The 72,089-nt window shown below is 41.3% G+C and overlaps 3 protein-coding genes across 4 annotated transcripts; 2 read left to right on the forward strand and 1 right to left on the reverse strand.

The window, feature by feature from the left end:
- Nucleotides 1-25,579: 25,579 nt before the first annotated feature.
- Nucleotides 25,580-28,471, reverse strand: LOC133819395 (vesicle-associated membrane protein 724). Its single transcript, XM_062252644.1, has 5 exons — nt 28,131-28,471; nt 26,900-27,041; nt 26,681-26,801; nt 26,041-26,103; nt 25,580-25,952 (listed from the first exon to the last, which is right to left on the reverse strand). The coding sequence occupies exons 1-5, from the start codon at nt 28,318-28,320 to the stop codon at nt 25,803-25,805; spliced, it is 666 nt and encodes a 221-aa protein (XP_062108628.1). The 5' UTR covers nt 28,321-28,471; the 3' UTR covers nt 25,580-25,802.
- A 14,682-nt stretch (nt 28,472-43,153) lies between these two features.
- LOC133819396 (uncharacterized) lies at nt 43,154-45,423 on the forward strand. Of its 2 annotated transcripts, none has more exons than XM_062252646.1 (7): nt 43,154-43,507; nt 43,614-43,652; nt 43,744-43,797; nt 43,922-43,975; nt 44,807-44,860; nt 44,942-45,013; nt 45,141-45,423. In XM_062252646.1, the coding sequence occupies exons 1-7, from the start codon at nt 43,454-43,456 to the stop codon at nt 45,264-45,266; spliced, it is 453 nt and encodes a 150-aa protein (XP_062108630.1). In that variant the 5' UTR covers nt 43,154-43,453; the 3' UTR covers nt 45,267-45,423. The 2 variants fall into 2 exon arrangements, with proteins under 2 accessions (XP_062108630.1, XP_062108629.1); XM_062252645.1 differs by having other exon boundaries at nt 43,199-43,507; nt 45,135-45,423.
- A 2,037-nt stretch (nt 45,424-47,460) lies between these two features.
- Nucleotides 47,461-49,184, forward strand: LOC133816679 (heavy metal-associated isoprenylated plant protein 36-like). The gene is made up of 3 exons (XM_062249042.1): nt 47,461-47,851; nt 47,928-48,003; nt 48,166-49,184. The coding sequence occupies exons 1-3, from the start codon at nt 47,804-47,806 to the stop codon at nt 48,936-48,938; spliced, it is 897 nt and encodes a 298-aa protein (XP_062105026.1). The 5' UTR covers nt 47,461-47,803; the 3' UTR covers nt 48,939-49,184.
- Nucleotides 49,185-72,089: the final 22,905 nt, after the last annotated feature.

Consider the following 72,089-nt stretch of genomic DNA (forward strand, 5'->3'; position numbering starts at 1 on the left):
ACAGTAAAATCTTAACCAAAATCTTCTTAATACCAAAAATCCATCTTGAGCTTCTAAGCTCAAAATCACAAAGGACATAAACCATAAATTTACCAAGACAAGGAGGAACTCTTACCTCAACTGAATGATTTTGACACTGGGCTGAATCTCCAGCAAATCCCCAACCCTAAACTCCTACTAGCTCTCCAAAATTCCAAGCCTTTCCTCTTAAAATTTCAAGAGTTCCCCAAGTGCTCAAGAGAGAGATAACAAAAGAGAGAGAGAGAGAGAAATTGGGAGCTGCTGAGTGTTTCCTTTTTGTTTTGTTCTCATTTTTTAAAGGCTTCTAGGGAATTAAGGTAATCCAAGCTAAGGAAAAGACCAAATTACCCCTGGCCTCATCCTTGCAAAATCGTATTTTGCCATCATTTTCCCACTAAACCTCAAATTTCACTTAAGATTCCCAATTAACCTCACTAATCTTCCAAACACCAATATTTTCCCTCAGTTATAACTCATATTTTAATAACCCCGATGATTCACCAAATTACTAAAATACCCCTAAGCTCACCCCAAGTCAGGTATTAATCCCCGATGTGACTTTTCCGCCATATTGCTCACTAGGATCGTCTCGGGCCACATATCACAAATATATCCACGTAATAATGTGGTCTCACTCATAAAGCATGTCTAATACAAATATACCCATAACAAGTCAAAAATTACGAAAAAATGCCATTTTTAGCAGAATCGGGTCTATAAGCACATTTAATACACTTAAACATTCATAAGCAGCCATAACATGATATAACTCATATAATTCACCTAATCGCACATTTATAATTACAATTAATACATAAAAATCCAATTATGCCCTCCTGGCACAGTAATCAAGGCACTAAGCCTTATTAGTGAATTTGGGATGTTACAATTGTATTGCCAGAGCAATTCCTTATTGGTGCCATAATAGCCAAGTTGCATCTGTAGAGTCCCAGAATGTTTACTTAGTTAGCTAGTTAGTAGTAGTTGTAGTATTTTAGATTTCGTGGATTTTGGTTCAAACTGGGACTTAGTTGGAAACTCCTAGCAATAATTATGGATTTTATAAGTTTAACCTATAGTTTAAGAATATTAATTATAACATAAGGTTTGATTAATATTGCTGGTCATAAATATGATATTTATTATAACCTAAGGTTTAGATAGAGCCAATAGGAATATGACACTTGTCATAAGCATGATTATTAAGGAATTAAGTATTTTAATGATAAAATAAGGAAATATAAGCTTTATTATTCACCAGAAACTGTTAGGATCGTAGTTTGACTCAGTCAAAGCAATTATCCAACTTTAATTATGCTGAAAAACTGCAATTACGTGTTTAAAATATTCATGTATGCCGATATATCGCAGCATTGGAGTAGATATATCGCCTGATGAAGGATACGGAAAACACGTTGACATTGCACGATTGTACGAACGGAGGCTTGGGACTAGGCCAGAGCCAATATATCGCCACATGGGCGATATATCGCCTGGAGTGATATGATTTTTGAAACTTAGTTTTTTTTTTAAAATAAACCTTAACTACTTAGACTTGCCCCTGAATAGTTTTAACCGAGTCTTCAGCCTTTAATTGACGAATATTCAAATATTTTCAATTATTATTCATTACTTTATTCAAATCAAAATAGGGTTAGTTTCACTCCTTACCTCTATAAATAGGACTTAGTACCCAGCCCTCCACTCACTCTTCAAGCTGTGATCAGAGACTCCAAGGTGCTAGTGATTCCATAGTTGTAACGCCCCAAACTCCAGGGACCGTTACGGTGTGCCTTGTAAACAGTGCTAAACTCGCCAATCGAGTCATTTGGCCAAAATTGTGAAACTAAGTATGATTAGCAGTTTAGGGATTAAAAATTTGGTTAGGATGTAACGTTTCACTAAAACGTTTAATATATACATTGGGATCCCGAAAATAAAGTTTCACAGTCTATTACAGAAAACATTTACAACAGGCCATTCTAAGCGGCAAAACAGGGTTCAACCCTAGTTCCACTTTAAACCTCGGCCGTGGCGGACGAGCAGCTGCATATGTACACGTCATCACCTAAGCTCTCCAACTCAAGGATGGTCCAGCTTCCTCTTGCCTTTACCTGCACCACGTAGCACCCGTGAGCCGTAGCCCAGCAAGAAAACACAATAAAACATGATATAATATCAACAACGATCATAATAACCATTCAGGACTATCAGTCCAAGCAAATAGGTGACAATAGCCAAAAGTCACAATAATGAGCATCGCTCCTTCTAGCCATGTGACGATAGGGTCACCAGGGCTTAACCGATAAGTGATTCTTTCTTAAGTTTGATTAGGACAGGTGCAAGGTGATTAGTCACCAACATAACCTTCCTCACGACTCTAGAGTCAAAACTATGGACAACGTCCCTTAGCCATGTGACAAACGGTCACCGGGGTCATATACCTTGGCTATAGTCATCTGGTCATAGACCAGGTAAGCGCTTATAAGTTCTTCGACCTTAGGGTCGGTCCCGCATCAATGCCATGGAGCTATTCAATACGCGATCATCGACTTTAGGGTCGGTCTGGCATTAGTGCCTTAGAGCCACTCAATGCACAATTCTCGACTTTAGAGTCGGTCCAGCATTAATGCCATAGAGCCATTCAATGCATTATCCATCGACCTTAGGGTCGGTCTAGCATTAATGCCATAGAGCCATTCAATGCATTATCCATCGACCTTAGGGTCGGTCTAGCATTAATGCCATAGAGCCATTCAATGCGTGATTCTCGACTTTAGAGTCGATCCCTGACTAGTCAGTGTCATACACAAGTAAGTCATGCTGCCAATCATATATCACACGTTCCATATCCATAAACAAGGTACTCAGCATGCTTACTAAACAGGTATTAGCACTATTAGGGCCATGCATAAACACAGAGGCTCAAGCTCTGAACGATATCTTACTCAGTATATAAAGCATGTCCCAATCACATGTTTCACATGCATCATATGCAATATCCAGCAATCTAACATGCATCAATAACAGCCATGCATGTCACGTTTAATAGTCAACCAACATGCATCAAGAATAGCCATGCATGTCATACATAATAATCAACCGACATGCATCATATAATAACCACGCATGTCATACTCATTAATCAACCAACATGCATCATAATAGCCATGCATGTCACATATACACAGGGTGCAGTTTTCTTACCTTAGATTCGAGCTAGAACCAATATAAGAACGACCCTTGAGAACGATCAACCTTTAAGCCCTTAGCGGTCACCTAATCATAACCAAATATGGAACATCATCAATAACATGATAATCAAAGGTTCCACACCAATATCTATCCCCCAAGAGGTCAATCCAAACTAATCCAAGTAGTAGGGACACTCCCGAGGCCCATAACTAAGTTCCCGGGGTCAAAACCAGCAAACAGGGTGAAAACAGGGCAAGGGCTGCGGCCCTAGCACCTTAGGCCGCGGCCCCCAGGGTTCTCTGAGGCAAGGGCCGCAGCGCCCTCCACCAAGGGCCGCGGCGCCCAGCAAGGCTTACTCCCTGACACCTGCTTCTTCGAACTAGGGCCGCGGCGCACAAGAACAGGGCCGCGGCCCCCAACCCTGGGCCATTCCCAAACGTGTTTTAAACACTCCAAATCTTCCAAAAACATACCCAAACATTCCCCAATCATCAAATCAAAGTTCCCAAGCTTCCCAATACTCCAAAACCCTCAAAACCCAAGGCTCAAACCGACCAAAAACTCAACAATTAACAAAGTCCAATTCGAAGCTTTAAAACTTTAAAAACTTAAAACTTCAAACTTAGATTACCTTCGATTGGGTTGTTTCTCATCAAATCCTTCGGTTAAGAAGCTTCTAATCTTTCCTAGGATCGCTATGCCTCGACCCTCGCTTGATTCCGACTCCTAGAACTCAAGATTTCCTCAAAAAGGCTTAAACGGTAAAACGGACTGTTTTGAGAGAGAACGAGAAGTTTCTAACGTACGTTCTTATCTGTCAAGCTACTTCAAGCTTAAGTAACCTCAAATAAAACCTAGTGCTCGGGGTCCCGAAAACACCCCCGGGGACACTATAGTCAAAACTTCCAAAATTTCACCCTGATCTCAAATATTCCCAATCTATCACCAAATAAACATTTCTATTACCCCAAAATTGACCCCGTTATGACAAAACCGCTAATCCATTATATATGACCGTCTCATGTCGAATAGCTCGAATATATCTCCATAATAATGAAATCTCATTCACAAATTACAGTATGCACCCAATTTACAAATATGCCCTCAACAGGCCAAATTACCAAAATGCCCTTATAAGTATAAATACACCCATATGCATGCATTCACTATCATATAATAATATAATTCACATGAACATGCATATGATTATTAAATATCATAATAAATCAATTATGGCCCTCCCGGCCTCCTAATCAAGGTCTTAAACCTTATTAGGAAAATTTGGGGCATTACAACTATCCCCTCCTTACAGAAATTTCGTCCTCGAAATTTACTCAACAACTTAGAACCGGAGTTCCACTCACTGGATATAAATTTCTTAGGTCATTTCCTTGACCCCACTATTTCAATAGCCTTACCTTAACCCAAGGTACATTCTGCTCAATAGAACCTCATTACTTATGTCACAATCTTAACTGGCTATTCCTTACCGGAATACTTAACCTAACCTTCAGATTCTCATAATTCAATTTATAAATTCCTTTAACTCATGTCCACTGCATGGAAGTACACAACTCACTGTACACAACTGCCAGTACCAAAAGAAGAGGCTGACCCAAAATCAACCTAGCCAACCTATCCAAAATCTAACCACTGAGACAAACTAGGGCTTAACTTGTCTTAATTCCTTGCCCCCTTTTTCCATGGTGATACCTTAGAGAATATACATTCTCCTATCTGGAATTCCACATTCCTACTTTCCAGTTCAATAATATTTCCCATTTATTCCAAGAAGTGATCATCCAAGATTCAAGCTCCAGTAGTCTCATAAATCCCCTGAACCACCTCAGGATCCAGACATATGTATATATTTCCTCACTTATCTTATAAGATGTTCCTCCAATAATGATTGGATAACCCTCTCTCTCTGATTTACCACCAGTCTGAGAGTGATAAGCTGTACTGAGTTCCATCTATATACTCATCGCCTTTCCAACCCTTCCAAGACCTGGAAGTCATAATAAAGTCTTCATCTGATAAGATAGACCTTGAGTTCACGAAGACTCTCTATCCTTCTCACAAGGAGACTCAAATATTGATCAGCTATACTATTCATCTATCCTTACTGATATAATTAACTCACTTGGACTACCAGTCCACAATGACTTAATACCAACTCATGGCTATCCATCAACCTGGGAATCCCACCGCGAAACTCATCGCGATGCTCTCTTATTCCCACTATGAAATACCCAAAGGCTGTAATGGCCTTGCTGTTTCCTGATATTCTGTCTCGATCTGTTAACAGGTAAGAGCTTTACACATGCCTTAGTATATGTCCCTTCATTTCAAGCCATCACTATAAAATTTCCATATTATGTTACCCTTTCACAATGCCTGAATGAAAAGAACAAAAGAATAGCATGAGATTTATCCAGAATCTCTCAGTTAATCTCATTGTCCATCGGATCCCAGGTCCGATCTTTATATCATAACAAATTCATATCTTTCGCTATACAACTCTTTAGCCAATCCAGCTAAAACTTTCCATTCAATCTTGCCCATCTGTGGCTCACTTAACCATCTTTCCTCTTATCCTTCTTGAGATAATAATCTCAAACAATGAAGGCAATGGAACAATTGATCTATTCTTCACATCCGGCAAGAAGCTTCTACTCACCAATGTTGTGTATGTACCAGAAATGAGTATAAAACATTGTGAGTGGCAATTTGCTTAGTAAACCGGGAATCAAGGTTATGATAGATTCTGACAAGCTTACTTTTTCTAAGGGGATTATTTTTGTTGGGAAGGAGTATGCTTATGATGGCATGTTCAAACTTTGTACCTATATTGATGATTTGAACAATAAAGCTTCAAGTTCTTCTTGTTTTATGTTTGACCTAAATTATATTACTTTGTGGCATGTTAGACTTGAACATATAAGATTTAGCACAATCAAAAGAGAAATTAAATGTGGATTGATTAATTGTGATAATATTGAGCATGATAAGTGTGAACTATATGTTAAATCTAAAATGTTAAATAAACAGTTTCCTAGTGTTGATAGAAATTCTAAATTGTTAGATTTGATACATAGTGATTTATGCAAACTAAATTGAATGTTGACTAGAGAAGGAAGTAGATTTGATACTTTCATAGATGATTGCTCTAGGTTCACATATGTATATTTTCTTAAGAACAAAGATGAAGCATTTAATGTGTTTAAAGCTTATAAAGTGGAAGTTGAAAATCAATTATAAAGGAAAATAAAAGTGCTTAGAAGTGATAGGGGTGGTGAATATTTTTCAAATGATTTCAACATGTTTTGTGAAGAGCATGGAATAATACATGAATGTACTGCCCTATATACTCCACAAAAAAATGGTATAGCGGAAATGAAAAATAGAACATTTCTTTAGATAATTAATGTTCTGCTATTACATTCAAAATTGAGTTTTAATTTGTGGGGTGAAGCCTTGTTATACGCGTGTAATATTTTGAATCATATTCCCATGAAGAAAAACAATGTATCTCTGTTGACCAACGATTTGGCCAACGACACTGAGTCAACTAAACGATATAAAAATGAGAACTGAACTTAAGAAATGTAAAACGACACTAGGATTTTATAGTGGTTCGGCCCCAGAATGGTAATAACCTACATCCACTTTGATACTTCCATTTATGTAGAAATCTCAAACCCCCAATCAGATGAGTAGGATCAAATGAGTTTCGTGAGTTTGAGAGAATACAAGGTCTGTGTATTAAAAAAAACCTAAAATAGTAAATTCTCTAGAGATCAAAGAATTACAGCGTAGAAAACAATGATTCGCTAAGACCTCTATTTATAGGCTTAGGAATGTACATAAATGGGTCGTGGGTCTTACGTGTTTTACGTAATAAATATTGATAAAATAATACAAGATAACTAAATATGTAGTTTTAACTAACTCTGAGCATTCTTTGCGTACTATCCGACTAGCTCTGGTCGTGTATGTATCAACCAACGTGGTGAGCAATTATTCAAAGTGCCTTTGAGTAAGTTTGAATCAAAGACAAAATGACTCCTTATGTCTTTAAATGTTTCCTGGTCGAGGGTCGACAAGACTCTTGCTGACTAGGTTGTCGTTTGAGTTGCCACGTGTTCAAATTTCTTGTCACGTCACCAAGCTAGTTTTGGGATGAAACATTTGCCCCCAATTTTATTATATGTGAACATCATTTGATAAACTTGTTCGATTAAAAGATTACCTTCAACCAACTGCACCTGACTTTTCCTTTCAGTCGTCATTTCACTTGTCTTGAAAAGGCAAACGTCCCCTGACACACTGCCCTAGGCCAAGATTTGATAGTTTCACATTTTTCAAGGCTTCGAAAAGGCAACTTTTCAATCACACCCTTTCACCTACCCTACTCGAATATATAAATACCCTTGAGCCTTCTTTTCCTTCTTTTATAGTTTCTCTTGCTTCTCAAGAACTCTTCCCTGTCCGTGAGAAATCCGAAAAAAAAAAAAAAATCTGAACACCTCTGTGCCAATCTCATCTACAATCTCTACCCCGAGTAAGTTCTTACTTTTTAACCTCCTGTTTATGAGCAATTTCTTCCTATAATCATGCATGATTATTGTTGTTTTTCAAATTTGTAAATAGTAAGCAAAAACCTGAAGGGTGTTCTTAAGGTTTTCTGGAATTTTGGCAAATAGGGTATATAATCTGAGGCTTTGATAGTACAATGTAGTTTATAGGACATATAAAAACATTAGACAGACTTAAATATGGTAGGATTAAAAATTTTAGACCAAAATATATTTTGGAAACTTCAGAAAAACTGGGTTTTTCCCACCTTTCTGATATATCAAATGTTTTCCCGAAAAACTTTTCATTTCACTTTTTGATCTGAAATATTTGTTGGTCAAACATTCCAATATTTTTGCCTTTAAATGTTGGTGGTCAGATAAACTCTGGAGTTTATCTAAGAGCAATCATTATTTTCTTCTTTGTTTTGTACCTTCTATTGGTCATAGATTCTCACTTCCCATTCTTCTTCTCAGATATTCATGCCAAACTACTGGGGAGGTGAGAGGCCAATAGATGAAGACCTATTAGTTTTATTGTTCAAGGATATCGAGCAGCCTACCCTTCGTATTTCTTAAACTCCAACTCCTACTACCACTCCTCCAAGACGCAAAACTCCTATGTCCAGAGTAAAGCAAGTGGTCCAGAGAAAGAGAAAAGACCCCCATGTTGGTCGCCACGCAACCAATGCTGATACATCTACAACAAATCCCCAACCAACTGAAGAAGAAGTTTTTGAGCTGATACTCTTCAACGCCATTTCTAAGGTTGGCGTCCATAAGGATCACATACCGTGGTAAATTTCCCCGCCCAGCGTTCTCTCGAGCAAGGTGGTGGCCAAATATCCAAAAAAAAAAGTACAGGCTCCACGAAATAACCCTATACAAGCATTCTCCTTACTAGAGGGCTAATGTTCGTGGATGCACTTTCAGTGCCTGGTTGAGGTATAACATCAAGGAAAGAACAACCCTACCTCTCCACGATTACTTCAAAGGGGTAGTGATAGAAATCACAAGAATGTATATTTTTCCTCGAATTTTTCATTGAGAGGAAAAGGGTTAAATCCTTTTTACAAGATAAAGTTTTGATCGGAATGGAATATTCATCAAATCGAGGGACCCCTTAACTATATAAGGGGTTAATAGAACGAATCACGCTTTTACCACTAAACTATACCCGCTAAAATCCCATTATTGTATATAAAGGGACTTTTTTTGAACAAGCAACTCAAGCATAATCAAAAGATAGAATAAAAAAGAATCATGAAAACTAGAGCGGTACCGAGAGGACTTAATGAGATTAGGAAACGCAAACTCATTTAAATAACTAAAAACCAAGTCTTTTGACATAGCTCCCTTTCAAATCACCCTGAATGGATATAGAGTGTTATCTGCACTCTATATCTTGTATCATCTTAGGAGATGGGTCACTCCTAATCCACACGATATCAATTACTTGTTTGATCTCAAGTTGAACCTAAACCACAACAACACTGGGTTTTTTCATTTTTATCATCAAGAAAACTCTCGCGCCTTTTTGACAGATACTACTTACAAAACTAATGTGGGAAAACACTATCAAAAGTATTTCCTCACGGCCGATCTGGTCGCGAACAACATGTCCTTCACCTAGAGATCCTTAATACTTTTCTATAATTTAGGTCCATGGCACCTACCAATTCCTACACAAGCCATGATCGACAAGGCTGGCATACTGGCGAACCTTACCCATGAGGAGAAAATTTGGAAGCACCTGGTGACTGTAGCCAATCTTCGACTGGTCAAACTTTTGCAAACTCGCCAAGATGCAAAAGAGTCAACCACAGGGAGTGCCACCGATGAAGGAAAAGATGACCAACTCCCCATGAAGCAGCCTCAAGACATTTCACAACTCTTTAAGTGTCAGGCTACTAGGGTTCACATCAGGGAACCAAGAGAAATGCCTCAACCAGCACCCATTTCTCCTTCTCATGACAAGGGAAAACAAAAATTTCCCAAGCACCCTAGTCGGGTGGAATATTCCTCATTAGAGGATGAAAATGGTATTAATTTCTCCTCTTCATTACTTGCACTATTGCCTATCCCTACCAATCTATTTGATAGGGATGGCAAATAGATTCCCCAATGATGGCAACCCAACTCAAAGCTCGTTTACATCGAGTGTAGAGTTCAATGGGTAAAAATAAGTTGTTGATAAGGGCATAGTTAACAACATTGACGACTTAAAGTCCCATATAGGATAGTTAATGTTGGTTGCTACCGGACATGAAGGGTTAAGCCATAGGCTTTTAATGAAATTCAGTTGAAGAGCAACAAGCATCTCTAAAGGAAGCAAAGATGTTGTAAGAATTTAACCTATATGAACCTAGAGGTGGTGCCACCTCTCAAGAGAGTAGGAGTTTTCTCTCCGGATGGTTCATGAATGGATAAGCACAAGGCCAAAAAATGTGTTGAGCGCGCAAAGTGGGAAATACATGAGTAATTAGGTAGAGGTGTGTAAGATACTACCGGTTTTATAACTAGGAATGTTGGATTCAATCTCTTAAGAATACTTGAGCATTTCGATAAAGCTTTGTAGTATTTTCACTAAGATAGAGTTCAAACTCAAAACGTACTTTATTTTATGCACTAATATCGTTCGGGCTAGAGGAAGATGATGTATTTAACCAAGCGGAAGATTTTTAGGATTGGTTAAATACATATTGAAATTGGTTAGGCACAATGAGGTGCAAAAACTATAACGATTTTACTAAAGTCAACATGAGCGAGTTGACTTTTGGTATAGGCATCTATAAATTATCTTTTTGGGTCCAAAGTATTTATTTGGAGTATATAAGAGTACACTAAAAGTTTAGAGGAATTTGGAGACGTTTTGGGGTGAGTTTGGGAATGTTAATTCAGTGGTATCAACGTTGCATCGCCTGTAGGAGGCGACGCATCGTTCGGGAGACAAACCCCCAGACAGGCGATGCATCGCATGTGTGCAAGAAACATATGGGCGATTCGTACAATTGCGTAATTTTGGCTCCAAAACTTATTTTAAAATGCTCTAATCTCATTGGTTAACACTAATGAGGGTTCTTATAGTATTTAAGGGGTTCTTTCTCTAAAAAAACGCTCTCTCTCTAACTCACAAAGGTTACTAGTTTTCTCCAAGATCTTCATCAAGAATGCTTAACTTGTATGAGGATCAAGGCTTGTAATTCTCAATCTCATTCCAACTTGTATTAGCTTCAAGCAATCTCTTAGGGAAGGCTAGGAATAGCGAATTTTGGAGAAGGAATTCAATTTGTTTCAAGCCTTTTGTCATCTTCATTAGTTCACATAAAATCATACTCTTTATGATTTTATGTAACTTGGTTTTATCTCTGTTGACCCTCGTTTTGGTCAACTGACACGGAGTCAAATGCTTGATGTGATAGAAAGTATTGAAATGAATCTAATGGAAAGAAAAGTAAACTACACAACAATTATAGTGGTTCGGCCCCACGAATTGGTAATGACCTATGTTCACTTAAGCTATTATTGATCTTGATTCTCAAAGGAGTGATCAAAGAACTAGGGTTCTTCAAGTTTCACAAGCCTTAGAGGGATGAGTAATACAATCAAAAGATAATAGCTAAAATTCTCTTATAAAGCATAAAACAAAATCAGCCAAAAGTCCCTCCCTTGAGCTATTTTTCTCTATTTATAGGATCAAGGAGGATTACATGAATTAGTTACAGATATTCATTCCTAAATAATCGAATCATTAGGTATCATGGGAGATAATCTCGGATATGATTACAATTGTACAAGATTATCTCAAAATATACGGAGTACACGACCAAGCTGGTCGTATATAAAACCCAAATGCTGTGCCAGGGGAATCTCCCTGGTCGATGGTTGAACAGAACCTCTGCCAGGTGTCAGCCACGTGTTAAAAATGTCTGCCACGTCATCCATACCTGCTTTTTGGATAACATTTGCCCCCCAAGTTTATTTATTACGACCAGCAATAAATAAACTTTAAGGAAAATGACTCTTCAATTACCCCACCAAATCTGTCAGAGTAGTTCGTGCCTCCTCGGAAAAAGTGACCTACCCATGTCCAATCATACCTTTTCAGTTCCCAAGCAAACCTATGACGGCTATCACTCTTCCCCATGCTTCGAAAAAGGGGAACTTATGATTACCTCTTTTTTCCATATCTCAGGCAATATATATAGCTTCCAGAATTTCCTTTTCACCTTTTACAAGCTATTTTTCTGCCAAGGACTCTTCCAAGAACCCTCAAGTCAGAACCCAAAATCTCTTTGAAGACCATCTTTCGTCGTTCCAGGAATCGGCTGTTCGCACACCTACACTCAGAATTTCTCTAGGACTTCACAATCTTCGTATAGGTAAGCTTCAGAACTTTTGCACCCTTCATTTTGCTGTGCATGCTGATTTAAGCTAGCTTTTTAGGTTCTAATACTGCTCTGTGTTCTTGGGTAGAGATGCATGAAAATAGGGCATTTGTCGAGTGATGCTAGATATGGTAGTGTATATTTGCCTTTTAGGGGTTATGAATCAGTTTGATAGTCGAGATCATAAATTTAGGACTTAAAATCGAAGTAAAAATTCAATTTTTAGGCTAGTTGAAAAACTGGGTTTTTCCCGCCCTTACTGAAGTCGGAAAAGCTTTTTCAGAAAAAACTTTTTACTTTCACCTTTTGATCTATTTTTCAAACTGTTCATATGAAAAATTTAGTTTTCGTTAGAATGCTGCTGTATAAAAGTTAGACTTTTATACACGAGCAGCGTTATTCTAACCAACTTTTTAGGCTCTTCATCCTCACCTTCCCCTTTTTCTGTTCACAGCTTTTAATGCCAGATTTGTGGGGAGGTGAGAGGCCGATAGAAAACGATCTACTTGCGCAGCTGCTCGAGGGCAAAGAACAGCCAGCTCAGTGCATCCACGAGATTCCTTTCTCTAGAATTTCTCCTCACAGACCTCAACCAACTCCAGTTATAATGGGTCGTGTTAAGTCCACCGCCCAAAAGAAGAAAAATCCAGAAAACCCTTCAAATCCTCCAGCCTGGCCTGACTCGCAGGCTGGGGTTCCCTCGACCAGTGGTCGAGAAAACATTGTTCCTGACCCTCACGTCCAAGTTAGGGCCCATCCTCGGTATTCAGTTCTTCCTGACGTCGAGTGGTACCTTTCCCCAATCAGCCAAGTAACCCCTAGGATGCTAGCCAACTACCTCAGAAAGTACGGCCTTTCTGGGGTAACCCTCAAACTTCCTACCGCGGATCAGAGGGCGAATTTTCCTGGAGGCGTTTACAGCGCCTGGTCGAGATATCACATAGAGGCTGGGGTTACCCTTCCTCTCCATCCATTCTTCCAGGGGGTGGCGAACTACTTTGGAGTCGCCCCCTTCCAAATTACACCAAATGGATATAGAATGCTTGCTGCACTCTATATCCTTTATAACCACAAGAACTGGCCAGAGCCTACCCCCCATGAGGTCAATTACCTTTTTGACCTCAAGTCCAACCCCCAACAATCTGGTACGGGGTTTTTTCACTTTTGTCACTGGGAGACCAACCGAACCTTCCTGAGTGACACAACCCACATTTCCAACATGGGAAATACAGTCAGGAGTATTTCCTCACGCCTGACATGGTCGCGAATAACATGGCCTTCACTCGAGGAGGTAAAAGTCTTTTTCCACTGGTCGTTGTTTTTACTTAGCAATTTTCCTTGCATTTTTCTGAAACTTCTTGTGTTTTTCAGGCCCATGGTTACGACCAGACCCAACACCAGACATGGTGTTGAGGTCTGCCATGTTGGCCAGTATGACGGATGTTGATAAGAGCATCAAGTCCCTGGTCACCGAGGCCAACTTGAGGCTAGCTGGCCTCCTAGCCCCTCACCAAGATGTGAGGGAACCCACGACAGGAAGTGCCACTGCCGAGGAAAATCCCGAGCAGCAACCTCTAGCGTCTCCTCCTCGATGGAGACCGACTGGGGTTACAATTAGGGAACCCATTGGCACTCCCCCAGCATAAAGGTCTTCTGCTCCCCAAGGAAAGGGAAAACAAAAGGCAGCCGAGCCTGTCATAGACTTAGACGAGTCCTCTGACAAAAATGGTATTGTTATTTCACTCTTAGATAACTTGCCAATTCCCTGTCATTTATTCGACTGGGACGGCAATTTTACATATGCTCCAAACCTAGGGCCAGACTTCTTCATGCCAAAGAGTGAGTGTATGACTAGTAGAGTCAATAGTATAGCGACCAGTAGTAATAGCTTGGGTATTTGACTTTGTAATTTTCTTTATTTCTTTTCTGATGCAACATAACTTGTCATCTATTTTTGGCTTACTGTCCACATGTTTGCCTCTTTTGCAGAAATGGCTTCTGCAAACGTTTTCGATCTCTATAGCACTCAGGAGGAAGAAGAAGTTCCTTTGGTCCGAAAGAAGAAACTAACCAGGAAACACGACGGGGAGCCCAGTCCGATGCCTTCGGCCAAGAAGAACCAAGCCAGCGATCCTTCGAAGGATGGGCCCTCTGGCCAAACATCTACCCAGCCTCCTGCTCCTCTCGAGAAGGAAATTCTACCTTCGCCTACTTCTGCTGCCACGACTCCTTCACCTCCGGCCCCAACTGAACAGACTCAACAAGCTGAGGGTGTTCCCCCTGGGGCTAAACTATCGGGCCACTCCCTAAGGTCGGCCAAGGATCGCCTTACTCACATCCTTAAGCATGACCGCTGCAAAGAGGCCATGGCTGAAGCAAAAACAATGGGGGTCGATCAGATCCTCAATAGAGCCCTCAATGAAGTGGCCAGTGTAAGTAATCTTCCTTCTCTTTTGTCCTCATGGTCCTGATTTTCCCTTTTGAAGTCAGTCTAACTCTTACTCTTTGATTGCAGGCAATGCTAACCATGACGGCTGCTCACGCCCGCGTGGGTGCAAGTGTCGAGCAGTCCCGTGCTCGAGAGGCGAAGCTAATGGAGGAGCTTCAAGCCGCGGAGGCAAGGCACGCGGGAGAGCTGGAGGTGGTGACCCAGCAGAAGGATTCTTTGGCTGTGGATCTGGTGGAGAAATAGGCCTCTTTGGTAAATGCTAGAAAACAGAGAGATGAATACCAGGAGGCCAGCTGAATCCACTGGCGCGAAGTCAAGAAGCTCCAGGAGGAAAATCTTGTGAAGGACAGGAGCATCGCCATCCTCAAGAGCCAAGTGGAGCAACTCAAGCTCACGAACGCCAAGGACCTGGAGAGGTACAAGAATGCGACACTTCGATGTTTCTACGACTTCTGGAAACATAATCAAAATGCCAATTTCGGCTACCTTCCAGAGGATGCCAGGAAAGCCGAGTTGGTTTGCTGTGCTGCTCGGCTGGCTACCCAAGAAAGGGCCAGAGTTCCTACCTCCCCCGAGATTTCACTGGCTATGGGGATGGACGGAGGGGAAGCCGCAGAAGATGCAGTTAACCAAGATGCTCCCCAAGATCTTCCCGCTGCTCCTTAGCTTGTTTTCTTTTTACTTGTTTTATTTTATTTTTCTTGCATGACCCACCGGTCATGATGTTAAAACAATATTTATTTTCTTATGGCTGCATAGGCAGCTTTTCCTTTTAACTTAACATTTACATCCGAGCAGTACTGCTCGCGGTGTAAAAGGATTCCTTTGATATTATAATATTTTTGCTTTATTATAACATCTGTTTGCATGACCGAACTTAGCATAGTACTTTGGCTTGATTTAACAAAATATAAATTTTGAAAAATACTCTAAGTATCGTAGCATGCTTTCACTTATTTTGCTCATGTGTTTACATACCTCTTGGTATGCTTTGCTTTCTATGTACCTTATATGCCCCCTAAGTGATCGAGGAGATTTAGGTCCTTGGTCACTTGCCTTGACCATAACCTGTACGAACATTACTGCTCGATATAAAATGTAAATCTTATAATACAACAAAACAACACACGTAATGAACAAATACTTGTAAAAATTTACAAAGTTTGGCAAGAATGACTGGCTGCGCACAATCCCTTATAATTCTCGTATTTAAATGGACTAAACATGTCTTTACGAGTGATCTTTGAAAGATCTTACACTTATAAGCGATTAGCCATATAACATGACTAACCCTTTTTCAAAACTTGTAAAAAGTAAAAATTAATACAAGCCAGTCCTTTAAGAAGGATTGTTTACTGATAATACTTGCGCAAGTGTTCTCCATTCCAATAACGCGGAAAAAGATCTCCATTTAAGCGTGCAAGTTTGTAAGTGCCTGGATGAAGGACTTCTTCAATCTGGTAAGGTCCTTCCCAGTTTGGTCCGAGTACTCCAGCAGCTTGGTCGCAGGTGTTTAAGAAAACTCTTCGAAGTACTAAGTCTCCAACGTTGAACTTTCTTTCTTTTACTTTGGAGTTAAAATATCGAGCGAATTTTTGCTGGTACCCAGCTACTTGGAGTTGGGCTTTCTCTCATTTCTCCTCGATCAGGTCTAGGGACTCCATCATCAGTTGGCTATTTTGTTCTTGGTCGTATGTGATTCTGCGATGTGAGGGCGGATCTAACTCGACAGGCAACATAGCTTCATACCCGTATGCTAAGGAAAATGGGGTATGACCTGTTCCTGATCGGTGAGAAGTTCTATATGACCAGAGGACTTCAGGCAGCTGCTCTAGCCATGCTCCTTTAGCCTCCTCGAGCCTTTTCTTCAGGGTATCTTTCAATGTCTTATTTACTGCTTCAACTTGCCCATTTGCTTGCGGATGAGCAACTGAAGAAAAGATTTTGATGATGCCATGCCTTTCGCAGAAGTCTGTGATCATGTCACTATCAAACTGGGTGCCATTGTCCGAGACAATCTTTCTTGGCAATCCATATCAACAAACAATGTTCTTGATGACAAAATCAAGTACTTTCTTTGTCATTATGGTTGCGAGTGGCTTAGCCTCGGCCCATTTGGTGAAGTAGTCGACCGCCACCACTGCGTATTTCACCCCACCTTTTCCTGTCGGCAAGGACCCGATTAAATCTATACCCCATACTACGAAGGGCCATGGACTTTGCATTTGCTTTAACTCATTAGGAGCTACCCGTGGGATCTTGGAAAACCTCTGACACTTATCAGATTTTCGCACAAACTCCATCGAGTCTTCGTTCATGGTCGGCCAGAAATAACCCTGTCTCAGAATCTTCTTTGATAAGCTCTGCCCCCCAGCGTGGTCTCCATAGAAGCCTTCATGTACTTCTTTCATCAGCTCTTTAGCCTTTTCGGGTGTAACACACCTAAGCAGTGGCATTGAGTATCATCTTCGGTATAAAATACCATCGACCAAGATATACCTAACAGCCTGTCTCTGAAGGTTCCTGGCTTTGTTTCTATCTCCTGGTAGCATACCGCTCGTGAGATACTCCAAGTATGGTGCCATCCATGTATCTGCTAACCGGACCTCCATATTGGTTTCATCTGCTCGTATGCTTGGCGCGTGAAGCCGCTCAACTGGCACTATATTTAAAGTGTCAGCATCTTTTGCACTCGCGAGTTTGGCTAAGGCATCTGCGTTTGAATTCTGATCTCGAGGTATTTGCTGGAGGGTATATTTTTCAAATTGTGCCAACAGATCTTTTGTTTTGTTCAGATAGGCCACCATTTTTAAGCCCCGTGCTTGATACTCCCCTAAGACCTGATTCACTACAAGTTGTGAATCACTGTAAATATCCAGCACTTTTATGTTCATGTCTTTGGCTAACCTTAACCCAGCGAGTAGGGCTTCATACTCAGCTTCATTGTTCGAAGCGGTGAAATCAAACCTAATTGCGCAGTGAAATCGATGCCCTTCTGGCGTTATCAATATCACTCCTGCTCCTGCGTGAGCTTCGTTGGATGATCCGTCTGTGATTAGTTTCCACGAAGGAGCTTCAACTTGAGGCTTAGGCGCACTAGGCTTTTCACCCTGCTCGCTGTCTTGGAGTTCAGTGTATTCAGAAATGAAATCAGCCAAGACTTGTCCCTTTATTGTTGCTCGCGGTGAGTATGTTATATCGAACTGCCCGAGTTCGACTGCCCATTTCAGCAAACGACCAGCAGCCTCTGGCTTTTGCAAAACTTGCCGAAGGGGCTGGTCAGTCAAGACTGTGATTGGATGGGCTTGGAAGTAAGGACGTAACTTCCTTGAGGCCAAAATTAGGCAATAAGCTAATCTTTCAATGGGAGGATATCTCAATTCGGCTTCGATTAACCTCTTGCTCACATAATACACCGCCTTTTGCATTCCTTCTTCTTCTCTCACTAACACCGCACTAGCAGCATATTCGGTGATTGCCAGGTATATGAACAAAGTTTCCCCATCTACAGGCTTTGATAAGATGGGAGGTTGCACCATGTGGGCTTTTAAGGCTTGGAAAGCCTGTTCGCAATCTTTAGTCCACTCGAACTTCTTGTTGCCCCTAAGTAGATTAAAGAAAGGGACGCACTTATCTGTCGATTTTGAAATGAATCTACTGAGCGCGGCAATCCTTCCAGTCAAACTTTGCACATCTTTGATCTTTACTGGCGATTTCATATCGATCAGGGCCTTGATCTTTTCGGGATTAGCCTTGATTCCTCTCGAATTGACGATGAACCCCAAGAACTTCCCTGATCCTACTCCGAAGGAACATTTGAGAGGATTTAGCTTCATTTGATATTTGGTCAGAACATTGAAACACTCTTGTAAATCCTTCACATGTCCTTCTGCCTTTTTTGACTTTACCAGCATGTCATCAACGTACACCTCCATGTTTACCCCAATCAACTCCTTAAACATGTGGTTAACTAGTCGTTGGTAAGTCGCACCAGCGTTTTTCAATCCAAAAGGCATTACTTTGTAACAGTATAGCCCTGTATCGGTCTGAAAGCTAGTGTGATCCTCGTCAGAGGGATGCATACTAATCTGATTGTAACCTGAGTATGCATCCATGAAGGAGAGGATCTCATGGCCTGCAGTTGCATCGACCAGCTGGTCGATCCTTGGGAGTGGGAAGCAATCTTTAGGGCAGGCTTTATTAAGGTTTGTGAAATCCACACAAGTCCGCCATTTTCCATTCAGCTTGGGAACCAGTACTGGATTAGAGACCCAGGATGGATAAAATGCCACCCTGATGAACCAATTCTCCTTTATTTTTTTAACTTCTTCCTTTAAGGCTTTTGATCTGTCTTTATCAAGCAGCCTTCTTTTCTGTTGCATGGGTGGAAAGCTTTTGTCAACGTTCAGGACATGGCTGATGACTGCAGGATCTATCCCAACCATGTCTTTATGTGACCAGGCAAAAACTTCCTGGTTCTTCCTCAAAAATTCCACCAGTGCATATTTGGTTGTTGTTTCTAAATTTGTGCTGACCTTTACAACTCTGGTCAGAAACTCTTCATCAAGCTGGACCTCCTCAAGGTCCTCGACAGGTCCTATATCTTCTTCAAAATCCCCAAAGCGAGGATCTAAGTCTCTATCCTCACTTTTGGCAACACCTTATTTGGTGACTTCATCACCTGATTGGGCTTGCACATCAATGGCCATCTGCAAATTTTCTGGGGGAGCACTCCTCGACATACCCTTCTTGGCCTTAGTGATTGAGGCATTGTAGCACTCCCTTGATTCCCTCTGGTTTCCCAATATGCGTCCTACCCCTGCGTCTGTTGGGAATTTCATGGCTAAGTGCCATATAGAGGTGACGGCCCGAAGGTCGACCAATATGGGCCTTCCAATTACAGCATTGTAGGCCGAAGGACAATCAACTACTATGAAAGTAGTGAGTAATGTCCTAGTGGCGGGCGCAGAACCTGCTGTTACTGGAAGCCTGATTGACCCTGTTGGAGCGAGTCCCTCACCAGAGAAACCATAAATTGTTTGGTTGCAGGGCTCCAAGTCCTTGACGGACAACTTCATCTGTTCCAGCGAAGATTTATACAGGATGTTAACTGAACTTCCTGTATCGATCAGTACTCTTTTCACCATCATGTTGGCAATCTAAACATCCACGACCAGCGGATCAAAATGTGGGAACCGGACATGCTGGGCATCACAATCAGAGAAAGTTATTACTCCGTCCTCTGTTCAAGCCTCCTTTGATGCCCGATCCTCCACAGTCATCATCTCGATGTCCTGGTCGTAGTGTAGGGTCCGAGCATATCGTTCCCTTGCCTTTCCGCTATTTCCCACAAGGTATGGGCCTCCGCAGATGGTGAGTAAGGTGCCAGCCACGGGACCAGGCTGTAAAGGTGGCGAGCGTTGGCGTGTAAGCGCCTGCTCGTTGCCACCTGGAGCCTTCCATTGGGAAGCTCCCGCGGCCCGCACGTATCTCCTTAAGTGTCCTTGTCTAATAAGGAACTCGATTTCATCCTTCAGCTGGTTACACTCGTTCGTATCGTGTCCGTAATCGTTATGAAAACGACAGAACTTTGTTGCATCCCTTTTTGAAATATCCTTTCGAATGGGAGCGGGTCTTTTGTAAGGCACACTGGAACTTGTGGCCTGATACACCTCTGCTCGAGACTCGACAAGGGCGGTGTAGTTGGTGAACCTTGGCTCATAACGATTGCCTTTAGAGCGCTTACTTTTGGAGGTAGAAGGTTCGTTATGGGGCCTCTTCCCCCCATTCTTGTCGTTGCCATTCCCATTGCCTTTGCCGTTGGGCTTTGACCCATTGGCGGCTTTGGCGGGGTCTTCAGTCCCCTTATCTTTATTTGGGGTCTTTCCCTCGCTGGCAATTGCATCCTCGAGCTTGATGTATCGATCAGCTCGATCCAAAAATTCTTGGGTGGTTTTAACCCCATGCTTCTTGAGGCTACTCCAAAGAGGCGTACGACGCCTAACTCCTGCAGTTAGGGCCATCATTTTGCTTTCGTCTCCCACTATTTTGGCCCCAGCCGCTGCTCGCATGAAACGCTGGACATAATCTTTCAGTGGTTCTCCTTCTTGCTGGCGTATCTCGACCAGCTGGTTTGCCTCAATTAGGTGCACACGACCTGCGTAGAATTGTCCGTAAAACTCCTTTACAAACATCTCCCAAGATACAATACTTGCAGGAGGGAACTTGAAGAACCACTCTTGTGCAACATCAGAAAGTGTTGCAGGGAAGATCCTGCAGTGAGCGTCTTCGGACACTTTCTGAATGTCCATTTATATCTCAAATTTGTTGACATGAGATACCGGGTCACCATACCCGTCAAAGTTTGGAAGTGTGGGCATTTTAAAATTACTGGGGGTTTCAGCCATTGCGATCCTTTGTATGAAAGGAGTGCCCCTTCTCCTGTCGTACTCGATATGAGACGTTCTTCCCTCGACCAGTTACTGCACCGCTTAGTTCAGAGCATCTATTTGGGCCTGAACGGCCTCAGAAATTTCCAAGGCTTCTGGTGCTGGGGGAATGTACTCGTCGTGCCGTTCTCGGCGGTCGTTGAGTACATCCCTTAGATCGTCATCTCTTCGTCGCTGCTCGCTGGCTCCGAGCCGGCTAAAGACGTTGTTTTGTCTGGGCTGCCCCCCAGCATTATGTCCTTCATGACGATTTTCTCTAGGTGGGGGGCTTCTGCCTCCACCTCTCACCTCGTTCCTCCGACCAGCGTTTCCTCTGCCTGAGTCGGCCTCATTGTACCCTTGGCCATCTCTGAACCTCGATTGGCTATGGTGGGACCGACTATTTCCTCGGTTGCCTCCTTGGGCTGGAACTTCCCGAGCGTTAGGGGGAGGCCTGCGCTGGTCGGTAGGTCCTCGTGCATTATCATGCCGTGGGAGGCCCCTGACCGCAGAGCCTGTCTCCGAGTTCCTTCTGTTGCCAGAAGGACGCTGTCCCCTGCTCGATGGGTGCGGCTCTTCACCCCTCGGGCGTCTAGGGCTGCGGGGCTGCTTCCCAGCCCTATTCTGCCTTGGATGCGGGGGATTTCCTCGACCAGCCTAGGATGGAGGTTGCCTCTCAGGGTCCCTGAGTGGGACATCATCCTAAGGCATTGGCGGCTGCTCCAGCCTTTGAGGGCTTTTTGGCTGGAGCGGAGGGCTAGGATTGGGACCTCTTTGAGGTAGCCCATTTGGGGGTTGGTCAGGCTGCGAGGCAGGCGCAGCCTAATTCCTAGCCAATTGGAGGGCTGCTTCGAGGGCTGCCATGGCCTCCCTCTGACGACGGTCCATCTCCGCCTGTCTTTCACTCAGCTCTTGGAGCTGACGCTCTATTTCTTGCTGCTGTCGCGCCATGGTCTCCGCAGCACTTTCTTGACTGGCCCTCATATTGGCCAATTCATTTTGCAATACTCCCAGAGTAGTTCTTAGCATTTCAGAGTCTAGTTCCTCCTCATCAAACTCTAAGTGTGGCTCATTCTCAGCCATGTTCAGAGGAGGAGGTTGAGATGGTGCAGCGTCAGCAGCCTGCCCAGTCTTCCTTGTTGTCTTTGCCATTAGTACTTCAACAACCTCGTCTCAAGCTCTCAATGAAAGCACCAGAATGTTGACCCTCGTTTTGGTCAACTGACACGAAGTCAAATGCTTGATGTGATAGAAAGTATTGAAATGAATCTAATGGAAAGAAAAGTAAATGACACAACAAATTATAGTGGTTCGGCCCCACGAATTGGTAATGACCTACGTCCACTTAAGCTATTATTGATCTTGATTCTCAAAGGAGTGATCAAAGAACTAGGGTTCTTCAAGTTTCACAAGCCTTAGAGGGATGAGTAATACAATCAAAAGATAATAGCTAAAATTCTCTTATAAAGCATAAAACAAAATCATCCAAAAGTCCCTCCCTTGAGCTATTTTTCTCTATTTATAGGCTCAAGGAGGATTACATGAATTAGTTACAGATATTCTTTCCTAAATAATCGGATCATCAGGTATCATGGGAGATAATCTCGGATATGATTACAATTGTACAAGATTATCTCAAAATATACGGAGTACACGACCAAGCTGGTCGTATATAAAACCCAAATGTTGTGCCAGGGGAATCTCCCGAGTCGATGGTCGAATAGAACCTCTGCCAGGTGTCAGCCACGTGTTAAAAATGTCTGCCACGTCATCCATACCTGCTTTTTGGATAATAATCTCCACAAAGATCTATTCTTTCTCTTGATCTGATTTGTGTTAATATTTCATTAAATTCATAGTTATATTGTGATTAAATGTTTCTAAATTAATGTTATAATTATTTAATTACTTATTCCTTAATTATCAATATTAGCTTTGAAGATATTCAAAAAAGGTATGATAAGGCTTTAACTAAAGTGATTAATTTTAACAAATCTGAGGTGGGCTTTGGTAAATCTATTGGTAGATCGATCAAGAAAAGTATTGGCCAACATTTCAGGGGCTAAGGTGGTGGATAGTTATGGGAAGTATCTTGGACTCCCATCCTTTGTGGGAAAAGAAGATGAAGATGTTTTTGGTGCCATTAAGGATAGAGTTTGGAATAAACTTAAAGGGTGGAAGGCTCCTTTGTTTACCTCAGTGGGGAAGGAAGTCCTTATTAAAGCAATCATACAAGTCATTCTGATAGGATTGTCCTATCAATTGGTTAGCCAAACAACTGAAACATCAAAGAAATGAATGAAGAAAATTGCCTCTGTATTGCAAAACCAGGTATTTGAGAGCCTGGCCTTTCCCAATGGGGAAATACAACCTTACCAATTACTTCCTGTCTACAATCAGCTTTCTCTCTCCCTTTTATACACTACCCCACTGATATTATTGTGTACCCTACACCCACCCAAACTCCTCTCACACAACTAACTCATAACCAACTCTAATACAAATATTCAACTGCTGCCAGCCTACCTTAGGTTCTCCTATTCTTTCTAGCATACACATACGTAAGGGGTGGCTTATCACATTCCCTCATACACAATGAACTTCTTCAAGCTCCAGGATTGTATTATTCAAAATCTTCATAGCATGGCGGGCCGATTTTGGTGGAGCTCCTTTAAGAGGAAAAGAAAATTTTATTGGTGCAAGTGGGATGTCTTATGTCTACCGAAAGAAAGAGGTGGTCTAGGGATTCAAAATTTGGAAACATCCAATCAAGCTCTCCTAACTAAGTAATTTTGGAGTTTTCTTTGAAATTATGATTCCATCTGTGCTCGTATTCTTAAAAAAATGCTACTTCCTTCATAGTAATATCCTTGAGGCTAAATACTGTTATAAATCCTCTTTTAGTTATGAGAATTTTGGTTTGGGGTAAGTAGATCATTCTTAGAGGCTATAGATGGATAATTGGGGATGGAAATGAAGTGAGGGTGCTAGAGAATCCATGGATCCCAAACCCTTGCAAGTTTAAGGGTTTTGATAGGGCTTTTCTTCTTGACAACCTCTATGTGATTGACCAGAAGCTTGAGGATGGCCAATGGGATGTTGATTTCATTAGAAGAGTTTTTAATGGGATGATGCCAATCTACTTTTGAAAATTCCTTTTGAGAATCGCTTGATGAAAGACAACGTAATGTGGCATTATACCAAGAATGGTCGATATAGTATTCGAAGTGGGTATAAATTTTCCATGAGTTTTAATGAAGCTGTTGAGGCATAAAATACGATGAGAACCGAGAAATAGTGGAAGTTTCTTCACTCTTGGTTGCCTACTAATCATGCTCTTGTTTGCAGGAGTATTCCTAATAATCGTGTGTTTCAGGTGCCATGGTCGCCATATGCAGGATGTTTTCCATGCGCTTTGGCGCTGCAAATTATGGAAGCAAGCAGGCCTTTGGAAGCACGTAAAGAACTATTTTGAGTCTGACCCCATGTTGTTTTTGCCTAGGATTCGCAAGGTGCTTACTAAGAAGGAATTCAAGCTCATTGCTGTCATCTCGTAGCAGATGTGGTTTATGAGAAATAAGTCCATGCATGGAAAAAGTGTGCATGCCTCGAGGGACTTGCTGCTGGTAAGCAAGTGAATGCTCTGGTTGATGGGCGGATGAAGATTAACGTGAATGCATGCAGGTGTCAAGTCCAATGGTGCTGGTTGTGGCGTAGGAGATGCACCTCTATGATGTAACTATTCACAGTCAAAGAGGGACATTATCCTAACGCATGACATGGGTTTGTACCATAATAGTAATAATTTGGAGAGTATTATTTGGGGGTAATAAGACTCTTATTACGACCATATCTGGTTTGGATGATGAAGCTTGTGCTTGGTGGAATAGTCAACTACTAGCTGCGTTCTTTAATTGAGGGTCTTCCTTTTACGATAAAAAAAAAAAAACTTGAAATGCAATACAAAACTGTAAATGCCGTTTATCCATATCAATTGTGAACATATCATCCTCCTCTGTTGATAAATAATGTAATTTTTAGTTGAAAGAAAGATTTACCGTTTCATAATTACCTGGATTTCTCATTTCTTTGTGAAGGGAAAAATAAGAACCATAGGATTAATTTCATTGTGACCTTTAAATTTTCCAAATATTCTATTTTATATTCCAAATCATTGCTATATTTAACATTGAAACAATACAATTGATGATGCATCTGTTCATTTTAACCAAATTCAGAATGGAAGATCCCTAACCCTAATCAGCTTCAAGCTCGGTTCCTACATGATTTTGAATAATTCCTCTTTTTTTTCTTTCTTCCTATTTTTTACTTTGTTTTTTTCAAAGCATTATTTTCAGGTTTTGACTGCACTTCTTTCTATTAATTCATATCCCATTACTTTTGTAGCATTGATCTCAGATTTTGTCTAATAGTCTCCAATTATAACCAAACCATTTGATTTTATGATTAAAGGGTAAAAAAGAAATATATATTTATACAAGAAAAAGAAAACACCTAATCTTTTAACAACAGAAAACTTTTCTTTCTTTTTTTAAATAAATTGCTGCTATATTAAATTGAACTCAGACACTTGTACAGTTTCATTTTAACAAATACCATAATGAAGTAGATCTCTCTCTCTCTCTCTCTCTCTCTCTCTCTCTCTTCAACACAAGCTATGAAATTCAAGCTCATGACCTGTATATTTTGAATAAAACTCCTCTTTGGTCTAAAAATTTACCTGCTAATTTGTGCAGTCGAAACCGTGACAAATGGAAAGCCAAATTACCAGCACCAGAAGTAACAAGATTCCAAGGACAACAAGCTTTATTTTCATGTTCTGATACCACATCTTCCTTCTGATTTGTGTCCCTTTACTTTTGTACTGTTGGGCCTGAATGTTGCAAAGAATAAAGCTGTTTAGTAACTCATTAAAAGAGAAATTCAATAATTCTTAAAGAGTAGTTCTTTCCTCAACTTGCCTGAGAGCGTAGGTCCTCAGTCTTGTCAACAAGAATAGTAAGGTTTTCCCCTCTATCAATTGCCTGCAAAGTATGATGTCATGTAGTCAAAAAATAATGAAGCGTAACATTTTTATGCATTTGAAATACCATAAATCATGCAACCTTGGGTCCAAAAATGATGTTTTCGCATTACTACCCCAATTTGAATACCAAAGCAAGAGGGCGCAGCTGGACGTAGGGAGTTTGGATACCTAATGCTCCCAAACTTGAGATTAAATAATCTTTAAACTAAAGCTAGCTAAAATAAGACTTCCTCCTAAGTTCCCAACTCCAAAGAGGAATAAATAGAGTGAAAATTTCAATTTTAATGTGATTTACTGATTTACCACCCATGTCAAATGAACAAACACCTATACTCCATCCATCCCCTTTCCCCAAAATCCAAAGAGAGAAAGAAAACTTAAACCAACAATAAAGTAAGAAGCACAGATTTCTAGTTGCAACTAACAACATTCCCAGTCAAACATACATGTCTATGGTTAAACAAAGATAATTAGAAGATAAAATTAAAATCAGACAGACGATCAAATCAGCATAAAATGCAACATGCAAAGTAACATATCCTCTAGCTGCTGCATTTTTCTTCACAGTTGATTACCTTATCAATATTCTCTAACATTATACTTTTAACTTCTGAGACTTGGGCCTTCACTTTCAACAACTTTTCTATCTCTTCAGCGTGATCAATTATATACTTCATGTGATCTTTCATTACCGGTCTGCAATTTTTCAAACCCATTTAGTTTGTGACCATTCGTTTGAAACTTATAGAGGTATTGGCATATCCAAATCACCTATCAAGAATAATGATACATACCCAAATTCCTTGTTAAGACTTTTGGCAATGGCTGTATCTGCTTTACCACCCCCATATCTTTTTTTAAAGTCTGCTTTCATTCGTTCTAAAAATGCAATTGAGATATGCTTGCTTACAGCTTCTTTGGCAACAACACAGTAAGCTGCAAATTTTATAGAGCACAGCTTATCAAGTTTATAACCACTAAAATATCCAAACTAAAAAAGAACCATTTTCTAGAGTTTAAGACAGCAGTTACAAGCACATTTTCACAGGCAATAAAAGAAATTAAACACAGCATTTCAACTTCCCTGAGTATGCATTAAATGTTGATTATAAAGAAATGATCTCCCAACTTTTAATAACCGTGTCCTACTAAATGCTTGTAGGTATAACAGAATTTCTATATTGATTAACACCATTGTACTTGTATCAGATATGACACCACTACTATTTTGGCACCCAAATTCAATTGAATAACACAATAGGGGTCAAAGATTGTTAAGGGAATGCTTATAATTCTAATATCGCTACTCTTGCCACCTAAAGGATTATCTAATAAAAAGAGAGAACAAAACAGGAACTCCCTAAATTAAAGTAAGGAATAATATAATTAGAACGACAAAAGTTGGGATTTCTGAAATACAATAGATCACAAGTAAAGAGCTCATCACTTCAGCAATAACAAATAAACACCACCTTAAGCTAATTTCTCTAACCTACTCAAATAATTAATCATTCTAAATTGAGCTAAAACCAACTAGTAGAATGATTGAAGTCTTAAAGATCAATAAGCTTCATGCATAAGATACACAAAACAAAAACACAATCACACTTAATTGAGCCGAATCAGAAAAGAATGCTAACTTATGATAACATACAAAAACCAAAACATATTCACACTTAACTGAACTAAACCAACTAGTAGAATCCTTGAAGATGAACAAGCTTTATGCATGAGATGCAGAAAAGAACCAATTTTTGCCTATTTCAACCGTTCTTTTAGCAATAAAGGGAGATAATTAACAAATTCATCGAAAACACCGAAAACCCAGCCATTCCAAGTTTAAAAGATATCCATTTTTTTGGGTTCTTCCATCAAACTAAGTACAACCCAAATCATATGACACTTTAAGCTACTAGATCCAACAGCCACCACATGCAATTCGAAATTCTACTCTGTTTGTTTCGCGAGAAAACGAAAGAAGTGGTCAAACGGAGATCAGGAAGGAAAAAAAATGGCGAGAATTACCATAACCATCCTCGACTAGAAAATTGAAGGTGTGGTGGTCGCAGCTGTAGGTGAACTTGTTGTTAGAAGAAGGGAGCTTTTGAAGGCACTGAGCGGCAATCGCTGGAAAGTTGCCGGTGAACTCCGTGTACTCGGCCAAGATCATTGTGCCTCGGGCTACGAAGCTGTATATGAACGCTTCCTGAGTCATATTTTCCTCCCACTGAGTCAGAACCGAGTTGGGAGAGATGGTACGGCCCCAACCAGAGAGAACGAGAGAGAGAGAGAGCGCTGACGCTTGCTCTGCTTCTACGTTATCAATCTCTAGCTCTAGGCACTAACACTATTTGCTGGTTTCTTCCTTTGTTGGAAAGAAATAATTTTATTTATATATATTTGCTTTGTTTGTTTTTAATTGTGTTTTAATTTCTCCTGACAAAAAAAAAAATTGTGTTTTAATTTATATTTTAAATTAACAAAATATTGTAATCTACTTTATTTACATTAAAATGAAGCAAATTTCTATCTTTAAAAATAAACAAAAAATTACACTATCCAACTTTTAAGTAATTTTAATTACATTGAGGCTTGTGGCTAAGATTATGAAAACTTAAGAAATTATTATAAGATTAATAATAAAGATACATATAAATTAATTTCAACTATATAATTTAAAATAATGTGATTTTTTTTAAAAAAAATAATAATAAAAACAGTAATGTTAAAACTTTGACAAAAGAAAAGAGATGTGAATTATGATGTATTGCTGATTTGTAATTTTTTTTTATCAATCTAATAATATATTGATTGATACTTTTAATTAGAATACATGAAAAAAAATTAAAATATAATAAACTTAAGTAATAAAAGATGTGACTGTTAGTCAATGTTAGATTGATTTAAGTTTTAGATATCAGCTTTACCATTTTTTTTGTCAGAAGCTTTACCAACTATTTGTGTTGAAGTTAAACCTCCAAAAAAAAATTATAAATATTTTGCTTTATGGGATTTCAATATTTAATTTTGTTATAAATGAATCATTTTATTTTAGAACAAACTTTATCTTAATCAAAACTTTATTTAGCAACTTGGCATGAAGTGATGATGAAAGTGAGAACTTGTGACTTGTGAGACATGGATTCCCATTGAGGCCGACAATTAATTCAAATTTAATAGCAAAGTTGACAGAATAATTATAAACAAATTATTAACTTGTGGCGCCGAGCTATTGAAATGACAATAATACCTTTTTATTTTATAAATGTGTAATTTTTTATAATATAAAAAATAATTGTCTATGACGTAAAATTATAATTTTTTACCTAAATAAATAATATTTTTTTATATAGTAAAATACTATTCATCAAGCTATAAATATTTTATTATTTTTTTATAAATTTTTCTATATATATATATGAGTGTAATACTATTATATTTAATTATTTTATTTTTTAAAATAAATAAAATATTTTTAAAAAATATAATATTTAAATGATGTAGAGAAAAAATAGAGAAGTATGTATGGTATAATGTAAAAATTTAAGGTAAATTATAAAAAATATATATTTTGATCGTATATTTTGTAATACAATTTTTCTATAATATTTAGCTAAAACTCACAAAAATATCTTCCATCAGCTCCTTTATATATATATTTATAATAGTTATATATAAATTCCAATTAATTCGTATTTACATTTACATAATATTTATATATCATTTATATAATATTTTAATATTATTATTTTTCTTTATAAGTTTTTTCTTTCTTATTTAGTATATATATTATTTATTTTTTCTTTTTAATTATTTTAATTAATAAAATATGTTAAAGATATAATATTTAAATAATGTAGAAAAATATAGAGAGAAACTGATATATGATATAATATAAAATTTTAAAATAAAATAAAAATATATTTTGAAAAGATATTTTAAATAATAAAGTAAATATCCATGGATTGCTCTGAGGACTCTATTTTGGTCACTCAAGTCTCAAATTCAATTTTCGAGGGTATTGTTGGAAGCTTATGTATTTAAAAATGAACAATTATGGAACACAAATAAAGGAGTCAACAACAGCCGCAGACTGCGGATTTATGTATATTTTGCCCCTCTTTGGACACTTTATTTTTCTTTTAATTATTATTTTTATTGCTCAATCAAGCAATAAAAATAAAAATATTATGCAAATACAGTGCAAATGACATTGATATCTTCCAACAAATGTATTCTCCTCAATTTAAAAATTGATTTTAAATTGAAGTTATTTTCTTTTGAACTAGGCTTCTTTACATCATTAGTGCTTAATCTCGTGGTATCTTGCATAATGATATTAAATAATTCAGTTTTTCGATAGAATTGTGTATAAATTAAGAGGGTCTTTAATATTACTCTATATGCTAAATTATTACTTTATTTGTAAGTGTTATTAATTATATCCCAACAAACTTTATATACTATTTATTAACATATTTGTATTCACCTACCAAACAAAGTACATGGCACATTTAAATTGTAAGTGTTATTTTTATCATATATTATTTTTCATGTTTAAACATTGTTTTTATATTATAATACTGAAAGTGCAGTAGCACGTGATTTTTATTTCAGCACATGACTTGCTTAACTAGTTTTTCTATTTTGAGTCTTAGTATATATATTTGTTTTGTCTGTGTTTCCTTTACCTTTTTTAGCAGCTAAAAACTGTATTCTCCAATAAATATTCTCTGAAAAATGTCTAAAGCATTTGATGCTTCATTGTTCATTGCCCATTGCGTTTTAGTGATTCTTCACCATTCATCTTACATTTTCTAGTGTAAAGCTTGAAAGGATTTCAAGTTAAGTCTCAAGGGGAGCTTGAGCAGTAGCTGGAGGGAGTCCATCAGCTGGAGGGAGTCCAACAACGTAAAAAAAGAGTAGGACGCTGGTTGCTTGAAGACTTTCACAAAATATGGAGTTGTTTATTGTTTGTAAACCAAATTAGAATGGAGTTTTAATTTGTTTTTGTTGTTTGTTTCTGTAAAAACTCTAATTATTTTAGAGGATTTGCTTCACCTCTGGACTAGGTCTCATGGAGTAGGTTGTGAGAAATCATGGCTGAACCAAGTTCATCTCAAGAAGTGCCTCCCATTCGCTATTCACATCTTGCTACTCCTACAAAACCTCCATCCACAGCAAAATTCATTCCTATATGCCATTTATGTGGAAAAAATGGTCATATTGATCCAAGATGTTACAAGTTGAATTTCTTCTTGTCACGTCTTATAAACATCTCTAAAGATAAGCCTCAAGACTCTCTTGTTGGAATAAAACAATGGAGACCGAAGAATGCTCATACTAAGGCTCTTGTGGTTCATACTTCTCTACTGGCTTGTAACAGTGACCTGTGGTACTTTGACAACGGGTGTTCTTGCCACATGACTGAAAACAAGCATATTTTCACTAATCTTTTGTCTCATGTTGAGGGATATGTCACCTTTGGTGATGGGAGCAAAGGACGGGTCATGGGAAGAGGGAAGTTGCGTTTACATGGTTTACCTCCTCTGAAAAATGTTATCTATATTGAAGGTTTGAAGGCTAACTTGATAAGTGTTAGTCAAATTTGTGACGAAGGGCTGGAAATTTTTTAAAATAAGTTTCGGCCTCGCAACATCGAGATCATGCTTGAGGATAAGGAAAAGTTACTATGGAAAAACAAAATATAACTAGACTAACGAGGTTACACACCACTAAGTATTTTTTTAATAAAAATACATGGTAAAAATAAAATTCGACATTGACAATAACGAAGTCGAATATGGGCATTTCGAGTAAACTACGCATGAATGCGTCGAAATTCGAGCTTAAACCCAACCAATATTTGTATAAATAAATACGTACAACACTTTATCCACAATGTGTAAATACTTCGAGGAGGAAATATAAGTGTGTGGAGAAACAAAAAACATCCAAGGTAGACAATATGCGTAAATATTTCGAGCAAAGAATATAAGCATAGATAATAAAAACTACCATTAACTTATAAATAAGAAATATAAGTAGATGTTTCAAATCGTCTTTGCCCAAAGGGCATAAAAAAACATATAATTACAAAGATAATAAGGGACGCAACCCTATTCAAAACAGTTCAGTGTTGGTCAACTGAACCAAACTCGGCCTCCTTGCCTGTATCGCCCTAAACTCCAGGGACTGTTACGATGTGCATTTTAAACAGTACTAAACTCGCTAATCGAGTCATTTGGCCATAATCGTGTAACTAAGTATGATTAGCGATTTAGGGTTAAAAATTTTGGTTAAGATATAACGTTTCACTAAAACGTTTACTGTATACATTGGGATCCCAAAAAAATAATTTAAAGGTTAATTACAACAAAATATTTACAACCAGCCGACCTAAGTGGCAAAATAGGGTTTAACCCTAGTTCCTCTTTCAACCCTCGGCCGTGGCGGTCGAGCAGCTACATATGTACACATCGTCACCTAAGCTCTCCAACTCAAGGATGATCCAGCTTTCTTTTGCCTTTACCTGCACCACATAGCACCCGTGAGTCGAAGCCCAGTAAGAAAACTCAATATGCTCATGAACAATAATAACATGCCATCAAATCATAATGTGCATGCCTAACAATAATAGTCTTAGTCACGCATGCAAATAAGTTCAAATAATGATGGTTGTGGGCCCTGCCCTCCTATATGGATGACTAACAAGTCAATCCTAAACAGATGAGTGATTAACACTGGAGGTTCCGATAACCATGCTGGGGCTTATAGCCCTAATCAAATGAGTGACTGATGAGTAAGTCACTAACATGGGATCTGCACCCTTAGATGAGTGGCTGATGAGTAAGTCACTAACATGGGATCTGCACCCTTAGATGAGTGACTAATGAGCAAGTCACTAACATGGGACCTTAGCCATGTGATGATGCAGTCACCTGGGCCTTCTGGCCCTGGCTCTGAGTGACTTGCCATAGACTGGACAAGCGCTTATAGTTTTCATCAAACTTGAGGTCGGTCCGGCATTAATGCTCATGATAAGTCATTCAATGCAGATGTCGATTAGATCTAATATTTTCAGCTTTGCGTTCATGATGCTTATGTCGCTCCTGACTCATAAGTCAATAACATATGACCAGTGCTCAGTACTGCTGTCGAACTTGACTAGTAAGTCACAGCTTCACAGTCAATTCTGACACCATTGCCGATTCTGACTAACTAGTAAGTCAGTGCCACGCACAAGTAAGCAATGCTACCATGTACATATCATATGTCAAATATCCAAACGTAGGGCATTCAGTATGGTTACTTAACAATTACTAGCATAATTAGGATCATGCACAAACAAAGAGACTCAAGCTCTGATCAATCTCATATTCAACCTTCATGGCATGCCCTAACCACATGTTTCTCGTGCATCCCATGCATCACATACTGGGTGCAGTTTTCTTACCTCTGGTTCGAGCGAGAAATAATAATTGAACGACCCTTGAGAGCGATCAATCATTTGATCTCTTAGCGGTCACCTAGTCATAACCAAATATGGGATTCCATCAATAAAATCAATCAATAAAAGGTTCCCGGACCAAGACCTAGCCTCCAGGACATCATATCTCACTAAACTGGGTAGTAGAAACGATCCTGTAACGCCCTGGATAGCCAAGACCGTTACACTGTGTCTTTATAAAGTGCTAGACTCGCTAATCAAGTCCTTTAATTAAAAACGTGTTACTGAAACTATAAAAGTACTAGGGTTAAAATGTTTTGGTCTCAAAAGTCACATTTTTCATAAAGAAACATTTCCTGTTTACACGGGATCCCAAAAATGTTAAGTTTGAAACTGTTTACAAAAGATTCAAGGACTAAATACAGTATCAAGCCATATTAAGGCAAAACAGACAGTTAGGCAATCCATGTCCTGATCCACTCCTCGACCATGGCGATCGAATAGCTGGCTATGTACATTCAACCCCGCAGCTCTCCATCTCAGGATTGGTCCAACTAGCCTTTGCCTTTACCTGCACCACATAGCACCCATGAGCTAAGGCCCAGCAAGAAAACACAACAACTGAGCATAAGCAATCAACAGACAAATCAATATCTCATGTTGCATCACATATTCTTAATCATATCAACACTCAGAATAGTCAAGTATTCAGCATACTAAACATATCATACACCAAATCACATATGATAACTAGGGTTAGCGCCCTCAGGCCGCACCCTCCGTTATCCCACTAACTTCGGCCCGCTTAAACCGAGCTCAATGAATATTAAGCTATCATCGGCTACCAGTGGCCAAGTCGCGCCCTGTGCGCAAATATTGTGTACGGCACCCTTAGGCCGCTATCACATGTCCCATGGCATAATACCATCATTGACATAATACAGATATCGGGAGCACTTAGTCCCATCACAAACATATAACCGGGTGAAGTTTTCTTACCTTTTGATTCGCTAGCTTTGATCACTTGACTCCTTGAGCACGATCCCTCTCGAGCCCTAGCGCTCACCTAAACACAATCATAGGTCAAAGTCATCACCAAACCTCAAGTTCAAAACCTAGCCTCGGGACCAATCCCAAGCCCCCGGGAAGTTCTAGTTCCACCAAACAAGGTGGTGGAACCAAACCCCGAACCTTTGGTCAAAAACCCTTGAAAATAACCCTAAAATCCCTTTCTGAAGACAGGGTAGCGCTACAGCGCTCATTGGAGGGCGCTACAGCGCTACAAGCAGAAGAAAAATCCCCCAGGAAGCAGGGCCTAGCGCTACAACGCCCAAAGGCTAGCGCTGTAGCGCTAGTCACAGACAGGCAATACCTCAATTTTCCTTCCTGCGATTTCCTCGAACCAAACTCAACCAAAACTTCTCCAAACCTTCACCAAACTCAAAAACAATCTTATTAACACATTCCACTCATCCCAAGCACCCCAAATACTCAAAACCCAAGCACATGCATCCCTAATCTCAAAATCCACCATAGCCACTTCTAGACCTCAAAACTCAGCAGAAACCAGTCAAAACATCAAAGTTAAAAGCTCAGAATTTATACCTTTGGTGGAAATTCGACCTCAAGTTGCCTCTAGACCTCTTTAGCTTGCTCTTCCTCAACCCTTGGCTCCAACTTCCCTAGAATTCCCCATCAACACAACTTAGATATCTTTGCTAAAAACCAAAACCAGAATTGAGGGAATTACATAATTTTACCTCAAGTGATGGCCTATCCTTGCTAAACCCTTGCCAAATCCTCAAGCTTAGCTCAGAAACCTTATGGCTTAGTTGACCTAGCTCTCCTCTGAATTTTTCTCCAAGAAGAATGAAGAGAAATGATGAGAGAACCACAAACCGACTCTAGGAGAACTACTCTATTTTTCCTTCCTTTCTTTTTCTTTCTTTTCCTTCTTTTCTTTTCAGACTTCTATTGCATTCTACCACTTCCACTAACATAAAGCCTCAGTAATACCTATCTCTAAAAATCCAAATGACCTTAATGCCCTCCCTTTTAATTCTAAACCCTTTAATCCACTTAGGGGCATCTTAGTCATTTTACCCAATTCCCGCTAATTCCTCGAGTGCCCCTAATATTTTCCCGCTAACTTCCCAATACCTAGTTAATCACCAATAATATTCCTCGATGTCAAAATAGACTCCAATATACTCACTAAATTCCCATTTATACCCCCAGGCTCGCCTCGAGCCGGGTATAAATTCCCGCCATGACTTTTTCGCTATTCTGCTCACTAGGATCGTCTCGAATCACAGATCACAGATATATCCACGTAATAATGTGGTCTCAATAGTTATCACTATACACAGTTATGCCTATAATGGCCAAAATTACGATTATGCACTTCTAACCTAGTCAGGGCCTACATGCATACTAATACACATAGTCATGCATCTCAAATATTCAAATAGTCATATAACATGCTTTAAATCTTAATCATGCATTTTACTCATTAAATTCACACATAATTCCCATTATGCCCTCCAGGCACACTAATCAAGGCCATTAAGCCTTATTAGCAAATTTGGGTCGTTACAGATCCCGAGGCCTAAGGTTTGGATTCCCACAATGAAAACACACTTCTGGCCAAAAATGCCACTAAGGGTCGCGACCAGCCTTCCCCCATGTCACGGCCCGCCTCCCCAAACAGAGGCGCCTGCACTCCAGCCACCCACATGCGCTGCAGCTCTACCTTCCCCATGATGCGGCCCAACAACCTTCCAATACCCCATTGCTTCTTCATCAAGCTTGGCCCGCGACGCTCTAGAACAGAGTCGCGGCCCCACCCAAAACCCAGCCAAAAACCCCTGTTTTTCCTCTTCGAACTCAATTCAAAACCTCACTAAAACACTTCCAACTCCACAAAACAAAGTTCCCAACTATTACCACAACTTGTCTATCATATAACCATCAAAACCTAAGCCTTAAACCAATCAAAACCTCATCAAATTCCCATTCTTATGATCAAAAATCCAACCTCAAAACTAACACCAAAAACAGAGTAAGGAACCAGAAAATTGAACTAAAACCTTACCTTAAACTCGAATTGAATCCTCTTCAATGGCTGAACACAAGCCTAAACCCTTAAGCCTCAATTCCCGAGCTTGAACCCTCAACTTGAGCTTCAAAAATCCAAAGGAAGGAAGAGGGAGATAATCGGGGAGAGAGAGGAACGGAAACACTATGTTTTTCTTAAGCTTCAACAACTTCTTAAAGTTATATATATCCTTTAGGTCAAAAGACCAAAATTCCCCTAGGCTTATCTTCTTTTCTTAACAGCCCCCAAGGGTAAAATAGTCATTTCCCATCTAATCTCGCTAATCATAATTAATGTCCTCCAATTCTCATTATTCCAAATATTCTCAAATACTAATAAATCACATCCCATTACCCTTTAATTCCCGGTAATATTCTAATCATCAAATTACCCCGAGACTCATCCCGAGCTCCGAAACTGACCCCGTTATGACCAGACCGATAACTTACATTCAAAAATCGTCTCATGCTGAATGGCTCGAACAAATCCACATATAATGTGGTATTATTCATAATTCACCCACATGCATGAAAATACACAATTACACCCTCAACGAGCCAAATTACCAAAATGCTCTTATAATTAAAAATGGACCCATATGCATGCATTTGTCATCATATCATAATATAATTCACATAAACATGCATATAATCATTTAATAATATAATAAATAAATTGTGGCCCTCCCAGCCTCCTAATCAAGGTTCTAAGCCTTATTAGGAAATTTGGGGCATTACATTGCCTTTCTCATCCTTGCCTCCGCCATCTAAGGTAGTGGTTATGACCTCCTCCTCGACCAACCGAGCCTTCCACTTGGAGATGAACTCCTCTTCCTTATCCTGGAGAAACGAAGTGTCCATCTCGGGGTTCAACGACCACATCATATACATGGCCCCGTCTGTAGCCCAATCCTTCTTAGCCTTAAACTCCTTGAGCATGTGCTTCTTCTCATCCTCAAGGATCTTGAAGGCAGAATTCTTTTCCTCCTTCAGGTGTTCAGCCTCGACCCTGGCAGCACTTGCCTCCACCTTCAGGCGATCGCTCTCGGCCCTGGCAGCGTCAAAATCCGCCGTCTTGGTGTCGAGCTCCGCCTTCAGGTTGTTGACATTATCCTTGGATGAGTCAAGTTTGGCCTGAAGAACCTTGAGGGCATCTTCAGCTTGGGCTCGGGCCTCATAAGCTTTGGCATGGGCTCCCTTGGCCTCATTTAGATCATCCTTAGCCCAGATTCGAGCCTAGTTTGTATCATAAACCAGGGTTTTGGCCGCTGCCATTTTCGAGGAGAAAAGAGAGCTATGGCAAAGGATGCCAAGAAGGGTCTGAAACAAAAGGTCTTACAATAGTTAGAAAATAATCAGGAAACCAATAAAATAAAAGTTAAGAGAAATAGACTTACCAAAACCCCGAGCTCCATCGTTTAATTAACGTTCTCCAATTCCCATTATTTTCTTCCCTAAAAAACCGCCACACGTTGGCATCGAGGTGGCTACAAGACTAGCTTGTCTGAGCATAGGTTGGCTCCTAGGGTCCCTGCCACATTCTCAAGAGGATAATCCCGCATGTGGGATGATGCCACAAACTGACGGACCACGGTCGGAGCACCCGCAGGCTTGGGGGCCAAAGGTGGCACAATTTTTTTGCCTTTATCTCCAATAGGGATCAGACAAGGAGGGGGAATAGAATTTTTCTAGGGAGGTGGCATGGTAACCAAAGGCTCGATGGTGGCTGCCATTGAGGTCGCGGGAGTAGTGTCGCCGACCACATCTGTAGAGTTCGGAGCCTAGGGCTTGGGCTCGTTGGAGACAGGCTTCGAGGGAGAGGAACCCTCTACAATCTTCTTCGACTTTGAAACGACACCTTTCTTTGAGGTAGCGCGACCTCGCTTGGTACCTTGGGGCTTAGGAGGCTGCCCCAAAAGGTTGTCCAGATCCAACTCCATGTCACCTGAAAAGAACAAAGAAGATCAATTAAGCCAAGAAAGGAAAATTCATACACATTTCTATAGTAAAAAAGATTAAGTATCAAGAGCCTAACTGGAAGACTCATCAGAGCTCGAACTCGGGGACCAGGAAATTCCCCTGTCTTCTGACGAGGCCACTGGAGTCCCCTCCCTGAAGGTGGGGGACATTCTCGAAAGGTCCCTATAATCATTTGTGCCATATTGCACTACTACCCCATCCTAAACCTCGTTTAAACTATACATGATCTGGTATTTCCCTAGCCAACTATCGAACCTATAGACCTTAAGGTCTACCCTTGACCATGTCAGGAAGTTATTCCTAGGGTTCTTAAAGAGAACCATTACATCGGGTTTGTACTTAAGTAAAGAAGGAGACCACATGGATGGGTCGAGTACGACTTTACCTCCTCTTGACGAGCTCGCTAAGGCCTCGTCCTGTGCCTCATTTCCTGAGCCTGAGGATTCGAAAGGACGAGATCTATGGGTACAAGAGCTCGGGCTCGCGTATTTTCCTCTCGTGGGGAGCCTAGTGGTGGGCACGGGCACATCTTCCCGTCTCGCGCGTTTGTGATTGCCCGAGTCGTCAGTAGTCTCGCCCTCTTCCAGAAGGTTGCAAAGTCGAAGCTTGTCCTCGTGGAGAAGATATGAGAGGGATCGCCAACCATAGGGAAGCTTGAGGATAGCTTCCCTATGTTCCCTCATGGAATTTTTGGGTTGGGGACAATGATAGTTGGCTGTATAAAATATTTGAGTAAGTCAGTCAGGCTCGCAGATTAAAGGGAAAATTTAATCAGGAAGATTAGCAATGTACTTACGAATTCGCCGAAAGGAATAGAAACGAGAGGGAGCGAGACTGTCCATCCAGAAGAAGGCGGTCTTGAAATTATAAGGATGGTTGGGAATATCCTCGAATAGTCGCTTCTCCTTGGGATAGCTCGAAAGGTAATAGAACCCATCTTCGTCGTGAGCTCAGGATGGGTTGCTTTTGAGGCAGTAGAGATAAAGGATCTCATGTGTCATGGGTTCCTCCCACTTTATCTCCTGGTACAACAACCTTAATGCAGTCAAGACCCTATACGAGTTTGTCTGAAGCTCGAATTGGGCGGTTCTGGCGTAGTCTAGAAAGTTTCGGAAGTAGTCCTTCAGCGGCAATAGAGCCCCAGCTCGTAAGTGCTCACGACTCCAATTTGCGAGCTTAACCTTTCTATCAAGATCGCCATCACTAGGAGCAAACCAGCTCCTCTCGTCGGAGCTGGCGGGGCGGCAGACTAACTGGCCGAAGAGCTTCAACCCATGACATGAGAGGAGCTCGAAAATTTGTTGGGTCGAGGTTATAGAGCTTTGGCAGTGTTTAGCCTCAAAGAAAGAACTCTCCGAGACCGGGATGGAAAGGGACTTAGGAGCTTTGGATGGCTGGTTAGATGGACCCTCCATGAGGTTGAATACGAGCTCACCAGGGGAAAATGCTATGGTGACATTGAGTTTGGGGTCCAACAGAATAGGCCGGATCTCTGGGTCTGGGTCGGGATAGGTTGCAACTCGGAGCTTCTTCCTTTTTCTCTCTTTGACCTCGTCGATCTGACGTCGGAAATGGGCTCATATATCTTCTTGCTCGCACCGTTCCTTGTGCTCGCGAATCAATCACTTATTTTGCGTGAAAGGCGATTCAAGTCCAGGAGTTGATGGGTGGTAAGGGATGGCAAGCTTGGGCCCCCACCGATTCTCAGAAGACTGTGACATCTAACAAGGAAGTAAAATGTGAGGGCCCATTATAAAGAAAAAAAAAGGAGAATAAAATGGGGTTGAGATCTTGATAACTCGAGCTCGAAAGCTCGAGGTAACGCGATCGCACTAATCGAGCCTGAAGGCTTGAAAAAGATAGGTTAACTCAGATGTCTATCCCAAACTATTGTAAAGTTCGGGGCATCGAGAGTGCACCCATGCGAGAGTGGAGCAGTTATTACCAGTTTAAAATAATCTCAGATTTCTAGGGAAAAAGTGGGCAGTTACCCGAAAAGGCGATATTTTTGGGATACGTGCATTAAAACCCTAATCCAAACCCCTATTTCTTAAGCTACACAAAATTTGTGACCTAGATACCCCATTACTTGAAAAACTCAATTTTTACATGTTTTTACCAAAAAAAAATTGGTCTAAACCGTGATTTTTATCATACCAAATCTACCCAAATAAAAAAACTTGCCTAATGCAAAAGAGAAGCCTTAAAAATCTGGTAGAAATCAGAAAGACATCCTTATGAATAGAAGAAACACGTAAAAAGAAAAAAAAATATACACCAGAGGAAAATCAGAGAACTTACGCAAAGTGGGTTGTGGATATGAAGAAATCGTCGACTGAAGAAGTGGAAGCAAGAATGATCTCACGGAGCCAAAGGTGGTGAGTTTTCTCTGTTTCTTTAGTTTGGAAAACATGCAACGGGAGGAGCTCTGGTTCGTGTTTCTGTTTCTGAAAGTAAAAATGCAAGTGACGGAATAAAGAAGAAGAAATGGTATATATATATATATGGCAAAGGGAATAGTAAGGGTCAGATGAATCTGAGCCCTTGATTTGAGTTAAAAGGTGATCTAACGGATCACATTTGATTTATGAAGTATGGCGGCAAAAAGAGAATGGGAAAGGACATGGGCAAGAAAAAGAGTACTCGAGTACTCTTGGTATGCAATCCCCTAGTGACGCGTGTTCACACTCGAGTGTAGTAGGTGAACACGTTTTTCGATAGTGGAGTTCAAAAGTTTCCTACTCAGAGGATTCAAACCAACAATTTTGAGGGGGCAAAATGTTACACCAAAATTTCGAAAATGAATAAATGAGCCTCGAAATGTAGGCTCGTAAAATGTAAGATCGAAAATAACAGACATTGGCTAAACACTTGTATAAATTAATATATTTCCTGATCTGTTGTTATTGGCAATCAAGCACGATTTGAAAGGCTCAAGCTTAAGTTTCAGGCTCGAAAGTAGGAGCCATCTCCGAAGCATGAGCTCGACAAAGTTAACTAGAATGATGAGCTCAAAGTTTGGATCGGTCTCGAAAACGCATTAACCTTGCATTAGAGGTCAGTAACACGTTTTGCACATGACAACTGTTAGGAAATCCCTATTCCTTGGAGATTTGTTGTTATCAGATATTAAATCCTAATTATCATGAGATATTATGTAATTAATGTATTTATTTACATTTATTTCAAATTTGAATAATTGATTGTAACTTCCCTCAATCAGTGGAATATATTCTCATAACCAGTACTATAAATAGCCTGAGACTTTTCATTTGTATTCACACACAAAATTGTACTGAGAATACTCAGCTGAATTGCTCTGAAAAAGCTTTGAGAGAGTGTCAAGATCAATAAAATTGACTCATGGACTAGGCAGATTTTAACTGCTGAATCATGTAAAAGCTCTTGTGTTCTTCTAATTTTTCTAAAATATTGTTTAGTACTCTTCATAATTAAGTTGACGAAAAATGACATCAATAGATACTAAATTATGAGGTAGATGAATAACAATATGACATTTATTACATAAATGAATATTAACGTTAGACTAATGATGAGGTGGTTACGAAATGTTTTGGGTTATTTGGGTAGTTTCACCTTTAAAAAATTGAGTATATAAATACAACAAAACTAAGAGCTTAGGTCCTATTTTTATTTCTATTAGAAAATTTTATGTATTATGCCTAAAGAGACCACATATTACAAAAGCATGCTTAATAATCTTCACATTTAAAAAATATGCTCTAAATTCAAAATTGGACTAAATGAACCTTGTCATAAAATTTCCTCCTTCCTTCACACTATTTATTTTCTACTCTCTCTCACCTGAACTCACGTCCCCCTCAAGAACATCGAACAACCACAAACGACACCCACACTCTGTGCAATCGTCTTTCACCATCAACCAACACACTCAACCTATGAGCCCAGTAGCTCACGAACCCCGCGCGACCTCCTCAGCCATTAATGTTAAACACCATGGTTAGAGCTTTTTCTTTTTTTTTTTTTTAAAAATGTTTTTTAGTTTGAAATTCCATAAATTAGTTAGTTTGAATTAATGTAATGTTATAACAATTTTTATGTTAATTATATTACATTAAAAAAACAATTTTTTGTTAATTGTTGTGAAATAATATGTAAAAATTTAAACAGAATTAATGAATGGGGGACCAAATTGCCACTATTTGATAAATTTAAGGATGTAATTGCTTAAAAAAATTATTTATGGACTAAAGTGAGAATGCATACCTAATTCAGGGGCAATGTTGCCAAAAGCCCCATGCATAATTGTGAATCACCCTCCAAAGAGTCCATATCCGGCCCGATTACATCGAGAGTCCATATAAGTTTACACTTTACAACCATTATGAAATACTGAAATTACCAAAGAGCCCTACCCTTGGAAGGCTCTTGAAGTTGAAGAAGATAATAATATGAATCTACTATTTGAATAATAAGCAAAACCCAAAGGCTGGAGTCAGATCCCAAGCCAACTACTACAGTTGCAGTAGGCTAATTACAAAAATGCTATTATAAGTCTATAGTGTTAAAATCCCGCCCAAACACAAACAAACAAACAAGATTTTAGACCTCAAAAATTCAAAAACATTTTTGGAAATTATTACACCTTCTTCACTCTCTCTCTCTATCTCTTTCAACAAACTCCCTCAACTATTCAATAATTATTTCCTTTATTTTTTGTCGCAATGAAAAAATATATAATTTTGTTTATTATTCTCAATTAATTAAAAAGCCCCCAACATTTTCAAACCTCTCAACCCAAAAAAATCAAAATTTAAAATCTCATCTTCGATCCAATCCAATGGCCAACTCCGATTCTTCCACTCCTCTTCCAGTCTCCGCTCCACTCTCACCCGTACGTAAGCTCCATTTTAATTCATCTCTTATTTTAAAGCTGCCATTTTTTCGTTCTGTATTTTAATGGGTTTTTTTGGGTGCTTTTTCGCTTCAACTTTCTACAGAAGAAGGAGAACATTATTCCGGTTGCGAAAAAGATCGCGGTGTTTATCTAACCCTTCTTCAGTTTTTCTTTTTTAAGATTTTTTTTAAAATTTAATTTTCTGAGTTTTATTTGGTGTGGGGTGGAATCAGGAACTGAATGAATCGAGGTCGGAGCTGCTTACTAGAATTCAAGGGCTGAAACAGGTTGCATTTTCGTTTAATTTTGCCCACCCCAAAAAAATGTTAATTTTCTAACTGTATCAAATGTGTAATCTTGAGATGAAAGTCATAAATATTGTTTAATTTTCTATATTGGTATTTTTCTTAGGATTTGCAAAGTTGGAGATCAAAATTGGATACCCAAGTCAAGGTTTACCGCGATGTAAGTGCTCCGTAGCTGAGTTGTTGTGCGTGTTAAGTTCATTTCTCTTTTTAAAATGTTGTTTTACATTGCTTTGGTCTAAAACTACCAATTGGGTTTGTGTTTGGTATTCTGAACTTAAATGATGTACAGTGCAAAGATTGTAAATGATAATGTTTGATCTGTATTTAGCTGAAGAACTAAGTGGAGGATAAGTTGCTCTAGGAACTACATTGGACTTTTAATTAGCAAGTCGTGTCCTTTGTATTCTTAGTGAACGTAAAATGCTAAAGCATTACTTAGGAGGTGAATATAATAATAATGACTGCAGTCTAGTTTGTTGAACTGGGAGGCACTGAATTTTCATGGTATTGTGTTTTTCCATGTGTTGTTAGATAGGATATGTGCTATTATAATATGGCATTTTGAGGATTCGAACTTTTGATTGATAAATGGTGAATTTGATTGATAGGTGGTGATTGATGAATGACAAAATGAGACTGATAAATGCTTTAACTTAAGTTTTGTTGGTTAAATTGTGTTTTATATATCTCACCACATTGTGAAAGTTGTGATATTTGTTTGATAGGTGGTGATTGATAGATGACAAAATGACAGTGATAAAAGCTTCATATTTTAGTTTTGTTAGTTAAATTATGTTTTGTAATGTTAATAGCTCACCACATTGTGAAAGTTGTGATATTTGTTTGATTTCTTTATCCTTTTTGTGTTAGTGTCTGATTCACAGAGTATTTAGCTCTGATTCGTGGAGGAACATTCTTAGAATGTTTTCTACGTGTTGTGGATGTTTACTATGTAAGTGTCAATGCAATGTTCTTTTCATACATGCAGGAGCTTTCAGAACTGAAGAAATCACTCAACACTGAAGTGGATCAACTTCGGACTGTAAGTGGTGCTTTTCATGTCCACATTTTTTCCTGTTAAACATTATGATTGTTATAATTTATATTTTTAAAATGGAACTAGGAATTCCAAGATTTGAGGACTACCCTTCAACAACAACAAGATGATGTTACCACTAGTCTTAGAAACTTGGGGGTATGTTCTCATCAAAGTGATTCTTCTTTGCCGTTTGAAGTTTAATGTCCTGGCAAATAAATTTACTCTGATAAATTGACAATACATAGATGCTAGATTAATTCATCTTGAGCTTCTGTAGCTGCAGGACGTCTCAGGAAATGTTGAAAAGGCCCAAGATGCCAAGGATAAAAAAGAAGAAAATGAATTGCCCAAGGAGAAAGACAAAGAAGTTGAGAACTTGACGGTCCCCCCCGCAGTGGAGCATGCATGAATGAACATGGTTTATAGCTTCGCCTAGTTACCTTTTAATTAGAATTTAGAACAGGCCACGACCTTGTTGTCTTCAATTTTCATGACATGAACTGTTATCTGGAGCAAATTATGTATAACTTTTCCTGTTATCTTCAATTGAAGCATCTTTTTATGCAGTTTTTGTCTTCATTTGTTTGCGGGTTAACATTCTGTTTTAGGTTAATTCAATGACTTTTCCATATATAGGGACTAAGAGAAACTGTCTAGCAGTAATATGTTAATGCAAACATCAATAGTGAAGCTGTTCTTAGATCGAGTGAGGGAGTTGTTCAAAGCCATCATAGACTTTGACTACAAGGATAAAATAGTTGGGTGCTATTAAGAATTTGGTGGTCTTCACTTGTTAGTAATGCTTTTAGATTAATACCACGAGTCTATGACATGCAATGTCTTTCATCATTAATGCCATTGTTTGTGATGATGTAAGCCCATCTTTTGCATTAATGTGTACATTTTCCAACAACACTATCTTCACCCCCAAAAAAATAATTAGAGAGAGAAGGGCGGTTGGGTTAATTCGGGTTAATTTATGATCCACAGAAGTGTAAATTTGCGGTTATTTCTTTATTAAGAAGAGAGTTCTAAAAAGATCTGATATCATAATAAGCATCATTATTATTATTATTATAAGGGAATATATTTTAGACAAAATTATGAGTTTATATCTAAAAATCAACTGTAGATTTTATTAATGATTTAACATTTTTACACTTGTTTCATATTGGACATTGTACTATAATATCTAATGTCTATTTTTTCTCACCAATTTTGAATTATCCGATCACATGATATTTTTCATTTCGCTTATTATTTTAGATCTCAAGTGTCTTTTTGTATTATGTGGATCTTGTGTGGGTTAGCTTGCTATTTGGATCTCAAATGTCTTGTTACTATGCGAATCTTATGTGGCTTACTATTTAGATAAGTGTGGATCGAATGTCCGCTAGGAATATGACTCATAATACCATGATAAGAATCATAGAATTTCATCTAAAAATCAATTAATGAATAGTAAAGTTAGCATATTCTTGTTAATCACTTAATATTTTTACACTTAGTTTTAAGCATTATAAGTCTACACATATTTTAATTTTAATTAATTTGAAACATGTCAGATTTGATATTTACTTGCATCAATATTATGTCGCCTCGTAGCTAGTGTTGTTTTTTGATTGTAACGTCAGTTAGGTGGTTAAATTAGTGCTAGTAAGTTTTTTGAAACTGAGAGCATTTCATTCAAAGTGGGATAACTTGAAAAATACCCATTTTTAGGATTAGTTAACTAAAAATAGCTACTAATAATATTTAGTTGAATATTACCCACTATTTTAAGCACATTTTCCATATTACCCTTAAAACACTACTAGAAGTTCAATGTAAAAATCTCAATCTTTGCATTTGTCGTGTCATTTACTTCTCTCTTTAAATAATATTCCACTGTCAGTTCCACTAGACCACTGTATAATGGGTAGAGTCATTAATAGTTTGGGTATTAATCAAAGAGTTTTAAAAGGTAGGTAAAAATTAAAGAGGTTAACTTAAATTGGGTACTAGGTGTAATTTTCACATTCCTTCCATTCTTCTCTTCTCATTTATTCAAAGTCCCAACTGAGCCAAGCCCATCTGGTCGCCTCCTAGTGTGTTGGCCAACACCTGATGTGCTCTTTAGCATTTCTAGAATAATATACTTACTATTGAGCTCTCTATTTTTTCATGTACAATAATGGAAATGTTTGTTTGGTTTGAGCAAGAGAAATGATATTAATTAATTAGCGATAGGTATTGTCAAATGCCAATCAATGCAGATGTTTTCCCGCTTTACTAAGTATGGGAGTTGTGAGATTTTCAATTTTTTTTAATTTTCTTTTTATTTTTCAAATTGAAAAAGCATATTACACAAACACAATACATAAAACAAGGAAAGGAAAAAAAAGGAAAAAAAAACGATGTAAAAGTGTAAAGAGAAAAAAGAAAAAGGAATTTAAGGGTGCAGATCGTTTTGTATGTTGTCGTTTTCTGTTCAGCCTTGACACAGGTGTGGTCCACAATAAGAGGATCTTAGAGGCAAAAATGGATAATGGAGTGATAGATAGTCCTTTCTTGTAAGAGTAGTTTGATAAAATTTAAATATAAATGTTCACAAAATATGTTACACTACACTAAGAGAAAGATTAAGCTAATAATACTCGAGCAAATATAAAATCATAGTTTTCTTTTAAAAGCTAATGAATACATAAATAAAGAAAATCTAAGTTGCAAGAGTAAAGAGTGAGAAAAAAAGTTTCTTTTGTCATTTTCACGTAATGTTTTGAGGCCCTTTGCTCCCTAACAGAGTACATATTGCAGACTATAGGATAGAGTAGACGTTTTGGCTGTTTTCCTCAATCATTTTCTTCAGATTTTCTTAAAATTAAAAACACTTCTTCTTCATTCAAAGCTCCTAACTTCATCACATCTTCCTTATTCTCAACTCAAGCTTGGTCTTTTTCACCTCCAATGGCTTCAATCTCAGCTCAAGAAGCCTCCGAACCACTCAAGTACAAGGTTAGTAAAGCTCACCTATGTTCTTAACTTAACATTTTGTTTTTTTTCTTAACTTGGTTTTTTCTTCTTTTCTCAGACGTGGGATTTGAGGGTTTCCATTCACTGTGAAGGTTGCAAGAGAAAAGTGAAGAAAACTCTTCAGAAAATTGATGGTATTCGTATATACATATACAACACTAAAAGTAACACAATTTTAAGAATGGCATTGTAAAGTTTTAAAAAAAAAAAAAAAAGAATATATTCATTTTCATGCAAAAAGCTCTGTTTTGCTCTGTTCATACTTTAACATTATTGTGTTGGCACCATTTTCTTAGGTGTTTATACCACGATTATAGATTCTCAACAGCAAAGAGTTACAGTCACTGGAAACGTCGACGTTCAGCTCCTGATTAAGAAGCTGATAAAGACAGGAAAACGCGCCGAGATATGGAGATCAGAGACAGAAAATGTCAAAGAAAAAGAGAAGGTTTCCGGGAAAATCGTGATGAAGAAGAAGAAGAACGAGGGAAAAGAGAATGACCCAGACAGCTTGAAGAACAAAGCTGTTAATCCAAGTAACAAAACAGAAGTCAATGCTACTGGAAACGCTGCAAAAAATGAGAGTGAAAAAGAACAAAGTCAAGTGTCAACCATTAAAGGAAAATCGCCGGAGGAGTCTCCCTCCGGCGAGAAGTCCGGTGAGAAAAAAGAGCATAAGGTCAGTGAAGAAGAAGGAGAAATTGATGGACTAAGTAAGAAGAAGAAAAGGAAAGGGCAAAGAGGTAATTATAACGACAACATCGTCACTACCAATGGTGCGGGTTCAACTAGTTATGGTACACCTGCATGTGGAGGATCTCAAAGTACAAGTCAAGGTGGTGGTGCTGGCATGGTCAATCACAACCATACTCTACGTTATACGTATCCGTATGGGTATGGCTCACCTGCGTATTTCAACACAGTGCATCCTAGCAAAACCCAATCAGCACCGTACACGTGTGCAAATACTCATCAAGAGATGTATGGCTATGGGGTCTACCAAGCAAGCTCTATGGGCTCCTTTGAGATTTTCAGTGATGAAAATGTCAATGGGTGTTTTATCATGTGACTTTTTCTCTTTTAGTACTAGTAGTAGTAGTATTAGTATGCTTGCATGGAAAATGGTGGATCATATTTGCAAATTTTGTTCTTTCAACCAAAAAAAAAAGGCAAGAGTTTGGGGTTTTTTTTTGAAGGGTTTTGTAGTACTTATTAGCCTTAGATGAGTATTTTGAGAAGTTAGATGGTTTGATATGATATGTAGGGTTTTTCGAAATGTAAATATTAAGTAATATTAAACATGAATTTTCATTTCCACGAAGAAAGTAATCATATTGATATTTAACACTAAAAAAGCACAATACATTAGTCCACAATCCATATATGTCATGTTTTCGAGGATAGCTTTGTTCGACAACAATGCAATTATGTTGTGGTAACTAACTTGCGAGCACTTTAAGGTGCTGTTTATTGAAAATAGAAATAGTTATTAGACTGAATAAAAATTAATTTGACTATAAAAGATTAATAATTTTTTTCATAATGTATTAGAATAGTTTTCTCTTTTGTTTTTATAGAGGATTAGTTATATCACTAAAATAGTAAATCATTTTATTAGAAGGACATTGTATGATTTTAAATTGTAACCAAACCAAAGAACGGATACCATTTCTATGATAGTTCCGCAACTATTTTTTTTTGGACAGATACTATTACCTTTGTAGTAGTGCCTAAGAATTGCCAATAGTGTTGTCCATGCATTGTTTATAGAAGAGAATTATATTTGTTGGTCAGGGTATTTTTTTGTATTTGGTTTAATATTGTCACTGGTCTATAGCTATTTTAATAAAATTTTATTTTTCTTCAAAAAAAAAGAACAAAATTATGAAATAAAAATGATTTTTTCTTTTCAATTTTATTATATCTTCTCCCTTTCAATCAAACACATTCTTATTTCAGGTCCGTTTTAGCATGTAAAATAAGAAAATGTGTTTGATGAGAAATGAATTTTAGAATTGGGAGGATAGGAAGAGAGAACTAAATTTTTCCCTAATTCTAAGCCTGATTCCTCTTTATACATTTATATATAAATATATTTAAACATCTTTATATAATATAAATGTGATTTTAACGCTGTTTTCATTTAGGTTTAATATTTTTTTTCTAACACCATTAGTTTTAACTCATCTAAATAAAGTTAATAAATTTAAAAATAAAATAAAATCATCTAAATAAAATAAATAAATTAAAAAATAATAATAAATGAGCTATAATAATTTATCATCACATATTTTAAAATTTTATATTAAAGTATTTAAATTACTCTATCAATTATATTTTTAAAACTAGAACCGAAAAATATTTATGTGCTTAAATTTTTTATTTTCATTCTTTTATTAATTATTTATTTTGTCATTTAACATTATTTGTTTATCCAAACATATATATAATAATGAAATAAAACATAAACTTGAATATTTCCTTATTTTGCCATTTAATTTTTTTGATGAGAAATTACTTATTTTAATTGCTCTAATCATTAACTAAATAATATATATTTATAAATAACTTTTTGTTTGCTTTAAAAAATTTTAAATTAAATAATTAAAATTTGATCAAATAAACTTTTTAAATTCATAGTTTTTGTTGACGCGGTTCTTCGCTAACAAGAAATTAAGAAAAGAAGAGAAATGGATTAGTGCTAAGAATGAACCGTATCAGATGTATGATCTTAGAGAATGAAAGAGGTGACTCAAGACACGTTTTTCAAGTGGTTCAAAGGTTAAAATCCTTCTACTCCACTAGTCAATATTATTGATATGTACTGGGCATTTGATTACCGAGTATTTCTTACAAGAGAGAATCCAACCCTTATTGAGTCCCAGGGTCTCCATATTTATAGGAGAAGGCACCTGGGAGTTGGTAAGAAGGTCATCCTGTGACCCTCTTATCTATCATGTCAACTCTGTGACATTCATGATTAATTCCTAAACCTGACACATAAGTGTGGTCAAATCAATAGGTAAGGAGATATTGGGCCGCACGGCCCAACCCAGTCGTGGGTGTCTGAATACGCACGTTCCTGCTGCGTGTCCGAGAAGTCAGGGAGAAATCAGACACGTGATGTCTGATATGTGCACGTTTACCTTGCGTGGCTGACTTTATAAAGGGTCATAGCCTTCAACTCCAGCTCGTACTACGAGTTGGATGCTTGACCCGACCTTCGGCCTTCAGAGTCCTCCCAGCCTTGGGTAGTCTTGGCGAGCCCTTGGGGTCTTCCCGAGCTAAGGAGGTACGACCATGAGACAGAAGCTCCGGAATGGGGGTTGTTCGTGAGGTAATCATTGTTAGGCCGCAACCCGGTTTACTAATCAGCCCGTGGGAAAATCAGGGCGTACATCTGCCCCCCAAGCACCTGCTCGTGGCACACGACGTCGGATAAGGTTACAGTAGGGGCTTTTAGGATTCCCCACGAACTCTTCGCCTTCCGCTCTTTACGCAGGCATTTGATACGTGGAACATCGTGGTTGGCGACGGTACGTCTTTCGAGAACCGCATTTAATGGCCTAGCCTATGCCCAGCCGTCGTTTCATATTTTGAGTGGAGGGCCTTGGATCCCACATCAGGGCCATCCAACGGCCCTTCTAACGTGACCCTTCGCGTATATATAAAAGGGGTGGCCACCCTATGCATGGGCCACCCTTTTACTCGAAATTTCTCAGAAACTCTCTCCTTCTTCTCTCTTCATCTCAGAAGAAAAAACCCTCTTCTTTGTGATCGCTATTTTCAGCATCCAAGAAGCTCAGGCGTGAGGATTCCTCCAAAGCTTTGGACAAGTATTCCGGCGAAGCCCCCACCTAGGCGACACCTTCATCCACCTTCCAATCAAATATCCTGTAAGTTCCCTGACCATGCGTGTTTTGAACATATTTTTCACTGTAGCTTAGGTAAATATTTACTATAGTCACATGCATGGGTTTACTGGTTTTTGTGGGAATGAAGGGTGAAAGCCTTTTAGGTTAGGGTATTTTTGCCGTAGGAAGTCACTTAAGAGTATGGTTTGCAGGGTGCCTTTTCTGGGGACAGTTTCTGGGTAGGAATTTTGACATATTTTGAGGGCAAAACCGGGTAGCTTAGGGGATACGCTTCACAGGCGGTTTTTCCTTTCATGCCTATTGGAACTTTCCCTCCAAGGAAAAATTTTAATCTGACCCTCCTGACACACGAATTTCGAGTAATCAGGGATCTGTTGGGGGCACAGGCGCGTGTTCATTGAACCGCGTGGTCTCACTCTCCACGAGCTGGGCTTACCTCAGCTCGTGTAAATAATAATCTGTTCTTTCATATGCTTAGGTCGCCTTTTCTGAAACATTTTTTTTTCATTAGGTGACTTGATGGCACCGAAGAGGAACGCTCCAAAGAAGACAGTTGGCAGCTCGGCATCTCAGCAGGACAAAGGAAAGGCGGTGATACCGGACTCTCCGATCCCCAGCTTTGGGCCGGCAGTGGAGCGGGAGCTCGAGGTGGCTCCTGACGCGTTCTTTGAGGCAGAGAGGATCGTCTCAAAGATCACCGACCAGGTGAAGATCAATAAAATCTTCCTCTCCCACAACATCGCTTTGGGGAAGGCATCTGTGGTGGCACGACCTCCCACAGAGGGCGAGCGGAGCTGCGCGCCGCTCGACGAATCGTTCGCGGCCTGGAGCGACGAGCATTTTAAGGCGGGGGCCTTCCTGCCACTGGACCAGTACTTCGCTGACTTCCTGAATTATGTGAAGTTGGCCCCCTTTCAGCTCCCCCCCAACTCTTATCGGTTGTTGGCGGGGTTGAGATACTTATTTTTGAAGCATGAGTGGGAGGTCCCCACTCCTGCGGATATTTTGTATTTCTTCTGCCTCAAGGCCAGCCCGGATTAGCGGGGGCGAGGCGATGGGTTTTACTATCTAACCCGATTCCCCAATACGGCTGCGGTCATCGAGCTGCCCAGCCACCCCAATGACTTTAAAGACCAATTCTTTATGTCGACGGGGTTCAGGAACTGCGAGCTCCATTACTTCAATCGTCCTCGTAAGTGCTTTTCATCTTTAGCTCATAAGTTAAGTTCCGTACAATTCCTGTGTCCCTTTTTGACTTGGATTAATCCCGCAGCTATCTTCGCGAGGACAGAGAAATCTGCGACCCTCGGGGGTCAATACGAGACACTGGCGGGCTTGCCCCCCAGTGAGAAGGACTACCGGGTGCTCGTGACGGACGAGACGATGGTGGCTTGTAAGCTGATTTCTCCAAATCAGACTTTGAATCTAAGGAGGTCTCGAGGGCCTCCCCCAGCTCGCACCTCTATGCCCATCATCGTGGAGGAGGTCGCGATGGACGAGGACGAGGAGGACGAGACTCCACTTGTGAGGAACAGGAAGCGGGCGCTGGAGGTCGCCCAGATAACAGATGAAGAGAGGATCCAGTCTGGAGCAACCGCGGGTCCCTCGAGCCAAGGTAACCTTTATATGTTTAGGAACTTAGATAGGGCCATTGCCGACCCCCGGCTAGCTAGATTCAACCCCAGACAGCTCGTCCATCGTCACCGAAGTGATCCGGACCTGGACACAACCCTGCTCCACTGCGTCGATCAGCTCGTGCTGGACTACCAAGATAGCCGACCTAGGGGTACCGTAGTCGTAGATAGCACCTTCTCCTTTAGGTCGATCCTATTCGAGGAGTATGGGACTAACCTTAGGTCCTGGCCATCCCTTATCAGAGGTGTCGTGGCTCCGGGACTTAGGCAATATGTAGAAGAATCCAGCCCGGAACCAGAGTCGGACCCAGAACTTGCCCCAGCTCGGGAAATAATTGACATAGACTCTCCCGCAGAAACTCCGGAACCGATGGTCGTAGCCATAGGTTCTTCTTCTAGCCCGGGGGGTAGGGCTTACTCTAGCATGCACGTACTTTAATTACTCTTTTTCCCCCTTTGTTTTTGGTTTTTATATGATTGCTAAATCTCGTACTAACCATGTTTTTTCTTTGGCAGAAGAGATGTCTCAGCCCGAAGAGAGCCTGCGAGGTGCGTTCGCTGGGGCCTCTGGGCCAAAGACGAAGAAGCTCCGGACCTTGAAGAAAACCGCTGGAACTTCCACTAAATCTCCTGCAAAGAAGAAGGAGCAGCTCCCCACCGCTCAGGTCGTGGGAACTAATCCTGCTGCTGCTGGTGGGAGCAACATGCCCCCACCTCCTCCTCGAGCTCCTATCACCATCCGGGATTCAGAAACGGAGGTCGGGGCTTCGGCGATTGTCCACCCCGAGGTACGCATCCCAGTCAACCCCCAGGACCTGTAGAAGATCCCAGAGGCCTCCGGGGAACGGTGTATGATTCGGCGAACTACGCCGTCAGCCACATATACAAGTTCACTGAGAAGGAGCTCCGGGCCATTGAGACAATGATCCCGGTTGGCGTAATGGAGTCTTCAATGGGCATGACCTAATGGTAAGCTGCCCTATTCTTTTGAGGCTTTTAATATTACACTTTGCCCTATTTTTCCTCTAAGGCAATTGATCTTTCATTTCTCGCAGGGCATCGTTGCTCTTCACCGGAGCATCGTCAGGGCCAAAATTCAGCTCGAGGATATGAGGACCGAGCACCAGACATCTCTTCAGGCGGCCAAGGATGCCTTGGCGGCCTCGCAGGCCGAGCTAGAAAAAACCCGCTCGAAGGTCCAAGAGCTTGAGACTTCCCTCGCCACCACGCGGACAGACCTAGATGCCGCGAAGGCTGAGACTCAGGCCGCCCAGGCCGCCCTAAAGGCCGAGCAGAAAACTTCGGAAAAGTCCCTGGAAGACCTTTTCTACCATTGTTGGGCCTACAACCCGGATGCTGACTACTCCTTCTTGTCAGCGAGTCTTTGGGAGCGCCTGCTGGTGAAGTTCCAGGCTCGCCTCGACAAAGAAGCGCCCTCCGAGGCCGGGGAAGGCTCTGGTGCCGCTGAGCAAGGCGAGACGGCGACCTCCAAGGGGCCACATGGCGGAGCTTAGGGCCTTTTCCTCTCTTGTGCCCTTCACTATCTTTTATGATTTTTTGTGTAACCTTTGCATGAGGTGCTTTCACCTCGAGACAATTTGGTTTTAAGCTTTTAATTGATCTTCTTGTCTTTGCGCACTTTGGTTACAATTTTTTTGAAACTTAGTTCGCGTTAACTGTCATCCATATCTCGAGCTCTTTAGGAAGAACAATGATCAAATAGACTTAAATCAACTTCTAAGTTTTATGACCCAGTTATGACCAGGAACTTGATTTGAAAACGTAGTTCGTGTTAACTTTTATCCATATCTCGAGCTCTTTAGGAAGAACAACGATCAATGGATTTAAATTAACTTCTAAGTTTTATGACCTGGTTATATCCAGGAACTTAATTTGAAAACTTAGTTTGTGTTAACTTTTATCCATATCTCGAGCTCTTTAGGAAGAACAACGATCAATAGATTTAAATTAACTTCTAAGTTTTATGACCTGGTTATATCCAGGAACTTAATTTGAAAACTTAGTTCGTGTTAACTTTTATCCATATCTCGAGCCCTTTGAGAAGAACAACGATCAATAGATTTAAATTAACTTCTAAGTTTTATGACCTGGTTATATCCAGGAACTTAATTTGAAAACTTAGTTCGTGTTAACTTTTATCCATATCTCGAGCCCTTTAAGAAGAACAACGATCAATAGATTTAAATTAACTTCTAAGTTTTATGACCTGGTTATATCCAGGAACTTAATTTGAAAACTTAGTTCGTGTTAACTTTTATCCATATCTCGAGCCCTTTAAGAAGAACAACGATCAATAGATTTAAATTAACTTCTAAGTTTTATGACCCGGTTAAGACCAGGATAGGACTTAGTTATCGTTAACCCTTATCAATATCTCGTGTTTTTAAGAAAACAACGGTCAATCGATATGAATCAACTTCTAAGTCGTTAAGGAGACCTGGTTATGTCCAGGTACCACATGCCCCCCAAGTAACTGGGAAAGGGTCTTTCGTGGTTACTTTATATTACACTTGCAAATATGCATAAAAAGTTGGTTTTCATTAATACATAAAAACTGGCCTTCCAAGCCTTACAAGTGAATTACTAATAATATTTCTTTAAGTGGACGGCGTTCCAAGTCCGCGGGACTACCCCTCCATCAAGCCGAGCTAACTTATAAGTTCCTTCCTTGATGATTTCGATGACCTGGTACGGTCCTTCCCAGTTTGGTCCCAAGACTCCATCTTTGGGATCTTTCCCGGCCAGGAAAACTCTCCTTAGGACCAAGTCGCCAAGGCTAAAGACGCGCTTTTTGACCTTGGTGTTGAAGTAGCGAGTGATTTTCTGCTGATAATGGGTGAGCTGGAGTTGCGAATCTTCTCGCCTTTCATCAACCAGGTCAAGGGAATTGCACAGGAGCTCGTGGTTTTGGTCCTGTTCGTAATACTGGACCTTATGCGAAAGCACTTTAACCTCCACGGGGAGGACTGCCTCGCTCCCAAAGGTTAGGGAAAAAGGAGTATGACCCGTAGGAGTCCGATGCGAGGTCCGGTATGCCCATAGGACCTGGGGGAGCTGTTCTGGCCAGACTCCCTTTGCCTCATCTAATCTCTTCTTGAGGCTTGCCTTTAGAGTCTTGTTGACAGCTTTGACCTGGCCATTCGCCTGAGGATACGCCACGGAGGAGAAACTTTTGACGATTCCGTATCTTTCACAGAACTCGGTGAACAAGTCGCTGTCGAACTGAGTACCATTGTCGGAGACAATTTTCTTGGGCAGGCCGAATCGACAGATAATGCTTTTAACCACGAAGTCCAGCACCTTTTTGGACGTTATCGTTGCCAAAGGTTCTGCCTCAGCCCACTTCGTGAAATAGTCGATGGCTACCACGGCGTAACGGACCTCGCCTTTTCCAGTAGAGAGGGCGCCCACCAAATCGATTCCCCAAACAGAAAACGGCCATGGGGACGAGATCATCCTCAGCTCGACCGGAGGAGCTCGGGCAACTGCAGAGAACCGCTGGCACTTGTCGCATTTCTTCACATACGAGATCGAGTCCTTGGACAGAGTTGGCCAATAATATCCCTGCCTAAGGACCTTTAAGGCCAAGCTTTTCCCCCCAGCGTGGTCTCCGCAAAAACCCTCGTGCACCTCCTGCAGGATGGCCTTTGCCTTATCTAGAATAACACACCGGAGGAGAGGTAGGGAGTGCCCGTGTCGGTACAACATGCCATCGACTATCGTATATCTCAGAGCTTGATACAAGACTCGCCGTGCGTTGTTACGTCCTTCAGGCAGCTTACCCTCGACGAGATACTCAAGGATGGGCGCCATCCAGGTCGGCCTGGCATCGATCATCTCGACCTCTGTCCTGTCTCCTTCTATACTTGGTTTCTCCAAGAATTCTACTGGTACCAACCCCAAGGTTTCCGTCTCTCCGGAGGTGGCGAGCTTAGCAAGAGCATATGCATTAGCATTCTGCTCCCGAGGTATCTGTTTGATCGATCCTCGCTCAAATGCGGACAACTCAGATTTTACCTTTGCGAGATAGGCGGCCATCTTGGGTCCTCGTGCTTGATATTCGCCCAGAACCTGGTTTACCACGAGCTGGGAGTCACTGAAGCACTGGACGGAGCTCGCCTTTAACTCCTGGGCTATCCTTAGTCCCGCCAACAAAGCTTCGTACTCGGCCTCGTTGTTGGAGGCTTTGAATCCGAACCTTAGCGTCGAGTGAAATCTATGTCCCTCAGGGGATATCAGAATGATTCCAGCCCCGGAGCCGTTCTCGTTGGATGAACCATCTACAAAGATTCTCCATGAAGCCAGGGGCGAGCTGATTTGGGGTGAGTTCTCTGTGGGATTCTCCTAGAATCCTGTGCATTCTGCCATAAAATCGACCAGGGCCTGAATTTTTATAGCAGTTCGCGGAGTGTATAGAATCTCGAACTGACTAAGCTCGATGGCCCACTTTAACAAACGTCCCGATGCTTCAGGTTTTTGCAAAACCTGCCTTAAAGGTTGATCGGTCATGACGTGAATCGAGTGGGACTGGAAGTACGGCCTGAGCTTTCGAGAGGCCGTGATGAGGCAGAACGCCAATTTCTCCATCAACGGGTATCGGGACTCAGCTCCAAGAAGCCTTTTGCTAATGTAGTAGACTGGCTTCTGAACTTGGTCCTCTTCTCGTACCAGAACGGCACTTGCTGCGTCCTCGGTGACTGCCATGTAGAGAAAAAGAGGCTCTCCTGCTTTGGGCTTGGATAGTACGGGCGGCTCGGCAAGATGTGCCTTTAGGTTGAGGAACGCGCTTTCGCACTCTACTGTCCATTCAAACTTCTTGTTTCCTCGGAGTAGGTTGTAGAAGGGCAAACACTTATCGGTGGACTTGGAAATAAACCGGTTAAGGACTGCTACTCTTCCGGTCAGGCCTTGGACATCTTTTCGCGACCTGGGCGAGGGAAGCTCGAGCAGTGATCGGATCTTGTCGGGGTTTGCTTTGATTCCTCGGGTATTGACTATGAACCCCAGGAATTTCCCTGACGCGACTCCAAAAGTGCATTTTTGTGGATTGAGCCTCATACCATATTCCCGTAATATCTTAAAACATTCTTTTAGGTCGGAAACATGGTTATCTGCAGTCTTTGACTTGACTAGCATGTCATCAACGTACACTTCCATGTTTTTTCCGATCTGATCTGCGAACATTCTATTTACCAGCCTTTGGTAGGTAGCTCCGGCGTTCTTCAGACCAAAAGGCATGACCTTGTAACAGTAGACGTTTTTCGGGGTCATAAAGCTAGTGTGTTCCTGGTCCGCCGGATTCATCGCGATCTGATTATAGCCTGAGTACGCGTCCATAAAGGACATGAGCTCGTGCCCTGCCGTGGCATCTACCAAGTGATCAATCCTGGGCAATGGAAAGCAATCCTTAGGGCAAGCTTTATTCAGGTCGGAGAAGTCGATGCAGGTCCGCCATTTCCTGTTAGGCTTCGGGACCAGCACGGGGTTGGCAACCCATATTGGAAACTTGGCTTCACGGATAAAGCCGCATTTTTTGAGTCGGCTACCTCTTCTTCTAGTGCTTCAGCTCGAGTTGTTCCTAAACGTCTTTGCCTCTGGGACTTGGCGGGAACGCTCCTATCCAGATGAAGTGTATGCATGATGACACTTGGGCTGATTCCCACCATGTCCTCATGGGACCAGGCAAACACGTCCAGGTTATCTCGCAGAAACTTGGTCAGCTCCGCCTTCCTCTTGCTACAGAGGTTTTTCCCGAGCTTGACCGTCTGTGATGGATTCTGCGGATCAATGTTCACCTCCTTGAGCTCCTCAATCTCTTGGAGCTCGGATCTGTCCTCGCCTATCCGGGGGTCAATATCCTCACTTAAGACGACATTTTCCCCCTCGGCGCTTTGAGGTTTTTCAATCTCAGGATCTGCTAAGGGTTCCTGAGATTCCTCTTCACCCTGAATGGCCATTGCCAGCTGCCCGGGTTTAGATTTTCCCTTCATGAAAATGTTGTAGCATTCCCTGGCAGCGAGCTGATCGCCATGGATAGTGCAGATTCCCGTCGAAGTAGGGAACTTCATCGCGAGGTGGCGAATGGACGTGACGGCCTCGAAATCTATGAGCGTAGGTCGGTCCAAAATGGCGTTGTAGGCAGCGGAGCAGTCAATAACCACGAACTCGAGTAGTTTGGAGACTGTCCGAGGTCCTTCACCAAGGGTGATCACTAGCTCGATCGTCCCTATCGCCACTGATCCTTCTCCTGAAAAACCATACAACATCATGGAGGTTGCCTTCAGCTCGGCGACAGTCAAACCCATCTTCTCTAAGGTGGATCGGAATAGAAGGTTCACCGAACTTCTGTTGTCTATCAGTACCCTCCTCACTCTCCGGTTGACGAGCTGGACTGCTACAACCAAGGGATCATTGTGCGGGAACTGGACGTGGCTTGCATCTTCCTTCGTAAAAATGATTGGTTGCCTCTCCAATCGCTGCTGCTTTGACTGACGCTGTTTTGGGACGAACTCCACTCCGTTATGAGCCTTTAGTTTGTTCACGTATCTCTTTTGGGCACCCCTGCTCGTACCAGCCACATGCGGCCCTCCAGATATGGTGGATATCTCTCCTCCAACTAAGGGAGGGGGGACGTCCTGATCAATCTGAGACCTGGGCTGACTAGCCGGTACTTCTGGAGCAGGTTGAGCGGCTGGAACCCTATTTCGTGCATACTGAGCCAAAGGACTGGCTCGGATGAGAGTCTCGATCTCATCCTTTAAATGTCTACAATCGTCGGTGTTATGGCCAACATCGTTGTGAAAGCGGCAAAACTTGGAGGTGTCTCTCTTCCCCTTTTGGTGCTTCAACGGCTCGGGCCTCTTCCAGGGAAGGCGAGTAGAGTTGGCTAGGAAGATATTCTCCCTAGACTGGGTGAGCTCCGTATAAGTCGGGAAGACGGGCTTGACTTTGTCCACAAACTTATTCTTCTTTTGGCCGTGCTGGATGCCTTCACCATTACCCTTTCTTTTGCCTCCACCGGGCTGGTTGTTCTGTGTGACGTTTTGGGTCGCTGCCACGACCTCCGTCCCCACTCCAGCGGGCTGTTCGGGGACCTGGCTGGTTCCCGCAGCTGAGGCTTCGGCTTCCTCCAAGTTTATCCACTCTTGGGCCCTGTTAAGGAATTCGTTAACCGAGCTGACTCCCTTCCTTTGTATATCCTTTCAAAGATCTCCTCCGACAAGGATTCCGGTTCTCATGGCCATGAGCTTGGAGCTATCATCCGCGTCTCTGGCACGAGCAGCGACGTTCGCAAATCTGCTCAAGTAGGCCTTTAGAGTCTCGCTAGGCTGCTACCTTACGTTAGCCAGGGAGTCGGCCTGAACACGGGCGGCCTGAGACGCCCGGAATGCCCTTTTGAAATCTGCTGAGAAAGTCTTCCAGGAGCTGATTGACTGTCTTTTACTTTGCTTGAACCACTGCTTGGCAGGTCCAGTCAGGGTGGAAGGGAAGATTAGGCATCTCAGCTCGGGGCCAATGTTGTGGGCCATCATTGTGTTGAACATCCCCAGGTGGTCCGAGGGGTCTCCGTCCCCGTTGAATTTTGACAAGTGTGGCATACGGAAACTAGATGGGTACGCTGTTGCTGCTATGCTGGGGGCGAAGAGTTCCATTTCGTCCCCTGAATCATATTCATCTTTCTCTTTTTCTGACAGGAGTTTCCTCATCAGCTCCTCCATCTGAGTCAAGCGCTCGAGGGTTTGGTCCTGATGTCCGTGGTTATTCCGGGGCTGGTCAACAGCTCCGGTTCCATTGTACATATTTGGTGGGTTATTGCCCCTCCTATCTTGAGATAGGTTATTTGGGACATTCCCACCGTTACATACTTTGGACAGGGCCCCCCTTGAGCGAGCGTGGCTCTCTCCTCCTGCCGGTTCTCCCCTATGAGAGTTAAGGCGATCTCGGAGGTCGCCTCCCTGGGTGGTTTGGTGACTTTGTGCCAAACTCAAATGCTGACGCAAGTCTCCTCCCGAAAGATCACTTCGGCGACTGTCGGTCCAGTGGCTCCTGCTAGACAGGCCTGGAGTCCACCCTCGGTGGTGATGATCCGGTATTTCCCTTGGCGCCCTGCTACGCCGGGAAGGTTCAGCTGATGGCGGGTTTCTCCTATTACTCCCATAGGCTGGGATATCTCGGACGGGCCAAGGAGGAGACGGATATCTGATCGGAGATGGAGGATGTCTGATTGGAGAGGCGATCCTGGTTCCGTCAGGTCGAATTAAATTCGGTGGGGGCCTTTCGGCCCTGCCAACCCGCTGGCCCCGCGCCTAGTGATCTGGATGGGGCGCAGGACGGTCGTTGGGGATGGGCTGATGCTGTGAGCCCTCCCCGGATCTCCCTCGGGAATTTCCTCGAGCTCTCCTGGGCGCACTCGAGGATGGTTAGGAGCTAGGAGTCGACGTTCTGACCGAACAGATGTATTGCTGTTGTTCGGCTCTAGGCCTTCCTCTGAAGTCTGCCTCCCGATGGTGTGATGAAGGGGTGGAGTTGGCTGCTGGAAGTCTATCCGAACGGCTATGCCTGGACCGGTTACCCCAGCGAGACTTAGGAGCCTCGCCTTGCCTCTCTCCGACGTTAACGCCGGTTGTGAGAGGGGGTAGTCGGGCCAGCATATCCTGGATTTGCTGACTAGCTGTTGTTAACGGGCTCCTTAGCTGAGCGTTCTCCATCTCCACCGCAGTATAATAACATGGGTTCGGATTAGGCGGCCGGGGCGCCGAACTACCAGTATCATCTTGGCCTGCCGGTTGCTTTCCTAGCCGCTGTTGGGTTTCAGGAACTTGTTCACCAGGGATGGTAGTATGATGAGCCTCCTGCCCATCATGTTGTTCTGTCTCGTTACCATGCCTGGACCGAGTAGTCACCATAGTTGGATGTTTGCAACAGCACTAATCGGACTTGCTCTCAATGAAAGCACCAAACTGTTGATGCGGTTCTTCGCCAACAGGAAATTAAGAAAAGAAGAGAAAGGGATTAGTGCTAAGAATGAACCGTATCAGATGTATGATCTTAGAGAATGAAAGAGGTGACTCAAGACACGTTTTTCAAGTGGTTCAAAGGTTAAAATCCTTCTACTCCACTAGTCAATATTATTGATATGTACTGGGCATTTGATTACCGAGTATTTCTTACAAGAGAGAATCCAACCCTTATTGAGTCCCAGGGTCTCCATATTTATAGGAGAAGGCACCTGGGAGTTGGTAAGAAGGTCATCGTGTGACCCTCTTATCTATCATGTCAACTCTGTGACATTCATGATTAATTCCTAAACCTGACACATAAGTGTGGTCAAATCAATAGGTAAGGAGATATTGGGTCGCACGACCCAACCCAGTCGTGGATGTCTGAATACGCACGTTCCTGCTGCGTGTCCGAGAAGTCAGGGAGAAATCAGACACGTGATGTCTGATATGTGCACGTTTACCTTGCGTGGCTGACTTTATAAAGGGTCATAGCCTTCAACTACAGCTCGTACTACGGGCTGGATGCTTGACTTGACCTTCGGCCTTCAGAGTCCTCCCAGCCTTGGGGCAGTCTTGGCGAGCCCTTGGGGTCTTCCCGAGCTAAGGAGGTACAACCATGAGACAGAAGCTCCGGAATGGGGGTTGTTCATGAGGTAATCATGGTTAGGTTGCAGCCCGGCTTACTAATCAGCCCGTGGGAAAATCAGGGCGTACAGTTTTAATTTGAAATTTTTTAATATGTTATTATATTGAAATTCATGTGTTTTTTCTAAAAGAAAATTATAAAAATATTTAATTTTAAAACTAGAATGCACCATATCTTTATATATAAAAATGTATATATAGCGGATTTTTGGTTTAACGGTTTTTTATTTTATTTTTTACAAAATTAAAATTATCTTATTTTTTACAAAATTAAAATTATCTTATTTTTTATTTTTTTAAAACTATAGACAATATTTTGATTTATTTTATTTTTAATATGTTTAAAACTATAGACATTGTTCATTATTTAAATTCGTATGATAATTATAAAAACATAATAAAAATAAATTTATACATTTTTGAAATAAAAATAAGTAAACGTAAATTGTAATTTGCTTTTACCCAGTATATATATTTATAGGGAAATTCTCATATAGGGGGCTTCACTTTGAGCCATACCGGTGGGGCTCTCAGTGTTCTCGACCTTTGAATAGTTTTCAGCGCATTTTTTTATCACTGTATATATTGTAGCTATTTAGAGTATCAGTGCAGTTTTTAGAAAATTATGAATAGTTTACAGTACCGAAAACTAGGTTCAAACATGTTGTTGCACGCGTGACTAATTTTTTTTTATGCGCGTGTAAAGCAACATGTTTGAACCTAGTTTTCGGTACTGTAAACTATTCGGAATTTTTTGAAAATTTGTAGGATACCATGAAATGATAGTACCATAAAGTTGGCAGGCGAACGAACGTGGGCAGAATTTCAAGGCACTAAAGTACTTCGATTGGCTAATACCCAACTGACGCGTGTCCACAGTCGAGTGTATTTGATGGTACGGTTCCCAATGGGAGTAGTTCAAAAGTTTCATTCTCATGGGATTCGAACTAATACCTTTGAGGGGGCAAACTGTTACACCCAGATTTCGAGACTAGAGATTATGACCTCGAAAATCTGGATTCATCAAGTATAAGCTCGAAATATATGAAACACATTGCATGGTCCAGTTGTAAAACCTCCGAAGTAAAATGACAACCTTGAAGACGTAACCTCAGGATTCTTTCTAGGCTCGAAATGGCTTGGCATCGAGATACATCCGTTATCGAGTGCCTTCGGATTGAGCAACCCGAACTTAAGAAGTGCAAGCTCGAGTGTGATAGCCTCGATAGTATTTATCTGCTCCGAGCAGGTCTTGGAGTAAGATGGCAAGTTCGTAACAAGTCTGTAAGTCTTGATAGTCACAATGCTGATCGCTGACCTCGAAGATTCAATGAGTCACCTAAGATAACCCGTTGTGTATGTGTGAAGATATTTATTGTTGTAAAATCCCAACATTAAGGGGATATTATTTAGTTTGTTATTCATTCCCGGGTCTTCAGGGGACGTTTCCTTGTATATAGAAGATATAGCATTTAATGTCATTATTTAAAATTGATATACAGAATATCTTCCCGAAATATGTGGGAACAGACTCTGTAACCTTCCCTATAAATAGAGAAGGAATGACCATTTGTAAGGGGATCGAGAATCTGAGATCTTGAGAGAAAACTCTGGGTAATTCATCCTTGAAGAATTTCCAGAAAACTCTAAGTCTTAATAAAACAGACTCGTGGACTAGGCAGATTTAACTGCTGAACCACGTAAAAACCTTCTTGTTCCTCTTTACTATTTGTTCGCACCATAGTTTATATTGTTTAATTGCTCTGCGATTTAAGTTGACGAAAAACGGCGTCAACAGTTGGGTGCTTTCATTGAGAGCATTAAGCAATACGAATCTGAGTCTAGTCAGTCGAAGAAGCCTCCTTGAATCAACTATGGCCGCGAATGATCCTAATATTCCTGGGGAAGAAGTTAGCTATCCGCGGCGCCCTGGGAAACAACCGATGATGAATTCGGACCTGGATGTGAGGAGTGGATCCTTTGACTCTCGAGGACCACCTGCACCACCGGCCCCCAGGGACGACGAGGACATGTACTATAACCCTGAGCGATATGTCCCTATTGTGGAGCTTGAAAACCGTCAATTGCGAAAGCAGTTGGCGGAGGCCAAGAAACGTAACGAGGAGCTGGCCAGATTGGCTGCCGAGGTGCAGGCGGCTCAGCCCCTGCCTCCGCCTGAGACCCAGGCTCCATCTTCGCAAGATGTTCATGTTCCTCCTCGCAGATCCCATGGGCGACCTCGCAAAAACGCTGCCACACGAAGAATGGAGCAACCTCCGCTACCGGCAGAACAACTTGCTCCCTCGAGGCCTCGGAGAAACACCCGGGCCGAAGCTCCTATCAACTCAACTGTTGAGTTACCAGCCGAAACTGGGAATAACCAAGCCCTCCCAGCGGCTTGGACCCAGACTCCTGGTAACGCGCAGAACATTCCCGAACCAGCACAGGCGAACTCGGGACCTTCCAGGGCCCGAAATGGGTGGCAGCCACCATCACCCATACGGCACCCACCGTCGCTGATAAGATATCCCTCACCACCTCAGAGAAACACACAACAGACTCAGGGTGATAGGGAAAGGCGGGCTGGACGGAAACATGGGAATGGGGAAACTGCTAGAGAACGTAGAGGCGCCCAGCCTACAAGAAGCCAAATGTCTCGGTCTCACACTATAGAGACGAGACAACCTGAAAGGAACCCATCTCGAAACACCTATGCGGCGAGCCTTTCCAGCGAAGGCTTAGAAGACACAAGATCGGTCAGTATTTATGACCGAGGACGCAGAAATACTGAGAATCAAAGGGATCACCCTGACTTACGGGAACACCTGAATCAGAATCGGGGTAATGGTAACCCCTCGAACCCAGACTTGAGGAACCGCCTAAATAGACGCAAGGATCCCATGCGAAGGCACGAACCTGAAATTGTGATCAATGATAACCAATTTTAGGTTAGACCCCCCGTGGATCCAGTCCAGGAGAGGAGTGATAAACTGGAAAGAGCATTCAGGCTCTTACAAAATGAACGAGGTCGGGATCGGGACGAAGAGTCTGACGAGGAACTCGAACCCTTTGCCCCCCATATTTCTAGCACTCTGCTTCCTCAAGGGTTTCAGATTCCTCATGTCCCACCATTTGATGGGAAGTCTGACTCATACAGTCACTTAAGTACGTTTAACATTATTATGAGAGCAAGTAATGCGGGCTACGAGTTCAGATGCATGCTGTTTCCAGCTTCGCTTACAAGACCAGCAAAAAACTGGTTTGAAAAATATAAGAGGCATTCAATTGCTTCTTGGGAACAGTTTTCCAAGGATTTCAAGAAGCAATTTAGAGCCATGATCGGAATAAGGCCTAAGGCATCCGCCTTGACCAATGTCCGGCAACAACCGAATGAAACACTGAAAAGTTACCTTATAAGGTTCAATCTGGAAGTCGCCTAAGCTCGTGATGTAGACGACAGCGGCCATTTAGTGGATGTCCGAGCCGGGGTAATGCCGGGAAGTCCCCTCTGGGAAGATATGCAGAGGAAACCTGTGAGGTACATAACTGAGTTTAATCGACGAGCTTAGAGGTTTGTCAATGTAGAGGAGGCGAGGTCAACGCTGAATATGGCATCTCAGCCCAGAACTACAACGACAAATTTAAACTCTGCCTTGACCTCGGCGGAGCCATCAGCCTCGAAACCCCCTGCAGAAAATCCTTCAAAAAGAAAGAAAAATGAAGGGAGTAACCCTGAGGCGGAAGAGGGAAAGAAGAAGAAAGGGGAAAGGTATTTCTCCGTGTACAAAGTGTACACCGAGCTCAACGAGTCTCGGGAAAATATTTACCTGGCTAACCAAAACCAGGTCCCTTTCAGACATCCAGACCCCATGAGAAACCAGAATTCCAAAAGAGACTCCAGTAAATACTGCAGATTTCATAGAGATATCGGACACACAACCGATGAATGTAGGTAGCTGAAAGATGAGATTGAAGGTCTGATCTCGAGAGGATACTTCAGGCAGTATGTAAGGAACCATAACAATAATCAGGCTCTACCAGCCAGAAGACAGCTGCACCACCGCCTGCCCAAAACAGTAGCTCCTGAGCAAGGGAAGACGAGAGACCCCCTCCGATCGATGGAGAAGACGTCGTAACCATCTCGGGCGGGCCTCATCTCGTAGGATCGGACAGGAATGCCCAAAAGCGATACGTAAATGAGTTAAAAACTGGCGACGGGTCCCCTTATGAACCTGAACCCAGAGCTCCGAAATACCAAAAGGTTGAATCTCAACCTATAACCTTTACGGAGGACGACGCATCCCATGTCCAATTTCCTCACAACGACCCACTGGTCATCACCCTTCAGCTCGCGAATAAGAGGGTTCACCGAGTCCTGATTGATAACGGGAGCTCGGTGAACATCCTCTATAAAGCCACCTTAGAAAAGATGGGACTCGCGCTTCGTGACCTAAAGGCCTGTGCAATGACGTTGTACGACTTTTCAGGAGAGGGGATTGCCTGTATGGGGTCCATAGAACTCCCTGTAACCTTGGGAGACTTCCCAGTCTCAACAACCAAGATGATGGAATTCGTAGTAGTGGACCTACCATCGACCTACAACGTGTTGCTCGGGAGACCCGCCCTAGTAGGGCTGAGGGCAGTTTCCTCTGTGAGGCATTTGGCCATCAAGTTCCCAAATTCTAGTGGCATTGGGACACTGAAGGGAGACCAGCTAGCAGGGAGGGAATGCTATAGCATTTCCATTAGAGGAAAGAAGCAGACGAGTGCACAAACGCTCATCATAATTCAGAATAAGGATGGGACAGTCTTCAAAATAGACGAAGAAATCGATCCAAGAATAGAGGAAAGAGCTGACCTCGAACCATTGGAAGAGCTCGAAGAGGTCAGACTCGAGGAAGCAGACCCCCCGAAGACAGTAAAGGTAGGGAAAAACCTTCCCGAAGAGACGAAATAACAATTAATTTGCTTTTTGAAAAAGAATCAGGATGTTTTCGCATGGTCGCATTCAGATATGGTAGGGATAAGTCCAAATGTAGTAAGCCACACTTTGAATATTGACAAAAGCTTCCCCCCGAAGCAGCAAAAGCGAAGACTACTGGATGACGATAGGAAGAAGGCCCTAAAAGAGGAAGTCGATGGGTTGAAAGCAAACTGATTCATCCGGGATGCTTTCTACCCCGATTGGGTAGCCAACCCGGTGCTAGTTCCGAAGCCTAATGGCAGACCTGTATCGATTACTCGGACCTCAATAAGGCCTGTCCTAAGGACTGCTTCCCCTTACCTCGGATCGACCAGCTCGTAGATGCCACGGCAGGACATGGGCTTATGTCATTCATGGACGTCTATCCTGGATATAACCAGATTGCCATGCATGCCCTTGACCAAGAGCATACGAGTTTAGTGACGGACAAAGGGTTGTATTGCTACAATGTCATGCCGTTCGGACTCAAGAATGCTGAAGCCACTTACCAGCGACTCGTAAACATGATGTTCTCCGAAAAAATAGGTAATGACATGGAAGTTTATGTTGACGATATGTTAGTTAAATCTCAACATAACAATAACCATGTGGACGATTCCGAAGAATGCTTCGCCGTGTTACGAAGGTATAACATGAAGCTCAACCCTCAGAAGTGCTCTTCCGGAGTATCTTCGGGAAAATTCCTAGGCTTCTTTGTAAATGCCCGGGGAATAGAAGCAAGTCCAGACAAGATCCAAGCTTTGATTGGTATGCCCTCACCTCGAAAGCATAAGGATGTCCAAAGTTTGATTGGAAGGGTGGCGGCACTGAGTAGGTTTATCTTGAAATCTACAGACCGCTGTCTTCCATTTTTCAACCTTTTGAGGGGGGGGGGGGCAAGAAGTTTGAATGGATAGAAGAGTGTGAGTTAGCTTTTCAGGAGCTCAAGAAGCACCTCGTGGAACCCCCTATCTTGTCGAAACCCATCACGGGAGAAATTTTGTACCTATACCTTGCTACGACCGAGCACGCCATCAGCGCCGTACTCATCCAAAAAGAACAGAAAGTGCAAAGGCCTATGTACTATGTCAACAAAAGGTTGCTGGGGGCAGAATCAAGATACCCCTTGATGGAGAAGTTGGCTCTCAGCCTAATCCACTCATCTCGAAATCTCTGACCTTACTTCCAGGCGCACCCCATCCATGTACTGACCGATCAACCACTAAGACAAGTCTTGTCCAAGCCAGAAGCCTCAGGTCGGCTGCTAAAATGGGTCGTTGAACTTGGACAATTCGAGATCACTTATCATCCAAGGAAGAACATAAGAGGACAGGCCCTAGTAGACTTCATAGTGGAATGCACTGGAGTGACTAACGATGAAGTTATAACCCCGACTCGCGAGCTGTGGAAACTTTATGTTGATGGGTCTTCCAATGAAAATGGATCGGGAGTAGGTGTAATTCTGATCACCCCAGCAGGAAGTCGATTTCACTCTGCTTTGAGATTTGACTTTGAAGCGTCGAATAACGAAGCTGAATACGAAGCTCTACTGGCAGGACTTCGTATAGCCAAGGAACTCAAGGCCAAAGCGATACATTGCTATAGTGACTCCCAGTTGGTGGTTAATCAAATTTTAGGGGAGTATTAGGCTTGTGGGATGAGAATGGCTGCATATTTAGAAAAGGAAAAAGCAGCACTCGATCATTTCGAGTTCTACGCGATAGAACATGTCCCCCGAGAGCAAAACTTAAACGCAGATTCCTTAGCCAGGCTCGCTACATCCACTGAGGTCGATGAGTTGAATGTCGTGCCGGTCGAACATCTAAAGACACCGAGTATAACCGAGCCTGAGCAGGAAGATGTTTGCATGATAAATTCCGAGCCAACCTGGATGACCCCGATAGTTGAATATCTTGTGGCCGACATTCTCCCAGAAGACGAATCAAGGCTCAAAAACTGATGTATCAGATCCCCAGGTACACCATTATAGATGGAAGGCTATATAGAAGAGGATATTCCATGCCGCTACTCCGATGTGTGACTCCACCTGAGGCTAAGAAGATCATAGAAGAAATTCATGAAGGATTCTGTGGAGACCACACTGGGGGGCATAGCCTATCTAAGAAAATCATACGCCAGAGGTATTTCTGGCCTACCATTAAGGCAGATTCATTCAATATCATCAACCCTTCGAGCTAACTATGATGGCCTCCTCATGGCCATTTGCGGTCTGGGGAATCGACCTCGTAGGCTCATTGCCAACTGGAAAAGGCGGAGTGAAATACGCAGTAGTCGCTGTAGATTACTTCACAAAGTGGACGGAAGTTGAACCTCTGGCAACAATCACCTCAAATAAAGTCTTGGACTTCGTGGTAAAGAACATCATATGCTGATATAGGGTGCCAAGGAAGATTGTGTCTGACAACGGTACTCAATTCGACAGCGACCTGTTTACCAACTTTTACGAAAAAAATGGGATAATAAAGAGCTTCTCCTTTGTGGCCCATCCCCAGGCGAATGGCCAGGTCAAAGCTGTGAATAAAACCCCAAAGAGTTCGCTGAAGAAAAAGTTGGAAGAAGCTAAAGGGAAATGGCCCAAAGAGTTGCCCCAAGTTTTGTGGGCATATCGAACCACGACCCGTACTTCAACAGGACATACCCCCTTTTCTTTGGCATATGGTTGCGAGGCTATGTTGCCAATTGAGGTCGAAATTCCCACAATTCGTGCCCTCGCTTATGACCAAGCTTCAAACCAAGCCCAGCTCGAAGTAAGTTTGGACCTGATTGAAGAAAGAAGGAACGAAGCTCAGCTACAAAATGTTGCATACCAACAGCGAGCTACCCGGTATTTCAATAAAAGGGTTCGAGATAGAAGATTTGGTGTGGGGGATTTGGTGCTGAGGCGTGTATTCTTGGCGACACGGGATCCAACTGCTGGTGTGCTCGGGCCTAATTGGGAAGGACCTTATCAGATCGAATCAGTTATCCGACCCGGTGTATACAAGTTGGCAAGATTGGATGGGAGTTTGGTACCACGAGCATGGAATGACGAACATCTACGACCTTACTATCAATAGTGTAGGAATGATGTCACCTGTAACAATGCCTGCTTATCTTTACTATATTCAGGTTAATAAATTATTCGAGTAAAGTTTGATTTCGTTTTAATATGTTGTATTTTTTGCAATCTCTCTTAATCAAATAACCTATGGTCACACTCATAGGATATTAAGGGGGCATTAGTGGTACATATACCATCAACTTGAAAAAATGAAATAGCATATATGAAAAGCATATAAGTGTTTGGATATAACCAAACATGCGAGCTAAGTAAGTTAAAAAATATAAGTGTATGGATTACAAACCAAACACAACCTTAATAGGTTTGGAACAAACCAGCTAAAACTAATCGACAGTAAGTTGGAACATAAACCCACTTCGCGTTAAGTTGAGATCGAGGCTGGAGTATCTTGCAAAACGATAGTTTCGACCTCATAACCTCAGGGAGCTACCCGAGGACGAGGAAAAGTAACTAAAAAAGTAAGATATAACTAAAACACTTACGTTACGCGCCATATAAGTACCTTCAGGTGTATGGTAAAAGTAATCTTCGACCTTGACAAAATAACGAGATCAGATGCAGATATTTCGAGCAAACTGTGCATGAATGCGTTGAACTTCGGGTTTAAATCCACCATATGTTTGTATGAATAAACAGACATATAAGACACTTTAATATAAAATGTGTAAAATATTTCGACCTAAGAAATGTAAAGCAAGTATAATAAAGCAAAGTCAAAAATGGTATCACAAATATCATAAGTATGAGCTCAAAAATAGCTCATAAGAAGGCAACTCTTTCACGAGCTGTAACATTGTCTTAGCCCCAGGGGCATAAAAAGCAAAAAATCAAACACAGAACTATTACAAGGTATTCAGAGGGACGCAGCCCCGAAGCAAGATCTAGGAAGAAGGAGCATTTTCCTTGGCCTTCTCAGCATCTTCCTTGGCCTTCTCAACATCCTCCTTGGCTCTCTCTGCCTCATCCCGAGCAGCCTCCTCCTCATCAAGCCGAGCTTG

This window comes from Humulus lupulus, chromosome 2 (genome assembly GCF_963169125.1).
Source record: "Humulus lupulus chromosome 2, drHumLupu1.1, whole genome shotgun sequence".
Taxonomy (NCBI): domain Eukaryota; kingdom Viridiplantae; phylum Streptophyta; class Magnoliopsida; order Rosales; family Cannabaceae; genus Humulus; species Humulus lupulus.

Bases quoted from the DNA above. Each gene is read 5' to 3' on its own strand.
- LOC133816679 (XM_062249042.1), top strand. From the start codon at position 47,804: ATGGCTTCAATCTCAGCTCAAGAAGCCTCCGAACCACTCAAGTACAAG. The intron at 47,852-47,927 runs GTTAGTAAAGCT...TTCTTTTCTCAG, and splicing joins CCGAACCACTCAAGTACAAG to ACGTGGGATTTGAGGGTTTC. The intron at 48,004-48,165 runs GTATTCGTATAT...CCATTTTCTTAG, and splicing joins AACTCTTCAGAAAATTGATG to GTGTTTATACCACGATTATA.
- LOC133819396 (XM_062252645.1), top strand. From the start codon at position 43,454: ATGGCCAACTCCGATTCTTCCACTCCTCTTCCAGTCTCCGCTCCACTC. The intron at 43,653-43,743 runs GTGTTTATCTAA...GGGTGGAATCAG, and splicing joins CGGTTGCGAAAAAGATCGCG to GAACTGAATGAATCGAGGTC. The intron at 43,976-44,806 runs GTAAGTGCTCCG...TCATACATGCAG, and splicing joins AAGTCAAGGTTTACCGCGAT to GAGCTTTCAGAACTGAAGAA.
- LOC133819395 (XM_062252644.1), bottom strand. From the start codon at position 28,320: ATGACTCAGGAAGCGTTCATATACAGCTTCGTAGCCCGAGGCACAATG. The intron at 27,042-28,130 runs GTAATTCTCGCC...TAAAATTTGCAG, and splicing joins TCTAGTCGAGGATGGTTATG to CTTACTGTGTTGTTGCCAAA. The intron at 25,953-26,040 runs GCAAGTTGAGGA...TGCAACATTCAG, and splicing joins CTGAGGACCTACGCTCTCAG to GCCCAACAGTACAAAAGTAA.